The sequence below is a fragment of the Populus alba genome, chromosome 9, assembly GCF_005239225.2.
Source record: "Populus alba chromosome 9, ASM523922v2, whole genome shotgun sequence".
NCBI classification, from domain to species: domain Eukaryota; kingdom Viridiplantae; phylum Streptophyta; class Magnoliopsida; order Malpighiales; family Salicaceae; genus Populus; species Populus alba.
In genome coordinates this window covers 6,202,585-6,263,532 of record NC_133292.1, presented here as the reverse complement: position 1 = coordinate 6,263,532, position 60,948 = coordinate 6,202,585, and the positions used below count along the sequence as shown (strand labels likewise).

Here is a 60,948-nt window from a genome sequence, read left to right as displayed (position 1 = left end):
GAAATTTGATTCTGGTCCATAAGCAGTCTGGGGCCCAAAGAATTCTCTTTTGCATACAAAAATAACGTTAAAAGAGCTTGAGAAAATGAAAAAAAAATAAAATAAAAATAAAAATAGCCCAGTTTGACCACTCAATCCGTTGTCCGCCGCGCAAGTCTCTCGTAACGAATCACGCCTCACCCGCCGCATGGGACATGACGTTGGCGCACCGGCCACCCCTTCACTCCACCAAAAAATACTATCCTCTTTCTAATAAAAAAAAATTTAAATATTTGCACCTTTCTAATTTCTAGCATACATAGAAAATATATATAAAATCTTGCAGAAATAAAAAGAAAACACCATATTCTCTTTTAACATGGGACGGTCAAGTTTAGAAGATCTTATGCTGCCAACTTGATATTCTTAATATTTAGCTCTAAATCTAAATCTTGATCTTGTTATTTTCTCCACGCCTACCATTCTATTTCTTTGAAACTAAACAATTTCTTCTAGGGCATACAATATTAAAAAAAAAAAAAAAAGTCTTAGTTGACCGAAAAAAAGAAGGGTGACATCTGCACCTGCATGGTCTTCCCCCAAAGATTGGCGAGGCAACAAATCAGAACCCACCCAGCTAGCCAGTCACATGGTAACTGGTCAGCAAAACACAGCAAAAAAAGCACATTGTTAGCACCAATTAAATAGGGGATAGTTTCACTCTTTCCAGAGCCTCTCTTCCTCCACACATCTCTCTCTCGCTTTTGCAATTTCTTTCAACGCTCAGCGAAAGTTGGAGAGACGCCTAAAATCTCTCTCTATAGCCTCCTCCAGTCTCTCACACACAGCCACTAATCAGGTAAATTACTCTTCAGATCTACTCTCCTTTGCCGTTATTATTTCCATCTGCCTTCTCTCTCGGATCTCTCGATTTCTTCCATCGAATGATCTAAATTGTCAGTTCTAATCAGTTATTGTTTCTCTGTTTTACTAGATCTGTTTATGTATTGATTGGTTTTATGGATCTGATATCATCTTCTTTTCTTGTTGTGTTCTTGAACAGTCATCGCTGTCTCTTTAATTTACTAGATCTGCTTTTATTATTTGCTTTCTCTCTTTCAATTACCTCAGATCTATTTAACTATTATTTTCATGCTTCGAGTTTGAAAATCCACTTCGTATGCTATGAAACTAATTTTGAGATCTGCTCGTGTGTTCCGGAGTTATGTGGTAAGGTATGTTCCGATGAACTGTTTTACTTGACTACTTAGGATTTGTTGCTGAAACTTTTCACACCTTTTTTTTTCACTCTCTCCGTTTTCTATTATCATTGGTTTTTTTTTTTTTTTTGATTCAGCGTTGTTTTAATAGAATCTAGTTCGTTTTTCGATAGACTTGTTTCAACAAATTTATGTCTATTCAAAAGTTGGCAACCTGTACCGGATTCTCTAATTTTGTTGGTTGTGTAATAACAATTGTTTGTTTTTATCTGTTTGGAAGTGGACGATTGATTAGATGTTGTTGGGATTTTGATTTTTGTTTCTTATTGGTTACTTTTTTTCTACTTCTATTCATGATTTGATGAACCGGTGTTGTATAGGATGATGAATCCTTTCCTCATTGCTTGGTTTTGTTTTTTAACTGATGTTTGCCAACTTAAGCAACCAAAAAACGAAATATATATTTTCTTAGGAAAGAATAATTTTTCATGTGGAAAGTTGTTTCCTTGTGGTACGTCCACATGCTTGTTTAAATTCTGATTTTTATACCTTTAGATGAATTCAGTTGAGCTGTTTATTTAAACAATTGTTGTGTTTATTGGTTAGTTTAAATTATTTGCCTTTTAATTCTTTCTCTTTAGCTTTTGCTGATTTATATTTCTGTTCATTTGCTTGCTATGAATACGGGATTGGCATTGTACTTTTTATTAGTAATCCTCGATGGAGAACTTGGGCTATTTGAATTTATGTTGCCCCAGTATTCTAGGGGAACCAGAAACTATTTGTTTCTTTTTATACCAATGTTCCCTGATGTGATTTTATGCATGGTACATTGGCTGCTTTGTGATTTGATTTTTGTAGTCTGCTTATCCTATTATCTGTATCTCTATGTGTGTCGGCCTAAACACAGTTTTCTTGTTAATTTTGCCTTTAAAATAAGCTGTTTTTAACAGCTTGTGCTGGCATCTTTGCAGGAAAAGTCACAATGGCTGAGCAGATTCAACACCCTTCTGTTATGCAGAAAGTAGCTGGCCAGTTCCTTCGTTCCAGTGTTTCTAATGATTTTGGTTGTGATGGGGCTTTCCAGAAGCCTGCTCTGCATCAAAGGTGTGCTTATGGCAACTACTCAAATCCTGCTTTTCAGTACCCCATGGGATGGGCATGTGTAGCAGCTACTGAATTATCTATTGTTCCATCTACTGCTTCATCTGTTCTTGTTCAAGCCCCATCAGAAAAAGGTTTAGCTAGCTTCGGTATTGATTTCCTTATGGGTGGAGTCTCTGCAGCTGTATCCAAAACTGCTGCTGCTCCCATTGAGCGTGTTAAGCTTTTGATTCAAAACCAGGACGAGATGCTTAAAACTGGTAGGCTCTCTGAACCCTATAAGGGCATTGGTGATTGTTTTAAGCGAACAATAAAGGAGGAAGGGTTTGGTTCATTGTGGAGGGGGAACACTGCCAATGTCATCCGTTATTTCCCTACTCAGGTATACAAGCATTTTCAAGTTGGTTTTCAGTTAATATGATTTTTTTTTTCAATTTAATGCTCATTGTGTTTGCGAAACTGTCAGGCCTTGAACTTTGCATTCAAGGATTACTTCAAGAGGCTCTTCAACTTTAAGAAAGATAGAGATGGCTACTGGAAGTGGTTTGCTGGGAACTTGGCCTCAGGAGGTGCAGCTGGTGCTTCTTCCCTTCTCTTTGTCTATTCCTTGGATTATGCTCGAACCCGTTTGGCCAATGATGCCAAGGCTGCAAAGAAGGGAGGAGAGAGGCAATTCAATGGGCTCATTGATGTGTACAAGAAGACAATGGCTTCTGATGGTATTGCTGGGCTTTACCGTGGATTTAACATTTCTTGTGTTGGAATTATTGTCTATCGCGGTCTTTATTTTGGAATGTACGACTCCTTGAAGCCTGTGCTTCTTACCGGAGACATGCAGGTTAGTGGAAACACTTCTGTTATGCGTCTGATGATTACATGGTTGCAAGATTGTGTTGCCCACCAGCTTAGGCTTTACACTTTAGCAACTGAATTTTATTCACTTATTGAGACATCAATTGTTTTTTCTTTTTCCCCTGGTAAATGTATTTAGTTCTTTTGTTTTCTAGGCATCATAAAACCTGACATGGTTCCGCTGTACAAAACCATATGCTTTTAATTTTTTGTGTTGGGAGTTCTAGATTTTTTTAATTATATATACACTGCAATTAAGTCATTGTGTGCGTGCAAGATGGTTGCTTTATCTTATTAATTTTGGAAATCAGATTGCAAGTTTCCTATTTTTGTTTAAACTTCTTGAAAGTTTTGTTGGAATAGGGGATTTAGTTTGGCTTGGCTTTTTCAACATGTTTTCTGTTGGTGATTTTTACAAGATAGGTTTTTTTAAAGTTCTGTTGAAATAGGGGATTCAGTTTTGGTTTTTGTAACATGTTTTATGTTTGTGATTTTTACAGGATAGTTTCTTTGCAAGCTTTGCCCTTGGTTGGCTCATCACCAACGGTGCTGGTCTTGCTTCCTACCCCATTGACACTGTTCGTAGAAGAATGATGATGACCTCTGGTGAAGCTGTCAAGTATAAAAGCTCACTTGATGCCTTCTCTCAGATTTTGAAGAATGAGGGTGCCAAGTCTCTCTTCAAGGGTGCTGGAGCAAACATCCTCCGAGCCATTGCTGGTGCTGGTGTGCTTGCCGGTTATGACAAGTTGCAGCTGATTGTATTCGGCAAGAAGTACGGATCTGGTGGTGCTTAAACGGAAGCTATATCTTCATTCTTGTCGTTTCTTTTAGGTTAGATGGTGATGAAAATCTTGACTTCTGAGAATTTAGTCGGCGAATTTTTCCACAAATAATTCAGTTTTATGGGGGAGTTGCTCCCTGAACAAAAATTTACTTCTTGGATGGATTTTTTAAAAAAAATTTCAGAAGAAACCTCATAATAGTTGTGGCTAAAGCCTCAGCTGCTTCTTGGAAGTTCAGTTATATGATTGGAGGAATGCATTCTATTCTACAGGTCACATGATGTTTTTATTTTTTGGTAACTAGCTGCATGGCGCTTGGAACCTTTGATGTTTTTGTTTTGCCTTGCAATAATGTTTTTCATTTTTTTGTTTTGCCATGCAATAATGTTTTTCATGCGATTCTTAAGCCTGATAGATCCAGTGGCAATGCTATTCCTGCCCAGGGCGGTGTTACATGATGTAATTGGTGTTTGGCTTAGTGCTATTATCCTCAAATTTGTTTTTTTAAGGGTATTATAGTCTTTTAAAAGCGTTCAAGAATTTTGTAATCAATCAAAAGTTTTTATGGAACTCATGTTTTCGGAAGTAGTTGTGAATTGTTTATGGGTTAATGACATTTCTGCCCCAAAACTATTAAGGTTAAGGCACATTAAGGTTTGTACTATCAATTCGATTAATTCCTCGAATTATAAAAGGCAAATATCGTCATGTGATTTAACTATTATTATTGATAAAAAAATCCTTTTAAAAAAAAATAATATTTGGTATTTTTAGCTGAAAATCCAATCTGCTTCAAAAAATATTTTCGAGGTCAAGCAATCTTATTTTTTTCCCAGATATTAAAATAATTATAAATAAATAAAAAATAGTTTGAAATAATTTTAAATTTTATCTAGGGTCCTAAGAAATCATATAAATTTATCTAGTCTAAGTATGATTCTCAAAAAAATTTGCATGGTCAAGTATGCAACACCTAACTAATCATATAAATATGTTTTTTTTTTTAAGAAATTTATAATTTTTTTTTATTTTTTATTGGATCATTCCAGTAATATAATCTAAATCGCTAAATTATGGGTTTGCGGAATGTTCTGTATTGGCTTAATCGTAATTAATTAATATATATTTATTAGCTTAACCTTAATTAACAATTAATTAATGCATATTTATCATGACCAAATTATAATTTTCTCTTTTACTCTATTTCAATATACGAACATCATTTTTTATATAAAAAAATAGTTTGGTTCCGCAGGTGCAAACACCAAGGCTAATACATTACTATAATAAAATATTCAAACCTACTTGGTCCAATTGTTTTTCAAGCTGCCAACTTGCAATTTGTTGTAAATAGCTATATACTATATTGGTGGCCAATTCAATGTCGCGGGCCAAACTAAAATTGTTTTAATTAAAAAAAAAAAAGCAATTATGTTTTTAAAGAAGTAAAAGAAATTAAATAATTGTGTTAAATCTTAATTAATTTAATGATGCAATAAAAAAATAAAGTAACAACAACAAATAAAAATAAATAATATTGCTCGAAACAAAGGTTGAGCTAACACGTGAAATTCGTAACCTGGAAATATGAGACATGTCTAATTAAATGTCTATCACACATTCTAAGTCATGAAGTCAGAACAATTCAATAGAAAAAGAAATTGATAATAAATAAAAATAAAATTAGAAAACAAATATAGAATCAAAATATTTAATATAGCAAAATAAATTATTTACCTGGTTATGTTTGATGATTTTGTTTATTAAAATTAATTTGTTACATAAATCGATACTCATATAAAATTTATTAAATAAAATAAAAAGAAAAAAATATTTTGCAAAGCTATGCATACTTAAAATATTATAAAAAATAAAAAAATTATTTTTAAAAATAAATTTAATCTATATAAAATATATAATAAAAATTACAAAAAAATCATACTAATCCTCTTCAAAAATTAAATATACCCAATATAATTAAAAAAATTATCATTTTAAAAAAATGCCAAATAAGCAAAAAAATCACATACAATGAATATTAATTAAAGCATAAAATTAGAAATTTTGTAGAAAAAAGACAAAATATCTTCACCAAAAACCAAATTTTACCCAAAACACAATTAGAAAACACCCTACAAAATCATGTTAACCAATTCATAATCTTCAAAAATATAAAAACAAACGCCTCAAAACTCAAAACAAAACTTTTCCCCGATTAGTTCTATTTTTTTAGGCACTTTCAAAATTAAAAAAAAAACATAAAAATTAAAAGTTATATAAAAAAAAAAAAAAAGCAAAAATTTTAAAAACAACCTACCAGCAAATAAACTCTCAAGTACTCGCCTTTTTAGGCACTATTCCCTCCTTCGTCTATTGATTTGATTTAATTATTAGAGAGTCTTCGACCCACCAGAGAACTTATTTTACAATTATTCGAGCCATGTCAACCCTCAATAGCCACCACGTACTAGCTATCCCTCGAGCTTGAGAAGAACCAGGTCTTCCTCGAAGTTTTCCCGATCTCAACAAGATGAGTGGATCTTGAGATGTACCCGAACAAAGTTAAGTGACATAAAGTAGTGTTAAATGACCATTATCTAGAATCGTCATTTATAATATTCCGTACACCAAAGCGGATGAGATTCTGATCATCCTTTCCTCAAGTACTGGCTTTTGCATTTTCAATTTGACCTCCCTACAGCTGTCTCCAAGATACGTGAGAAAAGATTTACAGCAGAAAGAATAGCAACCAATAGATTCAATCTTGCTTGCGAAGTGGGGCTTCCTAGAACTTATCATGGTTCTGCTGCCATTAAACAGCATATACAGTACTCTCCAAACTGGATGGAGCTTCTGTGTGCCAAAATTAAAGGGCTACTCTTTATTCATTGAACGCAGATACAAGGAGAGTAACTGAGCGGGATAGCTTTTCTGTTCACTTGTTTTTATGTGTTTTTGTGGATTTTGATGGTCCATAGTTGCTGCTATTAAAAAAAAAAAACAGAAAAAAAAAAAAAAGAAAAAGAAAAAGAAAAAGAAAGATAGAGTCACAATGTTCATGTAGAATGGCAATACAGCAATGTGGCATGAGTCATAATTTAATTTTACATGGGTATTTAGGATTATGATAACGATTGATTTTAAAAGTTATTTTTTTAAAAAATATATAAAAATAATATATATTTTTTTATATCGATACATCAAAATAATCTAAAAACATAAAAAAATTTAATTAAAAATAAAAATAAAACACTTTTAAAATATAAAAACAAACATTTCATAAAAATATTAATTTAACAGGAGCACTCCTACACATTTGTTGATAAAGTAGGCCCCCCTGTCCGCTCACATACATGCAAATGTCATAAAGATAAAAATCTAGCCAGTATAGTTCCGGTATGGTGTTGAGCATGTTCAACTGTCCTCGGCATTGATAGAGGTTATTAACTTGCCAAAACATCAACGGGTCCTTGAAACGGTTTTCAATGGATCTATGGGTTCTTGCAGGTAGAAATTTCCGTCTTGATTCATCACTGTAAAAGTCACCTTGTCAGCTTTTGAAGAAATGAACCACTTTACCAGCTGACAAGTAATTTCACACAGATCATCAAACAGAACAAACCCAAAAAGATAACGTCAAGATCGATATTTTCCGTCATTTTAGCCACCCTCGGAGAGAAACATCCTTCGAAGATCTCTAATGTTTAACTGGTTTCCATTACCTTAAACGATCCTTTGTTGCTGTCTCTCCCTCTCTGCTTCAACCATCTACACACATCTGTGGTGAAGTGAAATTGACAAGCAGCAGCCAGTTAATTACCTAATCAGGACCCTTGTTGTTTGGCCACCTTTTTCCCTTAAAACTTTCCAACTTACAACTACTTTCTTTTACAGAGTCAGCTGGTTTTGGTGATCTATCCTCAACTGCCTGTAATTATCCAGTTGTTGCCGGAAAAATGAAGAAGTATTGTCCAAAAAAACATAATGCCAGGTTTCTTTCTTGTTGAGATGGGAACCGATTTTACTCGACACCAAAACAAACCCCCTACCCTAGAGATTGATAGCTAGACATCAGCTAAATGAACTGACAGGACTGCATTGATTAGCTGTCTTTCCTCCAAGGTACAGGAGAAAGCATTGGAGACATTGATGAAACTAAACAGCTTCGTACATTATGACAATTAGCAATTAATGGCCAATAATTTAGGTGGTTTGTACCATGACAGATTGTACAGTGCCACAGACTGACAATAGAGGAAAAAGTTGTCGCCTTTTTTTTTTGATGAAATTGCCCATCACACGTATTTGCGGTTCGAATTTTGATAAACCTTGGTTGGTAGAGAGATGGATTACCAATTTACCAGATCGTGGGCTACAATTTATCTTTTCTTTTCTTTTCTTGTGTTTATTTATAATTAAAAAAATTAATCAATAAAAAATATTTTTCAGTCCAAATTTTAACGTGATTTTCAAAAAATATTTTTTTTTATTTTAAGTGAAAAATACTTTTTAAAAATTATGAAAAATTTAAAAATATCATATTATTTATTTTAATTTTATTGTTATATATTTTGTTTTGATTTTTTTTTTTTAATTTCACCTCTTAAAATTTGATTTTTATATTAACTTTAATTATTTTTATGATTTTTATTTATTTTTCTTTTATTTTTTTAATTGAAATTTTTTATCTATCAAATTTGGTCTTAATTCTTTTGATTATTACTTATTTTATTTGAAATAATTTATGAAATTATTATTATTATTATTATTTTAATTTCATCATCTTTTAATTTTTTTATTGGAGATAATTTATGAAATTAATTTTTTTTTTTTCAATTTCATTCTCATTCAACTTTTTAATTTGTAAGATTTGTTTATCATTATTTTAATAAACTTAAAAAAATATTAATAAGTTATTTTTCACCTCATTTTCTATAATATTACAAAACATCAAAAAATAATTTATTTTTTAGGGAATTTATTTTTCAAGAAAATTACTTTTCAAAAATAAAATATTTTTCGGTAAATAAACGGGAACTAATTGATAATATCTAGTTAATTATCTATATAAAACACCCGATTAGTTCAACTGTATCCATTATTAAATTGATAGCCGAAGTTAAGGAGATCACTGTCTTCAACTTCCTTTCTCATACGTCATAATTTTTTAAATTAAGTTCCAGAATTGGTTCTCCACGATATATGATTAATGGCTCGCAGAATTTTATTCCTGTTAAATACTAAAAATTCAAGACAAATTAGTTTTCACAGCTATTCATATTGAAGAAAACTAAAATGGCAGCTGTATCCTTCAAGGCAAAGTAGGGTGTAGAGCTGAAGTGGTTTTTTATCAAGAAACTACTGTAGCAATCAGTGTTTTTTCCATTTTAAACCTTAAAAAAAAAATCATATAGTAACATAAAATTAAGGGGTTATTTCGGTCTTTTTATATGGACACGTTATTAAACGGACAAATTGATTTGGAATAAATTTGACTTTTAACCTCCTTCGTGAATAATAAATAATAGTTAAATAACTTAATTAGACTTATAAGGAAAAAAAAAATTAACTTGTATCAAGGGGTTTTTTAAATATTTTCATTTCTTAAACACAATTAAATTGTTAAACCATAGTAAGAAGCAATAAAATTAAAGGCTTTTTTGTCTTTTTATTTTGATTATTTTTTGTTATAATCAAAGTTGATTTATTAGCAATTTAGTCTTTTACAATTTATAAAATATATCAATAAAAAATAAAAGTGTTTGGCCAGAGTATAGGATTGTGTACTGCCATTTATATTGTGTGTCCAATTTAGTCCTTGTTTATTTATAGCTATTTATTTTTATTTATTTTTTCTTCTAATTTATTTCTTTTTTGCAGTTTCATTTATAATCACTAGGTTTCATTTTATTTTTATATTAAAATTGGTCTTAATTCTTTTATATTTTTAAACCTTTCCACTAGCTATTTTATTTCATTTATTGTCATTTATTTCTTTCTTTTCATGTTGAATTTGGCCCCTGTTTGTTTTATGTTTATTTTTTTTAAAAATCTTTATTTTATTGTATTAAAAAAAAATCATCCCTCGACATTTTTTTTTATTGGGACACGGGTTTTGAATGTTAACACAAGTTGACTTTTTTCCTTTTTAGACCTTTTTTATCATTGATTTTTATTTATTTTATCATTCAATATTTAATTATTTTTTTAATAGATCTTTGTGTTTTTTTTTTTTCGCTTTCTTTTCTATAGGAATATTCAAATCTTATTCTCATAGTTATAAAGGTTGGTGGGTTAATTGGGGTTGTTCTTTATATTTTTTATTGTTTTTTTTTTAAAATATTCCTCAACATTTTTTTATTGATAATTTTGCTTCATCTCTTCTTTTTGACATGCCTTCTACGTGGTTAGTCTCGCCTTCTGACTATAATCACAAGTTTCAAAGATTAATATTAGTTGACCTTGGTCTTTTTTTTATTTAATTTCATCAATCATTTAAAAAAAATTAGAGTTGATATTTTTGCTTTTTTTCTCTTTTCCTTTTTATGATGTTATTCTAATTATATTCTCATGGTTTTGGGGTTTGTGGGTTAACCCTAATTGACTATGGTCTTTTTTTTGTTGATGTTTTTTAGAATTATTTATTTTAAGTTTTATGCCTCAAAAATTTTTTAACTAAGAATCTTGTTTCATTGGTTTTTTTGGTTTTGCCTTCTGGGTGGAAAGTCCCACCACATGATTATGATCATGAGTTTCTAAAGTTAATATAGGTTGATTTTGGTTTTTTTTTGAAATTTCTTCATTTAAAAGCTATTTTTTAGGAATTAGTTTACGTGTTTTTTTTTCACTTTCCTGTATATGGAGTTATTCTAATCATGTGTCTATGGTTGCAGGGTTAGCGAGTTAATGCGGATCAACCCGATTCTTTTTTTTTTTAAAAAAATTTCTTTTCTAGATCCACCATTCAACATAAGGTTGTTTTATAGTTAAGCTTCGTAGTTTCATTCTATTCGCTTTCATTTGTGATTTGTTTTACCTTTTATTGACAAATATAATCATTTGATTATTAAAAATACATTACAGTAAACATGGTTACTAAACGCAACTTGGCACATAATGTATGTTACGAGATCAAATACCTTAATTTATTTTCATTACCATCCTTCAACATTTAGTTTTTTTATAATTGGTTTTCATGCTTCTTTATTTTCACTTTCCTTTATATTAAATTATCTCAATCTTAAAGCTATAGTCATAAGGTTAGTGCATTTATGTAGGTTGATCCATATCTTCTCTCTCTTTTTTTTCATTGTTTTTTTTTAATTGATGGTATTTTTTCCAGTTCTGTCATTCAATATTGGATTTTTTTATGGTTGAACTATATCATTTGATTTAGCTCACTTTTGTTTATAACTCTTTTTACCTTTTACTAGCATAAATAATCTTTTCACTAAATAAAAATAATATTATAAGAAATACAGTTATTACACATAAGAGAGTACATGACTTATATTGCAGAATCAAATATCTTAATTTTAATTATTTTCTAATCAAATAACAATTTCATTAATTAGATACAAATGTAAACTTTTTAGTTCTTTACATTATTAAAACCCATATATTTACTTTTTAGTTTTTACTGGAAAACAATTATTGCCCCGCAGCATAGTGCCGGTACAAAACTAGTTTCGTATCTGGATGGAGTCAAAGCCAGAGTTTATGTTGGCGCTTAAAACGTATCTTCAACTTATTTGAATTGTTTATTTTATTTACAAGTTTGTATGTAAACATGATCAATAATTTTCAAGTCATAAATTAAAATAATTAATTATTTTATGAATTTTCAAAAAAAAAAAGATTGAAAATGAGTATTATTATTATTATTTTATTATAATCACATAATTTGTTTTTTGTTTCATAGATAAAATATATTTATTTTTTTCACAAGTCCAGAATAATGATTAAAAAATTTAAAAAATTAAAGAGAAACAAGCAGAGGTGGTTGCTTATATTTTGTTTTTTTACCACGAGACAAAACAAGCTTAACCCCGAAGAAGGTGGTGGGACAAGACAAAAAAATCACTTATTGATCTTGTTCACGAGAGCACTAAACAACTCATAAGCCACTTTGTCGAGTCCTGTAAAGCAAATGGATCCTTAATTAGTGTAAAACTAGTGTTTTGCCCCTACGATGCTGCGAGCCGGGTTTGAAACCTATTTTTATATATTTATACAGTAGCAATAATAACTATTTGTAATAATTTTATAATTTCTATTCTCGTGTAAAAAATTATGCTTTTCAATCAAAATTTTTGTGTCTACATATTTCATGTTTTTTTTTTTTTATGAAGACTTCTTTATAGATAAAAAATTACGATACTTTCACGCACAAAAATTAATTTGTACCCCAGTATTTTTTTATGTATACAAAAATATATAAAAATCATGTATTGGAAATGACATAATATCTCACTAAATATTTATGAGAATTTGTTTTTATTAAAATCTGCAAATTAGATTCATATATATTCTTAAAAAAAACACTAATATTATCATTAAAAAAATTATATTGCTCACGGACTAACTAGTGGCCCCTATTAGTTACTTTCTAAACCTACTTGAAAGAAAAAATAGATACAATTAAGAAAAATATATTTTTAATAAAAATATTTTTATCATTTTTAGTGGTCATGAGTTTTATATATATATTATATATATTATATATAGGTCTATTTCTTTCTTCAATGTAAGAACTAGAGAGTAACTATTGAAACGTCAAAAATGACTGCCTGCACCATGAAATTTTCTCATCTAGCTAAAACTTTTGGCTAACTAACACGCTCGAGAAAATAATATCGATGTGGTGGATTGTGCTACTCCAAATAACACAACTATCCGGTCAAAAACACCCCCCCCCCCCCCTGCAAGTTTGCACCGCCACCGTTTTAGCACTCCATCCCACTCTTAATTTTATATATAAAAAAGAATTTATGATTTGAATGTTAAGATTTTGTTTTGTTATGCTATATTCTGGTTGAATGTAATCAACTAGGTATAAATTGAACATAAATTATATATATAAATTATATCCATTGGGTATAAATTAAATTAACTAGGGCTTATGTAACTTGCGAGCATTGTTGAATTTTAGAAGAATTGCAAATAATTTAATAATTTTGTCTAATCGGTAATTTTAGTAAGATTTGATTAAGATTTATAGACTTTAGGAGAACTGGTGATAATTTACAAGAATTAATAAATTTTGTTAAATTTTATAATTTTTTATTAGGATTTATGTGAATTATGTTATTTTTTTGAGTCAATAATTCTTTTCAAAGATTTGTGAGAACCGATAAATTTTGTTATAAAACAAAGGTCAAAGATATTAATAAATTTACTGAGATGAGTTTTTTTCAATGACAAGTTTTCATCTTATTCTATCTTTACAGGGATAATTGATATCAGAACTTAAATAAACAAAATAATAATTAAAAACAAGATTTATGCTACTGGAATTCAATATAGCAACTTCAATTCAATGTTACAGGGATAATTCAATATTTTTATTTTTAAATGTGCTAATTTGATAAGATCCTGGCCATTTTTTTTTTTTTTTTTTTAAAGAGAAACTCTTGCGGGTGCTCTGCTGCATAGTTGCTTTGCCAGCAAATGCAGGCAACATAGACGGCATAATTCAGAAGGAAGTTCATGCTGCCAAAAGAAAGACATTCCTTTAACTAAGTTGTACTTTTATTTCCTAAATTTTTGAATAACTTATAGATGGAAGTTTTTTTTTGCCCCTTAATTCGTTTATTACCTGTTATGCTAATGACTCATTGGTCGATTTAGCCATCACCGAAGTATTCTTGTCAGTCTCGTACTTGGAGGCAGGTTGATGTTTTCAAGGGCGATAGGAAGACAACGGCTTCCTTGTTAGATGCAGGAGTAGAGTATTAAACAACCTTATCTTGTAGGTTTTTTTTTGTTTTTAACCTTAAAAGTTGTGGTGTTGTTTCTACTGTTTGGTTACCGAACATGTCTCTTAGGTTTTGGATTTTTACGTGAACAAGTTGTAGGGATCAGTGTACAACTTTTACGGCAAAGATTCTGCAGACAGACACTCTGATTAATGCGGCTGCTCAGATCTCTCAGCAGCTCCCTAACCGGCTTTATTTACCTCTCCTATCGCTTCCACTTTCCTCTTCTTCTTGCTTTGGTGATAATCACCAATTTTATTTTATTTTTTTCCAAAAGGATTTGATCAGTCCTCAATCCTGACATTTTCACCTCTTTTTCCTTTTTCTCTCGACAAAAGTATTTTGCTAAATCAGAAATGATTCCAACTCCCTTGCTTTATTTGTTGAAGCCTAAAAAATTTGTTAGCAATTGGTGTTTTGCAGGCAAAGTTGGCATGTGTTAGTATTTATAAAAAAAATTTATTTGATAAAAATAAAAAAATATAATAATATTATAGAGAGATTTTCTTTCTCTCTCTCTATATATATATATAAATTGTAATTTTTTTGTTTTGAAGATTTCATATTATATTTACAAGTCATAAGCCTTTTTTATCTTGTGGAAATGGGAAACTAAAATGTAATTTTGTATTTATGACATTTTAGATTGTATTATTTTTATTTTATCCAGCTAAAAAATAAAGAAATGACAGGTGGTGAAAGATCTTAATACATCTAATGGTGTTGACAAAGTTTATAATTCTTTAATTGAAAACACTCACTGAGAAATAAATTATTCAAGATTATATATAAAAATATATAGAATTGATAACGTTAGATTCGAGTATTGTATTTGAATTCATGGGTGTAGTGGATCCGACCATACGCAGGTTGTGATAACTTAAATCTTCAAGCTCGACACTTTTAGAAAATCATGTGTTAGGCTCACTCTATTGGCTTGACAATGCATTAAACAAGCTACCGGACATGGCAGCACCCCAGAGCCAAGAGCTAGGCCAAGGCAACGCCAAATCCAGATATTGTGTGGGCTTGTTCGGCACCATACCCAAGTTGCGCTCAGGGTTGGCGTGCTGTCAGACCCATGCATGAGGTTTAACACCATCTACCACATCACCACACCCAATCATGACGGGTCTGGTGTAGGTCAGACCTGATCAACTCTTGGGTTTGGCTTTGACCAAATCCACTGCATCTTTATTGTGGCGTGTTTGTGCTAGCACGCGCAAGCCCAACACATCTAGGAATTCAGAAAAATTATACCCATATATTTTTCTTGATTTAATTTTTTTTTTTGTAAAGATATATTGATAAATTTTTTCGCTCATTGTTATTAGATTTTATGATGTCGAGTTGTTGCCAGACAAATATTGTAGTTTTGATTTTAATTACACAGTAATTAAAATAACTATTTGTAATAATTTAAAATATTTAGTCATGGAAGAGGAAATGCAGTTTTTAAGTTGTTTATTATCCATTCATTTTTTCATCTTAACAAAAAAAACATTTTTTTTTAATAAAAAGTGTTGTTTTGAAGAAAAATACAAGGTAGCTAGAATATAAAATTCAAAGGAATGTAAACAATTTAAATCAAGGAGGGAAAAAAAATATTTCTTGAGATAAAACTCTCATTTCATTGTTATTATTTTTTCCTCATTTTTTTTTTACTAGTAATGTGTTTTTTAAATAATAAACTTATCATAATCTAAAACGTAAGTTTCAAACCAAAAATAAAAAACAATGTCTTCATATTTTTTCATGTGGATTTATGAAAAAATAAAAATAAAAGATAATTTTTGAGAACTATGTAAAAACTTAACAATGAAAAAATACCTAGTTTTTTCTCATTGAATATTCATGTACCATTTTTTCTTACAATTTATTGTATATCACGCTCATATATAATTATTAACAGGGTTATTGCGAATATAATTATAAAAGCTCTAATTTTATTTAAAAGGTTTGACATGTACAAATGAATTTTTAAAATTACATTGAAATTATTGATTTAAATATGAATTTATGTTGAAATAAAAAAATATATATATTTATAGAACCAGTAGGAGCATTCCCGCGTGCTCGGTATCTAAAAAGGGCAGCCAAAGGGCTGCCTCGTTTGCTAAATTTAAAAAAATTGAAGTGGACAATGCATTGACTGTTGCAATATTTTTTTTTTTACAAATCATATATACATATAGTCGTCACCTGGCTAAAAATTATAATTGTCAAACTCATATATGCTATAAGAGTTTATTCTTGAAAACCCACGATTCAGAGCTTTATTCAGATTACATTTTTAATTAAACCAAATAATATATTATTTTATCCAAATTTATTTGATCTAATTAATTTTTTAATGATTTGGTTTTCATGATGAAACTGGATCGAATTAGAATTAAGAAAAATAAAAATAAAGAATTATAATTATAATTAAAATAATTGATAATTCAGTTTTTTTTTTTCAATCTTATACGGTAGAAAGTTGACACTGCTCAACTATGCACATGCTATTGCTCGAATTAACTAGATATAACACCAAAATTCAGATCCCACTATTAACTACCAAGCCCTAAAATCCACATAAGTTTTAAATGTTCATCAAGCTTTTAATCACAATTGGCTGTTCATGACAATGATTAGATAATTATCCAATTTATTTTAAGTTTTCAGGTCTTGCTGGAATTTAGACATGCTCCTCTGGAGAATCTACTGGAACGCTGGATCTTGGTCACCATATGCATGGCTGTGTATTTTTACCCTGTACCACACATGACACGAGCATCGAGGTTCGTCAAGAAATGTGGCCAAAAAGATGGTTTTGGAAGAGTAGAGTGATAATATAGGGGGGGGGGGGATTTCCTTTTAATTTTATGCCATACGCAGTGTTAATGTATAAAAAACAAAATAAACTGCCACACACAAACTGATACGATGATAAGGGTATCATTGAGTTAATTTCCGCGTAAATCTATATAAACCGCACTGTTAATTTTAAAAAATGATAGCTTGTTTAGGATAGGATAAATATGATTGTTTTTTAAAATATATTTTATTTGAAAATATATTAAATTAATATATTTTTTATTTTTTAAAAATTATTTTTAATATTAGAGCATTAAAATGATTCAAAGCACAAATAAATATTAATAGAAAAAAAATAAATTAATTTAAAAAAAAAAACACTTTTGAAACGTAAAAATAAATAGGATCAGTACTATTAGTGGGATGATAAGTATTATTTTTTAAAATATATTTTTATTTAAAAGTATATTAAAATATTTTTTATTTATTAATATTTATTTTTGACATCAACACATTAAAATAATAAAAAAATATACAACCTTTTAAAATATATATATATATATATATATATATATATATATATATATATATAATTTTTAATAAAACGCTGGTTCAATTGCTGCACCCAAATATACCTCTAGTGAATTCAAAATAATTCATTAAGAAAATGAGCAAACTTCTCTAACTATCAGGCCAATTTTTCGAGATTAGATTTTTTTATTTAAAAAGTAGAGATATATATCATTTTCCACCAAATCTTATGTCAATCAAAATCAAATAAAACGTACTCTTGTGAAAAAAAAAAAGAGTCAAGGATCTTTTTCCACCAATCCGATCAATTAGAGAGGTTGTATAACAGAATTTATGGAAAATGATTTGCATGCCTTCAACTCCAAGGAAAATGAATTGACAAGACCAGAAATTAATTTTTATAAGCATTATTGGAAGCTAATTTGAGAAAAAAATAATTTAATGGCAGTAAAGTATTTTAGGATAGTTGAAGAAAAGTGAGTGTTTGGAAATGCGGTTATACTCGTGTTTTTTTAAAATTTATTTATTTATTTATTTTTGTTAAAAATGAATTATTTTTGTATGTTTTGAATCGTTTTAATGCGTTGTTTTGAAAATGATTTTTTAAAAATAAAAAAATATTATTTTGATATATTTTAGTTTTAGTATGAAAAATATTTTAAAAAACAACCATAATTACACTCTCAAACAGGCTGTAAGATGATGCATTCATACAGCATTTTTGTTATTTTAATTAAGCTTCATTTTATATGAATATTTCTTCAACCGTTAAATCATTAGGGGTCGAAATGTTGACTGAAGTGAATTTTGCTGTATAGAAATAAGTACTCATGTAATTATATGTTTTGTTTTAAGTATTTTTTGCTCAAGAATATAATAAAATATATTTTTTAGATTTTTTTGACATAATAAATTAAAATAATAAAAACATTAAAAAATTATTAATTTCATATTTTTTAAAGCTAAACACATAAAAATATAATTTCAAATAAAAAAAGGTATTATACATATTTATTGAATGGCGTACTCAATTATATAACAACAACAACAACAACTGCAGCTTAACTTGAACTGGTATTTTTCTTAATCTTCGAAGAGGTTTCAATTATAACCTTTTCTCTACGGGGGTATGAAAAAAACTAAAATTTGAATTTAACGTGGTAATTTTTTAATTTTGTTCACCACATTAATATATAATTAATGACCTCGGGCAACGCGCTAGGTGAAAAAAGAAAAGAAAATGTTATTAAATCTATGTAGATATTACGACGTCGTCTGTATGAAGGACGAGTAAATGCAGTATGTAACGTGTCTGTCTATACCCTCTAATAAAAAACCCAAGCATAAAAAGCGCCACTGAGCAGGAGAGAGACAGAGAGACAGAGAGGGAGGTTGTGCTGTGTGAAAAAACTGATGTATCATCTACTGTCTATTCCATCTGCTTTCACTTTTCACTTTCTCTCTCTCAGAGACTTCATATACTAACACAGAGGAAAAGATTAACAACAAGAAGAAGAAGCCTCTTCTTCCTTCCCTCTCTCTCTATCTCTCTCCTTTTCTTCTCAGGTCCTCTTCTTTACTCTTCTCTTTCTCATTTTCTTTCGTTCTTTCTTTCTTTTTAACTCTTTCTGTATTTTTTTAAAAAACTTATCTCTTAACATTAATCGAGAAACTGCTTTGAATTTTGATCAATGTGATTACCAATTTTTGACTCTGTTTTCTTTACACTCTCTCTCTGTTTTGTAGTTTTTTTTTATTTTAGCTCTGTTTTATTTTCTTTATTATGTTAGTTAACATTTTTGTTTTTTATAGATATTTCTTCAGAGTTTCGGGCTGAAATGTGAAGCTATTTTGCTAAATGAGGTACGGTACCGTTCAAAAGAATGTTGCAGAATCTCTCTATTCTCTGTTTGGTTGCTGAGAAAACCAAGGAAAAGACAAGTCTTTTAGTATTTTCATTTTATTTTGTTTAAGTTTTCTGGTTCATTTCTGTTGCTTTCGAGGTTTGAGACTGCGAGGAAAAAATAGATGGAAGTTGCTGGGTTTTAAGTTCTATACAGTTGAGTTATTTTAATTTTTTTGCTTTCCAAATTAAATCTGTAAAGTACAAAAGTTTTCTCTTGTTTTCGCCTATGTTTTTCATTTGCTCATGCATTTTCTTTCTAACAACAAAAAAAAAAGGAACTTGGGAATTTTTTTCTTAATATTTTTGGCTGAAATTTGACAAAGTTTTACTGATTTTTGTCTTCTAGTTTTGACTTCTTTGTGAGTTTCACATCCTAAATTTGACAATTTAATTGATTATTTATTGGTTGATATTTTTTATTTTTCTGTCACTGAATTAAATTATGAATTTTCTTTGCAGGATTATTGAACTTTGCAAGCAGTGATAGGTTTTGAAGTTCTCCAAAGTTCTGTTTTTTCACCCTTTACCATACAAATATCAGAAGGTTTTACCATGCGTTGATGGGTTTTATGGCAATAGTTTTCTGATGGGAATCTGATGGTGTTAATTCCTGCCGGCTTTGCAGCTTTGATTTGTTAGAATTGGAGATAAATTAGTGGTTTCAAAATGAATGGGAACAGACAAATGGAGGTGCATTATATAAACACCGGCTTTCCTTACACCACCACTGAAAGTTTTATGGATTTCTTTGAAGGACTAACACATGCTCCTGTAAATTATGCTCACACTGGACCAATGCATGATCAGGTATTCATTGCTTTAATGTAGTTTTTATGTTTGAAAAGAAAAATAAAAATCCACGAGATAAGTTTTCAAAAATAACCCATTAGGTTGTTCTTGCTTTAGGCAATGTTTTAAATGAACAGAGATGTAGGTTGTTTCGATGATGTATGCATCTTTTTCCAAGATCATGATATACGTGCATACTTCAATAATATTAATGAGGTGCTCTTGAAGTAATTGAGGAGCTCACTTTACATGCTAATTGTTACGGCTCTACTTTCTATTTTGCACTATAGCGTGCGACTGCAGTCTGCACTGTTCATGAATCTATTCATGATTCCACTGCACGCCTATATACTCTGTTGAATGCTCTAAGCTAGCATTTTCTGTGTTTATTGTTTATGAAATGGCAGCTGCAGCTTCTTTTATGATTTATTTTTCCTTTCAATGTTCTATTCAGGACAGTGCATACTGGCCAATGAACATGAATGCATACAAATTTGGATTTTCTGGTCCTGGGAGTACTTCTTACTACAGCCCATACGAGGTAAATGATAATTTACCCATCATGGATGTCAGCAGGACAGCTTGGGAATACCCTTCTGTAGTGAACGCTGAAGAGCCCACAACCACAGACACTCAGTTTGAAGGAGATGAGGACATGGGAGTACATGCCATACACGAAGAAAGAAGTTTGTTCCATTTTTGTATTTCCTGTTAATTTATATATGAATTTCAATAACTTGATGCCTTGTCTTTTATGTTGATCAAGGATCTTCAAATTTATAGTTATTGGCTAGTTGGAGTTACGAAGCATCCTTTTTTAGCGGCACGGTAGATGTAAAGCAATGCATTTTAGGTTTCAAAACTAGAAGGGATCTGGGATGCATGTCTCTTTCCCAGTTTTTGTTTGCCTGAAGCTGTTTCCTTCTGTTCAGTTTCTGTAAGCAGCTAGCTTTTGTTTGGATTCTTGTTTGTTTTACTGATCTTTTGAATGTTGTCTTACTTCTGCAGGCATTTCTAATCAGCCAAGCGCCAACAGTCCCCAGGTATGAATCACTTTTTGTTATAGTTATGCATTTGAGTATATTTCTTAGTGCTAGTTTATCTTTATTACATAAGTTAAGCTCCAATTTTGGTATCAACTTCTCCACGCTCATTACTTAAAATTGTCCCGGGCATGAGGTTAAAAGGAAAGTTCACCTTAATCTACATGGTAATTATTTATTTATCCAGTCAAAGTGCTATAGTAAGGTCATCAAAGTTGATTTTGATATGGCAAATGAATCTGTACTTAATAATCCCTTCTGGTCAGAGATTTAAATGAGCTGATTGTCTTTCTACAGGATATCATACATGCTTAAAATGTCTTATTTATTGGTTGTTTTCAGCGTCAGATCTCATGCAGTTTACTTACCGAATTGTAGTTGCCCACTACATTGTTATGTTGATGTAAAAAACTAATTAATCCTTCAGGTTTTTCTGTGTAATTTTGCAGGCTGTTTTGCAAGATGATGTTGATCCAGATAACATGACGTATGAGGTATGGTTTATGTAACTTGTCCTGTTAGATTCCTTGCAGTGTATTGCATTTGTGTACTAAACCAACCTTGGCCAGGCATTTGCAAATATCCGAGTGGGTGTATCCTATTATGTTGAATGCTCTCAGGATGTTATCTTTAATAACTTAAAGTTTAGATGAAGGTTTTCTATCGGCTATGATTTTCTTTGCCTCAGGAATTGCTCGACCTAGGTGATACTGTTGGAACGCAAAGTAAAGGCCTGTCTCCGGAACTAATCAGGTTGCTTCCAACCTCAAAATGCAAGTTCGGAAGCTTCTTCTCAAGAAAAAAATCTGGGGAAAGGTAAAATTTTTGCTAAACTCAATTATCCATTAAGAATTTTCATAACAGAAAGCATCAGAGGCAACTTAAAACCACGTAGCAAGTAATAATAAAATTATTAGACAGACACTGAACAAAGCAGCTATCAGATGCAGAATTCTTCGTCTTTCGGCCTTCCCCTTTCCCCCCTTAAGTTCATCACTTTTAAGCTGTTCACCATTTTCTTATTTTACTTTTGTCGAGAGACAGATGTGTAATTTGCCAGATGAAATACAAAAGAGGGGATAAGCAGATAAAACTTTTGTGCAAACATGTTTACCATTCCGAATGTATCGCTAAATGGCTTGGCATCAATAAGGTCAGTCAATGTCTTCTTCAAAGCAAAAGTATTTTGAACTCTGCATCTTCAGCTTTTCATATCTTGTCTCATGCTGTTCTTAACGTGCTTTGTCAGGTATGCCCTGTTTGCAACAATGAGGTGCTTGGAGAGCATTCAAGGAACTAACAGATCCAGACAAAAAGAAATTCACTGCTCTTTCCTCCCCTCCCTTTTCTTTCTTTTTTATTTGGGTGGTTTGGTTTCGTTTTCTTTTTGTACACGTAGGTTTAGTCAAGGACTCAGGCAATTCCCTCATTCTCCGTGGAAGTTTTGTTTACTAAAGAAACCGCATCATCCGAGCTTCTATAGCAAGATAACTTGAATTTTAACTTGCGTCCTGTTGCTGAAGTTTGAATGTGTATATCTGTGATCTTTGCTCCTGTGTCTGCATTTGATGCTTATACTCATGCCCCTCTAATTTAAATCAATCCCCCAAGTTCTTTGGAATAGTTTTATGAATCTTCTGATGCCTCGAAACAGTATCAATCCTTGAGATGCATCCCTTCTTCCCTTCAGCCCTTTGTACATGCAATAGAGTTCGTTATTTATGGAGGATAATATCATGCAGCTCCTTGGAGAGAAGCAAGGTGCATGGTACATAACAGCAGTAATTGTCTGCTGCAGGCAAGTTTTGCCATGCCACCTTCTCTACTGCTTCATGAATGCGGATAGGACGTTGCTTTCCCATTCCTGTTTTATGAAGTTGACAAACCATTACTCCTCCTGTCTTCAGTTTTATCTTCTTCCCATTCAGCGTTATCATCTCGAACATGATCTGTTGGCATGGGCTTCACGCCCGCTCGAGGATTGGAAGACAATTCAAGGTCCTTGAATGGACAAGTCCATGCGACAAAATCGGTTGTTTGTGGTCAACATTGAAGTTGTTTTTTCACGAGAAGACCCCACCGTTGGCACTTGGCAGTGTGCTCAATGTCTTTATGATATCCGTGTAGCATTGAGTTCTCTCGAATGGTGTTCTGGGGTATGGAAGTGGTGTACTGGTGATGAGATGGCATTTTTGCTCCTATGCTTTACATTTCCCTAGTTTGGTTTTTGTGGATAAAACTGAAGAAAAAAGGTTCTGGGTAGCAAGATGATCAAGATGGGTGGGTCCCGCCAATCAGCTATGCTAGATTTTTCAATATGTTTAACGTCACATTAACAGCATATGTTTAAGGTAGAATTGATAAAAATAAAAGTTTGGGACTCGATTGTTACTGATACAATACTTAGAGGCTGAATTGAGATTTCCCGTGTAAATACTGGCGAACCACAACTCGAAGTTTCAGCACCGTCGATTTCCGGGACCCACAATCGAACGGTTCCCTTCCATTAAGCGCCTGGCTAGTAGACTAGAGTTCATTTATTTATTACTATATCCTCTAACGGTCACCAGCAAAAAACAAATAGCTCCGCCAACGTTCACACACTCTCTGTCTCCCTCTCTGGTTCTCTGCAGTAACGGTTACATTTCTTACACCCTCTCTCACATCTGTCTCACAGTTTTCGGGTCTTTATTTCTCTCTCTACAAACCCTTCTCTTTTCATCTGAAATAGTTTTGCTCCATTTCTGGGTCTTACCTTTTTCTCTGCAATGGAACCAGCAAAAATAGATTGGAAGAGAATAGACTCTGTCTTTGTAGAAGATAGATTGTATGAGAACTTAAATGCACCCAAATGGTTTGATTTCTTTGCTCCTGAAGACTCTGCAGATGATGAAGCCTGGTTTTGCAGACCTGGTATGAATCTATTCAAGTACTTTTGACATCTTTTCTTTCTATGTTTTTCCTTACTCTAATCTTTTAATGTTCTGCTGTTGCAGATTGTAACCATCCAAAGACAGCTGATGATTTCTTTAAAACCACACCAACTTCTAAGGTTTTTTTCTTTGATCTCAAAGTCCACAACCTTTTTTTCCCCTTTATTTACCTAGATAAAGACTACCCATTTTAGCTGATCCATGGTTGAAGTTAAATCTTGCATTTCTTTATGGAATCTGAAACAATATAAAACACGCGTCTCGAATTTTCTTTTCTTTGCGTTTCCCTTGCTTTTCTCAGTTACCAAACACGGGTTAAATCCAGTACAATTATTTGACCGTTACTTGACTCTTTTTTTTTGTTAAATTGATCTGGTTCAGCTTTCAAGCTCAGGTGATAAAGCTAGAAGTAGAACCCCTCTCGACGACAAGAATCTAAGGTACTCACCAAGCAAACCCACATGAAGTTTTAAATTTTCTATCCAATTGAAGATTTTGATTATTTTTTTTTAATCAAGAAAGAGTTCAAGATTCGAGTTACTATCTTAAAAGTTCTCTTCTTTTTTATTTTCTATGGATTTAGAGATGCAAAATTGAAGAGAAGGGGGCAAAGTCAGTCTTCATTTACATCAAGTGATTATAAAGCCAAATTGAATGAAGATAGCGAAAATCGGAATCCAAATTTATCAACACCATCAAATTACCAGAAGTCTATGAAACAAATGATCAAATCAAGCAGTGAAAAGAACAGACCTATTGATGATGTGCCACAAACCAGGGAAGAATCAAGGCTAAAAAGCACGTTATCGGCAAGGAATTTGTTTGCAGGGAAAGATATATTAGGCCATATTACTGAGTTTTGCAATGAATTGAAGAAGTTGGCAACGAGAGCGAGGGAAAAAGAGAGTTTAAATGAGAAGGGGAGTCAGGTGGGGGAGAAAAAAGATGGGGTAGTTGTGAATGAGGGTTCTAGAGAGGTTTTGGGAGAGTTGAATGTGAAGGAGAAAGAGAGAAAACCATTGCTAAACAATGATAGAGAGAAACCCGAAGGAAATGAAAAGGGAAGTGCCAAGCAAGGCAGGAAGAAGTAAGTTATTTCCCTCTGTGCTTGTCTTTAAAATTTGTACATATTCGGTTAACTTGAACTGGGTAGAGGAGATAATAGTTTTGGAATTTTAAGGATTACGGATCTTTAAAAGAAGTTGATTTTGTCATTGCAACAGATTAAAGTTGGCTTGCTCTGATTTTGTCTCTTCGTTGTATTTTTAGATTAGAGTCTTTGCGTGCTTGATGAAAACAATCTGCTAAAAAAAAACAAACACATGTGGGAGTAGTGGTTGAAAAACGTCGTGCAAAGTTATTTATTCTTATCGCTTTTGAATTGTGGATTCTTCCCAAAGCTTAAAGATTTCAAACAGACATAAACAATTGGCTCAAAGTCCAACTTATAATCTTTGGTCTTAAACAAACTTAGACTTGGCAAATGTGAGCGCACAGGGCTATGAAAATATTCTAGTTGTGCATATGCTATGAAAATATTTCAAGGGGCTAAATTATAGTTGTTGAATTGCGCAGAAGAGTTGATGATACAGAGAACATCCCAGTGCCTCTGAATTTGGCAAATGTGAAGAACAAAGGAGAGGAGCGCCTGCTGCAAATTCGGACCAATCCTCCTTCACCTCAATGTTTTTCTGCCAACCGTGCACCCGCCAAAACTACCCCTTCGAAGGCTTCCAGGTCCAGGCTTACGGTACGCAACGCAACTAGGTTCCATTCTTAATATTGAACTTTTGGTTTAAGGCAAGTTAATGATGATAGCGACAAACATGGTAAACTAAATAATTTAACTGCAGGTTTGAGTATTGGATGAGAGATGATTGCTTGTTTCTTTCTTACTAGTCTTTCCTTAGTTGCTCCAAGTAAAACGAGAGGAAATTTAAGGATAAACATCAGGCTAGAATTTGTTTAACAAAAACTTAAACTGAAAGTCATTAAATTCAACGAATATGCAATTTGAAACCAGTTAGTTAGGCATCTGAAGTGCATGTTTTCAAGAATTTTCGATATCAACTAACTTCCAAACAAACACGTTGGATTATGCCAATTAACACTACATATGAACGTCTGCACCAATGGACAATAATTAAAATAGTTCAGCTCTCCGGTACAGATGATTCTCAGTTACTTTGAATATTGACTAGCTGATCATCCCCTTAAGGATAACCCATTCTTCACTTAACTAGCCAGAATAAAACCTCTATTCTTGGAGCTATCCCCACATCTTGTGACCGTTTTCTTCTCAGTAACATGACTTTCCCTAACTACGTTAAGAGTCAAGCCATTCTTCACTTGAAGTTTTTTTGTTAATTTGATAAGTGCAACATGTAGCTTGCTAAGTCTGTTGTTGTTTCTAAGAAAGTTTGCTTGATGCCGCACTAATGTGATGGTGGTGAACTGTGCAGGAAAGGGGAATCCTTCAGGAACTGAAGAAGGATAAGGAAACCACCGAGGACAGAAGTCCTTTCATTTCTGATGGAAAAGAATCGAAAGCTTTGGATGTTTTCTGGTTCCTGAAGCCCTGCACGACGCTCTCCAGCTGAAATGTGGAAACCCCCCCCCCCCACCCGGACCCCGGTTTTCCAAAATTCATTCTTTAAAAGATTTTTTTAGTCCAGTTGAAACTGGTCATTGCAACTTGTTTCTTCTGGTATTCATACATCCCCACACCTCCCATTTTTTAATTCTTGCTCTTCAATTGATTACCTGATTCATTTGATGTCAATAAGAGAAACTGTAAGGATTCAAATCCAAACTCATTATAGAAAATAAAATTTGTATTTTTGAACTCGAAAGCTTGAGTGATGCAAATACACAACTGGCTCCATTATTTGGGGTTGTTGCTATGCTTATAATAAGATGACTTATTTGGCATTTCATTATCCACTGACAAAGAAAGAAGGGCATGCCAAGCTGATTGATGCTGGAAAAGGTGCATTTAGCCCCAAGCTGATATATGCAAACAAAGAATGACCTCAAAATTGTTATACGGCTGAACCAAGTTTACAATCTTTTAGCCCCTGTAACAAAAAAGATGATACAACGAAGCATAAAAGTACCATTCCTTATTGGGTTAAACTCGAGCACCGAATTTGCAGAAAACTTCATGTTTTGGAAAGACGGGCACTGAATTTTTTTACCTTTTGAGGCAGCATGCATACGATTTCGTATGCAATTAGAGTTAAGCAAAAGATCAATTGGGAATCCCTGGTGTCATCTTAAACCACCTCTCTGTGAAAATCTTCGGTGCTAAGGTCTTTAATTTCCGCTGGTATCCATCTTCCTTCTTGAACGTTATCTGGAGCATAGATATATAGCAATAAGGGTTGATGCCAAACTTTGCCATCCGATTTCAGATGCATATTGCCGCGTTTTTTGTCCTAACAAAAAGGAGACCCGGGGGCGTCAATAGCGTCATCTCTTTGTTTTTTTTTTTTTTTTTTTTTGCTTCTGTTTTGGATGGATTAGGTTACATGCTAACCAGTAGCCATCCTCCCCTTATTTATCTTCATCCTAACTCCTATGGCGTATTCATTTGATTTTTTCTTCTTCATCTACCAAAATCTTATCGTTCTATTATCTCCCGTTCTCATCTTCCAGGAATAAATAAATAAAAAAACTGTCCCATTACTATATTATTATAACAGAAAAGAAGGCACCTATCTATCTTTATCCCAATCCCCATTTTACATTCCATCCTTCAGTAAATAATGTTCTGGCAAATGACCTTCCTTTCTCAGGGGAAATTAAACCCAAAAAAAACCCAGAATTCCGAATTTCGCTTCATCTTGATTGATCAAGAAAGCAAACCCCATCTCCAAACCCTAGTTTTTACATGGACAAGGAATTACATGAAGAACATCCTTTATTTTATTATATAACATCTTTGCAGTTCTCAAACATTTCTCTGTAATACATAATCCCGCACAAAGTCATAAACACGACCAGAGTAACAACAACGAATTGCAATCTAAATCAGTTCCGAGACAATAAAAATAAACCAGAGAGAGAGAGAGAACGTACAGGAAGAACATCCTCTTCTAATCTAACCTAAAATTGCAAAGCAAAATATCCAAGACCCTAGACCACACGTGCCTTGCACGTGGATAGAGTCTACCAGTGTAAACTCTCGACTCCCTCAACAGATCTTCCATGGTTTCCACAAAGAGATTCAAGCTCCTCACAGGTGGAATGTACAAAGTCAGAGGCACTGCAGAGAAAGCTACTGTGAAGAGAAGCTGCAACATCATGTAATTAAACCAAACCCACCAGAGAAGTTGTTCGTTAAAACCAAACTGTAAAGGGTCCTTGGTTATCCATACAAGATATCTGGAGTTTCAAGGACAATCGGGAGAGAGTTTTTTGCTCCTTGTTTTTCTTGTAGATCTTGCGCGAGTTTTGAAGGGGAAAGGGTTTGGAAGCAGGTTTTATAGATTTGGCAAAACCCTTTGTTGCTAAGAAAAGAGAGATCAGACAGACAGGAAGTTCTGGAACTCTTAAGAAGTTGAAGATTGATATGTTCTCATTCCTACAAGATAATGACAAAATAAACAAGAAACTTGAAGATTAAAGAGAAGAATACAATGGTAATTACAAAACAAGTAGTGGGGCGTGGATGGCTGACTATTCACTAATTATTTTTAAAAAAAAATCATTAAATTTTTCTGGACGTGACTTTTCATACTGTGAATTGTTACCTGTTTATCTGTAAAGTCATACTAAACGGACAGGAAGTATCCGATACCTGGTATTAAAAGAACTTTTTTTATTTAAAAATATATTAAAATTATTTTTGTATTTTTAATACTAATACATTAAAATCATTAAAAATACAAAAAAAAATAAAACTAATTTAATATCTTTTCAAATTAACACACTCTGAAGTTATCATCCTTCCAAATATTTTGTAAAAGAAAAAATACTTTCTACCCTTCCATTAGTGAGATTTTAGATTTCATACAAATATGCTGCTGATATTAGTCATTTTGATGTGATGGGAGGCAGGTGAAAGTGTTCATTGATGTTATCATTCGTTGGATTTTAATTAGGTGAAAAAAAGGGGGAAACTTGTGAATGAAGGGCATCCAATAAATCAAATGATTAATGATGATTTTTCTCATCATCACTAACTAATTAAGACGGCCCAGCAAAAAAATTTTTTTTCATCATAATTTAGCGAAAAATCACAAAAACAAAAATTAGATGTCACCAAAAACCCTCCCCCTTTTTCAATAATAGGTTGATTAAAAAAATAGGTTTCACAATTTTTTTTGTTTTTTTAAATGATATTTTTTTAATTTTATATTTTAAATTATAAATTAAATTTCATAATTTATTTTAATTTGCTTTATATAAAATTATTTCAGTCTAATAACTCGGTTGCAAGTTTGATTGATTAACCCAATTGACTAGAAGTTTTTTTTTTTTTTTAATTGATATTTTTTCAATTTTATTTTTTATCATTGAGTTGATTAGAAATTAGACTTCATGATTTGTTTTAGTTTAACAAACTAAAAGGGTTGGTGCTTTTATTATGCACCACTTCACTAAATACTATTAATTTTGATAACGTGTTTTAATTTGCTTTTGCTTTATTTTTTTCTAGATCTATGTTTTTTTTTCTTTCTAGTTTTATACTTCAACATTTTGTTTATTGGAGATTGGACTTTATAATTTATTGTGGTTTGCTTTATACATGGTTAATTTGATCTCATAATCCATGTCATAGGTTTGCGGGGTTGACTCTGATTTTTTTATTATTACTGACTTCTGTTTTGTCATTTCTATCCATCAACATTGAGTTGATTAGAAATTATACTTCATAATTTATTTTGGTTTGCTTTCTATGAGGTTATCTTGATTTTATAGTTTAGATCGAATGTTTGGTAGGTTAGCTCAGTTGACACAAGTTTTTTTTAAAAAAAAACTGATATTTATTTTAATTTCGTCATTTATCATTGAGTTGGTTAAGAATTAAAATTCCTGATTTGTTTTGGTTTAGTAAACTAAAATGGATGATCTTTTACTATACACCGCCTCACAAAACATTATTCATTTCAGTAATTTTTTTTCTTTTGCTTTCTTTCTTCTATATCTATGTTTCTTTTTCTAATTTCATATTTCAACACTTGGTTTATTGGAGATTTGGCTTCATAGTTCATGGCGGTTTGTTTTATATGTGGTTAGTTCAATCTTATAACTAGTGTTATATCTTTTTTTAACTGCCATTTTTTTTTTCAATTTTATCACTCAATAAGTTGATTAATAATCAAGTTTCATGATTTATTTTGGCTTGCTTTCTATAAAATTATCTCGGTCTCATAATTTGGGTCATGAGTTTGGTGGGTTAACCCTATTAACTCAATGTTGTTGATTGAGAATTGGGCTTCATGTTTTATTTTAGTTTGCTTTTTATGGGGTTACCCTAGTTTTATGATTCAGGTCATGTATTTTATAGTTTTACTTGGATAAACTCGAGTTGTTTTATTGTGTCCTGTTTTTAGATTGAATTTTTCTTAATTTTATAGTCCAGCATTGAGTTTATTGAAAACTAAGTTTCATATCTTGTTTTGATTTTCTTTCTATAGGGTTATTATAGTCTCATGATTTTGATCGCGAGTTTGAAAAGTTAACCTGGTATGACTTCAGTCATTTTTTGTTTATTTTTTATGAGGTTATTCCGGTTTCATAATCTTGATCACAAGTCTGATAGATTAAATCAAGTCAATTTTTTATATTTTATTCTTTAACACTAAGTTAATTAATAATTAAGTCTCATAATTTATTTTGATTTATTTTATATGAGGTTATCATGGTCTCATGATTCAAGTTATGAATTTAATAAATTAACCCGTATTATCTCGATTTAATCAAATATATTGTCATTTTAATTTTTTTAAAAAATATTATTTTGAATTTCCGCAGCTCTTTGTTTTTGAACCCATCTTGTGATTAGCTACAGGTCTCTCTCTTTTCTATTTTCTTTTGTTTCATGTCTCTATTCGTACATAATCCTCATGAAAACCAGGACAAGGAAAATTATCACACCATTAAGTGATGCAATAAACTCCATTGTTCCAATATATAGTAGGAGTGTCATTTGATTATTGCTAGTTGTCACGTTGAGCTCTTTAATTCGTGCGAACATTATTGAAATGGAAGAGAATTTCAAAAACAATTTTTTTAACCAATTGCTCATTATATACGCACGTACAAGTACTGTTCAAAAAAGGAAAAGGAAAAGGAAAGGACACGTGCCAGCAATGATGTACAGTGGTAGACGATGCATCCGATTCGTGTGAACATTGGAAGGGGCATACGATGCTTCCATGTAGGCCACATATTCCTTGTTCGAAGAGCAGCCCGTCACCAAAATTCCACGCCATGTTCGCGTGAACGACACGTACACATGATCCCTGACACTCAATTAAGCGTAGTAGGTAGTATTATGGTATAAAAAAAACCAATTATTTTAATATATGTTTAAATAAAAAATAATTTAAAAAATAACTGTTATTATAATATAATATATTATTTTAATATGTTTTAAAAAATATTTTTTTTACTTATAAATATATTAAAATATTTTTTTAATTTTTGATATTAACATATTAAAACTAATAAAAAATACTAAAAAAATATTAATTTAATATTTTTCCAAATATAATTTTAAACACAAAAAGCAAACTACTATTATACCCTACCTACCATATATCTCATGCAGCCTACCTTTGAGCCCATTGTTTTTTGTCTTGTTCTTTTATAGAGCCATTTCCTTGAATTTTATTTTTTTTTGCTTATTTTTTAATGTTTTGGATTATTTTGAAATATTAATATTAAAAATATATTTTTAAATAAAAAATACTTTTTAAAAAAACAATAATTACACTCTCAAACAACTATTTTATTTTTAGCATGATACACATATAAATCATGTATTTATTTATATCATAAATTTAATTGACGAATACCTATTTTTAATTGCATCGTATGCCCGCACAGGTTATAAAGTTTGACAGTGAATGGATTTTTTAATTGCCATTTTTTTTTACCTGAATTATTTGGTTAGCTTTCAATATTTTATTTCAGCGTGAAAAAACAACAAATCAATCTCTCACAATGCTGCCCTAAAATTAAACACAGGCCCAAGGACTATCCTAAAATAGTGATTCCATAGCTAGCTTTTGCAAGCCAAAGATCGGTATTAAAAAAATCTAGAGCCTAATCCTTATTAAATTAGATTTGAAGCTATTAACATTCTTACAATATTCTTTAAATTCAGATTCTTATGATTTTTGCAAATTAATTGGAGCTGTTTTTTAATTTTTTACCTTAACAAGAGTCATATACATTTGGTTAGATTTAATAAAAAAAGATTAAAAAATTGAATAGAAATTCTAATCAATGAAAAAATCAGAACTTCTAATTAATTAATTTTAAGTGATTCCGAATTATTTTTTATTTATTAGGTTAGACTTGTGTCAAACGGAAACTCAAATTACCAGGCGAGCCATCCCCGTCTCAGAATTCTCTACTTATTGTTTAGTTCGATTATCATTGAACATGAAACCCAAATCCATATCAGTGGATAATGGCCCAAGCTGACGCCAGGATCTTAGCCCAGAACATGAAACAACAACAAGAACGGGGAAAAAGGGCGGCAAGCGAAATGAGGCATCATGACTCATGGCGACACCCTAGAAGTAGAACACGCTTCCAAATCGACAACTGAAAATTAACAGGAGCCTTGTAATATCGAAGAGACGCAGCTGAAGCTGTCGTTTCAGGAAGCTGCAATGGAGGCAGCACCATTTACTTCTCCTTCTTCTACCTGCAAAACTTCATCCATCTCCTCCTCTTCTTCTCTTATATCTCTTTCAAAAATTTCTTATAGAAACCACTCTCCTTTTAAGCTCAAGTCACGTAGAAATCTCTCAGTTCGTGCTTCCAATGATGATTCAGGTCCGCTTCCTCTCCCCCTCCTCTCTCTATCTAAACATCTATTAATACCATCAATTACTGAAACTTCTTCTCTTTGTTGTTGTTGTTGTTTTTTTTTTTTTTTTTATGGATTTTGCAGTAGTGACTCTGCTTGATTATGGTGCTGGAAATGTCCGTAGTGTCCGAAATGCCATTCGTCATCTCGGTTTCCAAATCAAAGATGTACTCTTTTTTATTACGTCCTTTAATTTAATTCTTCTTCTTCTTCACGTTTTTTTTTTTTTTTGGTCTACAGAAGTAATGTTATATAGTAGTTATGATTTTATTTTATCTGTTTTGGGAAAAATGGAATAAAAATCAAACAGGTGCAAACTCCGAAAGACATTCTAAACGCAAGGCGTCTTATATTTCCTGGTGTCGGGGCTTTTGCACCTGCCATGGATGTCCTTAACAACACTGGGTCTGTCTTTTCTCTCCCTTTTCCAATGGTTGTTTTTGTTTTTGCAAATATCGAACAATTCTCTATTTCTTTGTTGTTTTAACATGTGCAGGATGGGAGAAGCACTGTGTAGCTACATTCAGAATGATCGCCCCTTTTTAGGCATTTGTCTTGGACTTCAGCTACTTTTCGAGTCTAGCGACGAGAATGGTCCAGGTCAGTCTGTTATTTTTGTCTGTTGAATTTGCAGCTTTGACATTTTTCTTTCTTTTCCTTGTGGAGTTGTTTAATTTGGAGTTTTACTGCATTTGTATCAGTGGGTGGTCTTGGTATGATTCCCGGAGTGGTGGGCCGTTTTGATTCCTCACATGGTTTTAGAGTGCCTCATATTGGTTGGAATGCTCTGCAAATCACTAAAGATTCTGAAATTTTGGATGACATTAGAAACCGCCATGTGTATTTTGTTCACTCTTATCGTGCCATGCCAGTGCGTTTTTCTTCTTCTCATCTTTTGTTGATCTTGTCGCATAATTTTGCCACGTGTATATTTGGTTTATGATCTTTCGTTTGCAGTCAAATGAAAATAAAGAGTGGATTTCCTCTACCTGCAATTATGGTGATGAATTTATAGCATCTGTTAGAAGGGGAAATGTGCATGCTGTTCAATTCCATCCAGAGAAGAGTGGAGGCAAGCAGTAACCCTTACTTTTCTTTTTTCTTTAACTCATGGTTTGTGAACGTGATTAAATTGCAGCTGCCTCCTATTAACAATCTTGAAGATTGCATTTTGCTGTCCATCTTTATTTGAGGGGGGAGCTTAAATTCTCCTTTGAGACTTTACCATTGGATTTGGAATTTTTTTCCCCTGACAATCTTGAGTCTCTTGTATATGCGGTGGAGAGCGTATGAAAAATATATCTAAAATAATTTTAGCATGTGAATGTTAATTAAGACTGCCTATTTAATACTGATTGATATTATCTAAAATGATTGTCACAGATGTTGGTCTTTCAGTATTGAGGAGGTTTTTGCTTCCAAAGTCATCTTTGACAGGGGTAGACTCTGTACTCTGAAATCAATGCATCTTCTATGCCTCTTAACTTCTTTATTGAATCATCTAATGAAACGAAACTTCATTTGAAGACAGAAGCGTACTGAAGGGAAGGCATCGAAACTTGCAAAGAGGGTAATAGTTGCTGACCTCGAGTTTTATTTTAGTGGTTTCAAAATTTCCTTGCCCTTGCTACAATTTTTATTGTGAAACTACACTGAGTCTGAATGGTTTTAATGGTTTTTCATCCTTTGTATTTATCATCTATTTGGATTTGAGTTTTTGGATAACTTTAGATCTTAAAGCAGTTATATATTGATGCGATTCTGTGGGATAGTACATTGTTTTGTAGCCATTTATGGGATTATAGATATTTCTCTTAACTGATAATTACTGGGACTGAAGCAAGCAAAATGACAATTCTATCCCGCAGTAACTTGCTCGGATAAATGCACATGAACTCTTGAACTAATCATTTTTATCCAAGTATCTTTGTATCTGCATGTGTTCTTCATATGCTCAGTGTTATTGCTTCACTTCAGGTAATTGCTTGTCTTGATGTGAGGACAAATGATGAAGGAGATCTTGTTGTAACGAAAGGAGACCAGTACGATGTAAGGGAACATGCAGAACAGAGTAAGGTATGATGAAGAATACCACTTGCATCACGTGGGATTGGCATGTGGCTAGAGACCACTGCATTTTGAGAGTGCTAGTGGAAAAAATTAGCATCGGCACTTTGTGAAACCTTGAAATGGGAAAAAGATACATAAATTTTAAGCAAACATACATCTTGCATTTTTCAATTATGTTGTTAAATGCTTTAGCTTTTTTGTCTGCGTTTCTTTCTTGGACATGCTTCAGAAGTTCATTTGATTCCAGTTAAATCTCTTTTAAGGTGAATGTTTTAGTGCTGTGCTGATGGATTTATGTTTTCATCTGAAAAAAGTTGATTATATTTCCTTGAGAAAAAAAGAAAAGGAGTTGATGATTCCAAGGGAATGCACTCATTTGGTCCCAATCTTTTCCTAAATTGTAACCATTGGTGGAAATATGCATTTGCATCTCATTAATGGTTTTATGCTCAGGTTAGAAACCTTGGCAAGCCAGTGGAGCTTGCTGGACAGTATTACAATGATGGTGCTGATGAGGTGCGGTATTTTTACCCTTCTTAATTTGATCCATATACTACCAAGGGAGCAGTACTGTGCTTAATGTGTTAATGTTGAATTTCAGGTTAGTTTTTTGAATATCACTGGCTTCCGTGATTTTCCCTTGGGTGATGTGCCAATGTTGCAGGTTGGTTTTGTAGCTATTTAATTACTTGCTAAAAATATTGCTGGTAACTTGTAGACAGAAGTCTCATTTAGCCATAATCTCATCTTTTTGCCATGCTCTTGAAGGTTTTGAGACGCGCTTCAGAAAATGTTTTTGTGCCATTGACGGTTGGAGGTGGAATTAGAGATTTTACTGATTCAAATGGCAGGTCAGATTTCAGTGTTATGTGGCAGATCAATCATATGGTTTAACATTTTTCAACTAGTATGCATGCGATCTTTCCCCTAATTTCACCAATTTTAAAGTTTCCTTGTCATCTTCACGTGTCATTAATTGTTAGTTAGGTGCGTGGGCATATTATCATTAAGCCATTCTCCATTCAGGTATTATTCTAGCTTGGAAGTTGCATCAGAATATTTCAGGTCTGGGGCTGATAAGATTTCTATTGGAAGTGATGCAGTCCATGCTGCAGAAGAATATCTGAAAACTAAGGTATGCAGTTGGTGTAAACTAAGGTATTTAGGAGTGTTCTAATTTTCCTTAGTTTGGTAGCAATACTAACACTCCTAAATAACACTAAAATCCAGAATAATCATGCAACATTAAAGTTCCTAAACAATCAAATATTAATTACCATTGTTGTCTTTCTCCATTCCCCATCAGTAGTACTTCCAGTATCTATTTACTTAAAAGATCTTTTTCATCGACTTCCTTGTGTTTTTTTCCTATTTGCCCTTGGACTTCACTTGTAGGTAAAGACTGGGAAGAGCAGCATAGAACAGATATCAAGAGTTTATGGAAATCAGGTAAATTCATGTGTAGTTTGAAATACATAAACCACCACTCTTTGTAAGGAAGCGTTGCCTTTATAACACATAAATGCTCTTAAATGGATGTCTAGAGTAGCGGAGGATAAAAGGATGCAGATATTCAAATGTATGATTTAGATAGATCTTGTCAAATGATTATGATCGACTAGTTGGGAAATGTATCATTTTAGTGGTACTAACAAAACAGTTTTTATTTAGTTGCTGGGGTGACAATGTTGCTGGCCTCGTTTCTGTATAGCACCTTACAAACTAAAATTCAGTTTCCAGTTTGGTTCTTTATGCATGTTCATGAACTAAATTAAGTTCACTGGCTTTTCATGTTCTCTTTGGCATATCTTGCTCTTCTAGCATGTAATTAATCTTATGGTGGTTAGCTTCTTCCATTTTGTACTCAATTCTCTTTTTTCCCTCCCTTTCCCCTTCAAAAATTAGTTTTAAGTTTTGTACAACTGCAACCGGGAGATGGAAATGGAAGGTTTTCTTGCACTCATCAAGGTAGACGGACATAGTAGTGTTAGCTAATCTGGTTGTTCTTTCACATCATTTCAATTTTATTGCATCTGTAGAAGAACATCCATGGTGATTGGCTGATGCAAAAGTTTGTGTTCATGAAGCTGGCTTATATTTAATTGCCAAGTGTGCCTATAGAATGTTATTAGTATTGTTTTTTCTTTCTAGTGACATGACACTAGTTAATACTTGATTGCAGGCAGTTGTTGTAAGTATTGACCCTCGTAGAGTGTACCTCAATGATCCTAGTGATGTGGAGTTCAAGTCTATTAAGTTGACTAAACCAGGCAAGGAGAATTTTCTTGTGCTAATTATTTTTACTGCTTTGAGATCTGCTAATTAAATACATTTTTACTGGTTGTTCATGGTATTCTTTAAATCCATTAGAAGATCCAAAAAGCCTTGCAATTGGTTTAAGTGCTCAACTTGTGGAATGGGTGTGGAAGATCTATAGGAATATTCCCAAGTAAAGATAATAGTGATTTTAATAATAACAAGATCCCGAGTCTCACTTGATATCTATCATCATACAGCAAAGTTGTTTAACTGTTATTCATCATTTACCTCTTTCTGTTTTCAAGATCTTAACCATGCTTTTAGCTCTCACTATCCATTTCCTTCTTATGCCCTTCTCGATGGGCATAGAGTGTGTATGCACGCATAAGAGAGTTTTGCACTCAGATATGTTCTCTGCAATCAGATTGAACGTTGAATGGTTATTACTTATTAGGTTTTCACAATTGTTTCAGGTCCAAATGGAGAAGAATATGCCTGGTATCAATGCACGGTAAGCTTTATTTTTTCTTCATGCAATTATGACTGAACCTTGATTCTGGAATGGTGTTATTTTTCAATTACACTCTGTTTGATTTGGTTTCTAGCCATCAATTCCAGAAAAATGACAAACCTTTTAAAAGCTCTAGAATGCACACGTGTGCTAGGGTGCTGTTTACATATATGCCAGGGTGCATACATGTGAAACCAAGGTAAAATTTCTGATATTCTATTGATATAGTACATTTCGACACCAGGAAGGACTAAGAGGTTCATAGAGGAATGCTAATTTTCTCTCTGCACTTACACACGCTTTAATTTCCAGATGTTACTCTTGACATGTTAAGCTACATTTGAGTTCCTTCATATGCTCAAATAACTCCACTACTTTTAGAAGACTATAAATTAAATATGTTCCTGAATTATCAAATTTGAGTCAGTCAAACAGAATTTTGTCATAACCACCTTCACCCTGGCTTCAGTGCTGATGGTGGGTTGCTTGTGGTAATTGTACTTTGACACGCTACAAATTCCCAGTCCTGGAAAAATTAATTGACCATTTCTCTCATTTTTTATCATTTTTTAAGATCAATGGTGGGCGAGAAGGTCGACCAATTGGAGCTTATGAACTTGCAAAAGCAGTTGAAGAGCTGGGGGCGGGAGAAATATTACTAAACTGCATTGATTGTGACGGTGAGGATTCTTATTTCTCAACTTTGAACCATTTCTTCAGAAAATATAGCATGACTGATTTTTTATTTTAATCTTCCTAGAAGTGATGGCATTGATTTGTGGCTGTCAATGATTTCAAGACTGTTTCTTTGAAACCATAAAATATAATCTGATGGTCGCAACTTCTTGGTATTTTTTTTTTGCTGTTTCATATTTATGTAGAAAACAGGAATCCATTCTGTCCTAGACCATCTTCAATACCATTTCAACGGGTTCTAGAGGCTTTATTGTTCCCTTCAGTGCACGTGCATTCATATATTGTGTTTGGCGTGCTACAGAATTGATATGTTGTTTCTTTCAAATTTCAAAATTACGAGTGTTGCTTTTCAGGTCAAGGGAAAGGATTTGATATAGATCTAGTGAAGATGATCTCCGATGCCGTGAGCATCCCTGTGATTGCAAGTAGTGGTGCAGGTGTTTCTGAACACTTCTCAGATGTGTTCTCAAAGACAAATGCATCTGCTGCCCTCGCTGCTGGCATTTTCCACAGGAAAGAGGTAAAGAAAACGTGCTGGTTTTTTATCACTGAATACATTTCACATTTTGAATTGCACCAGCTCTTTCCTTTTATCTTTTACATGAGATGGCAGATATTGCATTTGATCAACCATTAGAGTTGGAGCTCCTATATTGTGAAACTTACAACATGAAAATCTCAAATTCTGCTTACCTTTTGCTTCCATCAAATGGAGCTTTAGGGTTATGTTTAAGAGCTTCAGGCATACAATGTTCTATCATGTCATCTTCTTTATTGGTTTAACCGCACTGCAAAATCTCAAACTCTCTGGCTTGCAGGTGCCCGTTCAGTCTGTCAAAGAGCACTTGTTGAAGGAAGGCATAGAAGTCAGGATCTAATTCAATTTTGTGTCCTCATTTTTTTTATGCACTGGTTAAGTCAGCATTGTGTGATGAATCTCTCTGATGACTCGTCCAGCCGTCGGAGCAGGACTTCTTTGGGGAAAAGAAACGGATTTTTTTTCTCCTTTTCTTTTTCCTTCCAGTACTTCTCTTGGAAATTTCATGAGCGTCATAGGAACAGAAAAAATAAAATAGCAATGTTTATGTTAAATTGCTTTGGAATTTTCTTCTGCTTGCGGGACACCATGCATCGCTTTGAATAAAAAAGTTGGTTTGAAATTTTAGGGACATCCAGATTGTTTTTTCGTTTTTTTTTTTCAATTTTTTTTTTTTTTTTTTAGATTATTTTAATATGTTGATGTCAAAAATAATTTTAAATAAATAAATAAATATATTTCTAAATAAAAAATACTTTAAAAATTAATTTTTATTGATGTTTTCTTGAATTTTGGTTGTTTAAGGTTAGAAATGTGTTTGGGTTCTGGTTACTATCCTAACCTTATTAGATGGTTTGAGTTCATTTTTATTTTTATATTTGATTTTTTTTGTTAATTTTATATGTGCATATAAGTATTGTTCAAAAAAGAAAGGAAAATTTCTAAAAATTTACATGATTGTTAATTTAAAAATTTATAAAATTAGTTAAGGTATGTGTAATCTAACCTAGATATTTATATTAATAAAAATAAAATAAAATAATAAGTCATCAGGTTTGCGTGCATCATGGAAAGGGCATATGAAATTTCGATGTAGTCCCACCAAAATTCAACATCATATTATGTGCGAAAGAATACATTCACGTCACTTGATTTCTGGGTCGGCTTAATTTATTCTTCACCGAACCCAACTTTTGCTTCCAGCGCCGTACTTTTAAGTGTTCTTTGAAAGATATATTTTTTGTAAAATTATTTTTATTTTTGAAATGAAACAAGTGAGCTCTATTTTAAATAACATCAATTATCTTATGTTTTTAAAATGAAGGTTGAATACACACACACACACATCAATTGGTACCCCGTTTTTCTTCAATTATTCCACGAACCTCAAGTATATTGAAAGGGCTTTATTAAAGGAAATTTCCAATGCAGTGGCCACTGGCGTACATGACCTCAAAATGACAATTTTGATATATTTACCTCAAAACACGTCTCAACTCATAAATTCATTAACCTGAAAATTAGTTTAAGTAGGTTTTTCTTCATTAACATTTTTTGTTTTTTCATTAAAAAATCTTCAAGAAGCAATGTTGTTTCAGGAATTTAAAATAATCATAGTTTAGGTTTGTGTCAATCTTCAAGTTTATTCGTTCAATTGTGGGTCAACTTTCAAGTTAGTTTGGTTCTCAAGATGGATCTTAAAATTATGCTTCAAAATCATCAAAATGTTGATTTGTGTGCGTGGATACTAGATAGGTGTATGCCGTGATCCGGATTAAATTATTTTCAACACTAGAATTTTTTTTTGAAGTAAAGATAATTTGATATAACCTGAGTTAAATTTAACTAGAATATAATATGAAATATGAGACTGAAAGAACTTGTATAAAAAAATAAAAAGAAATTATAAATTTTAAGATCTAATAATCTAATGTTAAAAATAAATTTTTTTTCAAGAAATACAACGCGAAAGAAGAAAGCCTGGGTTAGCTTAAGGTAACTTGACAAACCAACAATCTGCGATGTGAGATTGAAATTAAAAAAAAAAAAAAAGAATTTCAAAAGGAAGACTTGGTAAAAAAAACCAAAGTTTAATAAAAAAATGTTAAAAAACCTTAAGTCAGTCCAAGTTAACTTTACCAACCTGCTTTCAGAATAACCAAGTAGTAAGAAAAGTAAAGAAATGAGAAAGCTCAAGGGAAAATAATTTAATGAAAATTTAAAAAATTTAAAAAAAAATCATAAAATAATCAAGGGAAAATAATCCGAGTCAACTCAAGTTAGCTCGACTAACCCACTACATGTGACATAAGATCGCGATAAAAAAAAAATTATACTTCCAAAAAAAAGACCTGGCCAAAAAGATCAAAATTAAATAAAAAAAAATTGAGTAAAAAAATACAAGTCAACCTTGGGTTAGCTTAATTTATCCACACTTAAATAAACCTGTAGAAAAAAAAGTGAAAAAAATCACTTAAGCTCAACGAGTAATAATTTAATGTCAAAGTATGAAATTATTAAAAAAAATCAATCTCATAAAAAAATGAGGAAAAAAAAAATTAAGGTAACCATGATTAACTTTACTAACTTATTATCCAGGATATGAAATCAGATAACTCAAAAAAAAAAAGCGCAAAAAACAATGAAGCCAATGATTTAATAGCCAAATATCAAATAATGAATTTTTTTAAAAAAATCAATTTTCAATTAAAGATTGCCTTATTAAAAGGTAACTATCAAATAATGAATTAAAAAAAAAATTCAATTAAAGATTGCAAAGAATTCAATTTTCAATTAAAGATTGCCTTATTAAAAGGTAACCATGAAAAAATAATAAAGTAAAATATCCAACCATAAAAAAATTTAAAACCTAACCAATACAGACCAAACATGGTATAAAAAATGAAATAAAATAATTAGGGGCTAAATTGATAAAAAAAAAACTAAAAAAATGATGAACAAAAAGTTACTAAAAGAATAAGGACTGGAATTGGATAAACAACTAAAATAAAATTAAATATTGAAGGATAAAATTAAAAAAATAAATAAATTTAAAAAAATGATAAGAATATAATAATAAAAAAGAATGAGAATAAAAAAAAAATGAATCAAAACAAGAAAAGTATAAAGTGAAAAATAAAGTAATTAAAATTAGAAAAATAAAATTAAAAAAAATTAAATTAAAAAAATATCAAAGATGAAATTAAAAAAATTTAAATTTAAAAAAAACTTCCACTACAACCCACCCCTCTTTTACGAGCACACATAACATTCTTGAAAGAGGACAAAGCGCTGCTCCCAAAATCACGGTGGAAGCAGGACTTTGACCACCATAAAATCCTTCATGCACCCTTTAAATAGTGCAAATGTACGTATCATAATTGTTTTTAATAATACTTTAAAATTTAAAATCACTAGAACGTCCATGACAAAACCTAATAAGAATAATAAAACTAGTTGAAAAAAACTAAAACATTCTCGTAATAGCCTTTGTTTTTTTGAAGTACAAGGTTAATCTACCCTTTTACTGTTTTAAAAAATATAAAAATCCTTCTATGCATATATATAATTTTTTTTTTCTAAGAGCATGACCGTAAATCTATTTTTCATTTAAGCAAAGGAAATATTCATTAAACAAGAAAAGAAGAAGAAGACGTAAAGGCCATTCTCCAAGTTTAGAAACCTAATATTTTGGAAAAAGGGAATTGAAAGCTCGATGGAAACTACCTTTTCCGTGGATGGATATCTATTTCTTTATATTATAATTGTGTTATTTTTTAAAATATCACTTATTTAAAAATATATTAAAAAATATTTTTTATTTTTAAAATTTATTTTTGATATCAACATATAAAATAATTTAAAAATAATAACAAAAAATTTAAAATAAAAAAAAATATTTTAATTTTAAAAAATACTTTTAAAAAAAAAAATAAATGTACTCTTTCGTAAAATTCATATTCTTTAACGCAGGAAAATTTCTAAGCGCCCCCCGGTAATATCAATATCTATCCTCTTTTTAGAAAAAAAATATCCTGTCGTGGTTTTTTGTTGCAAGACTGTCTTGGTGCCGTCAATCATTATATATATATTTTTTAAAATCAGGTTTTACATTGATCCAACCCTAAATTAAATAATGAATTAATATATTATCAAATTAATCTATCAAACCCAACCGGATCAAGTCCATAACGTAGTGTTTAGCGTGGCCAACCACGCAATTGGCTTAGCTACCAAACAGGCCCTTAACAGTTTCCTCCGCTGTCGGCTGGTTTTTCGAATAACATTATCATCAGCAGGTATTCCTAATTCATGAGCAGACAACATACTACGCCGTAGCCAAACAGAGAGGTTCAACTCCACGTACGCGTGTCACAATCTAACCTGAGCATCACAAAAAAGGAAGGCAACCTTGAGTGACGCACAGGTGCAAAAGGGCATAAAAAATTACTCCGTCAGTCGCAACTCGCAACCAGTCACCAAACCCTAAAAGATTTCATCTCCTCTAACAACAACATTTCTTCTCTCCGTTCAGTATCTTGCTCGCAATGGCTTCTGCTCGTATCAGATCAGGCCTCCCTCTTCTCAACAGGATTTTGAGATCTGATTCTCTATCTACTCAACGATCGGCTATTCAACGCTCCGTCTTGACCCCTGCTTTCACCGCATCTCAGGTAACAAAATTATCCAATTCAATTACAGAGATTTTTTCGTAGAAACCAAACAGAGCGTTATTTTGATTTGTTTTTGGAGTTCGATGCCTAATTTTATTTCTATTCAATAAATATCTCATTTTCTCGGAAACGAAACTAAGCATTATCGGCCTCTGACAGGCGTTATTCTCGAAATTTTTGATCACTCTATATACCTAGTAATGATTAATTTACTCGATGCAATGAGGCATCTAAATTTGTTGGGCCATTTTGTTGTTGCAGCCCTCAAAAAATCTCAGCACTTCAACTGCGCGGAAGGAGGAGAAAATCAAGGTAATTGATCTCATTGGCATTTTAGACTTTGGTTTCTCTCATGCTACACATATTTCACGTGATTTTTTGAACCTTATGTTGATTGCCATGTAAATAAAAGGAGGATTTTTTACTCTTGTTACTGCAACTTACTGAGAAGTGTTTGAAAATTGTTCTGACAATGTTTGCTTAGAAAAAAAAGATTTTTTTTATGAAACTCTTTTTTTTTCCTTTTTTCTGAATTCATGTTCCTATGATATCACGATAAATCGGTCACAGTAATATAGAAATCTAGTAAATGATGTTTTGAAACCTGAGCTGACTAGATTTCCAGGGCTTCCGAGTAATAAATGTAAATCAGCATCTATTCCTCATTCTGTTAATGCAAGGGAATTTTGGGAAGTCTATAAATCTAGGAAATAGAGGTCAAAGCTAAACATATATTGAAGTGCAGAGATAGTCATGCAAAATCAGAAATTAGCTGCATTTATTTGTTTTAATCCTGATTTGGTGGTTTTTTATGGTATTAGTTGCCTATCACTTTATACGGGGGAACTGGAAACTATGCCTCTGCTTTGTTCGTAGCGGCCAAAAGGTCTAAGGTGCTGGATCAGGTTGAGTCTGAAATTCTTGACCTCATTGAGGCTTCAAAGAAAAGCCCAAAATTTTCTCTGTTCTTGAAGGACTTGTCAGTGCGAGCTGATACTAGAGTCAAAGCCATTAATGAAATTTGTGCTACAGCAAAATTTTCAGAAATCACGAAGAATTTTTTGGGTAAGATAAGCTTCTCTTGTAATTGGTATTTGAAGCCTGAGAACCGAATCTTTCTGACCATAGTGAATTTTAAGTTCTTGTGGTAAATATTCAAGCAACATGTAGATTAATGTATTACTGTCTTTCATTGGGCCAACATAAATTTAGCTTTTGTTTATTCGTGCTCAATGCTATGAATATATAGAAATTTCCCTAGCACTTCTGTATATCTTTGTTAAAGTGATTTTTTTCTAGTAATTAAATCTGGACATCTGGCTTAGCTTAGCTGATAAATCTCTTGGTTTTCCCACACACTTAGGATTGAAATGCTTCCCCAAACCTTATATCTGCTTCTGGGAATTTTAAGAAACAGACAAAGGCTATTACCTATTGTAAAGCTCGATGTTCAAACCTTTATGATCTGTGGCTAATTGGTATTCTTATTGATTTATGCATTCTTACTTTGGCTAAACTAGTCTGACTGTCTTTGGTTTTGTTATTATCATTTCCTTCTTGGCATCATGGTAATATGGCCTGGTAGATAAATGAAGAACTTTTAAGCATCTGCTGGATCTTGAGGACTTACAAGATTGTCCTCTTTCTCAGTAATAGGAGACAGTATGCTCCTCAGGATATTTCATAGGTGGATTGCAGCTTCCTGAGGGGATGGGATCTTGATGTTCTATGTGTTGTTGGCTAGTCTAATAGCTTATTTATACTATGATGTGATAGAACTAACACATTGACACCAGAAGCTAAAGGCCCTCTCGCAGTTTGTTTTCTTAATAGGCTGTCCTGCATTGGGCTGGAACTGTAGCTGAAGGCCTTTTGACCTTGTGTATAGTCATTTGGATCCATCTGTCTTGCAAATTTTACCTTGTACTGAACTTCACTTATATCAGGCTTGAACTTATGCCGATGTCATGCTTTATATTTGATATACATATAATGATAAAGTGGCATTTCTTTTTACCATGTTGACATGGTTATACCAAAATGAATCTATGTCAATCTTCTTTCGATGAAATCCTTTGTTGAAGAAATTATTATCATACAACATTTGATTGTAATTTATTAGTATAGCTTCTTGGTGATCTCTTGGCAATTGATAGTAATTATTTTTGCATTTCACTGCATCATCATGATCTGAAAGTTTCTTTATTGCCTTTTTACCAGTTATAGTGGCTGAGAATGGGAGGTTAAATTACTTGGAAAGCATTGTAAATAAATTCAAGCAGCTGACCATGGCAGACAAGGGGATAATAAAAGCTATTGTCACAACTATCATGGTAAGTTTGGCTGTTCAGTGGTAAATATTTTTGTTGGAAGTGCAAAATAATGATGACCATTATATAAATTGTATAGTTAGCCTTTGGCACTTGGCCTTTTTGCAACTTGTATGTTTAGTCTATTGCACCTGGACAGTCTTTGCTTCTTTTTTTTTTGCCTTTTTCCTTCCATTTTGTTTTTCCTTTTTAGGCTACATGAAACACACTCTCTGATATTCTTCTGTTATAGATTTTAAGGATTCCCTTCCTTGTACATGGTTCTTTTCAATATTATTTTGGGTTACACTCTCTTGGTTATTCTTAGTGGAGTTCTTGCTCATTGAAAAGTATGTAATGCAGGCGATAAAGAGAAGCAAGATTAAACCTCTAAAGAGCTCTGCTTTTGTAAAAATAATATAAAAAAATTCTTAAGGGGACACAATTATTGCTTAAGTTCGATATGGTGCTTATTCCATGCCATCCTTGTCTTTTCCAGTCTACAGTAGGCTATATTTGAGTAATTTTATGGTGCTTGAGAAGTAACTAGCGAGATCTTGTTAGTTACCCTCTGTGATCCACTTTAAAGAAATGGAGAGATATAAGTAGGAGAGAGAAATCCTAGGTGAAGATATTCTTATTATTTTTGGTGGTTTATGAATTTTATATTATCTCTTCTTTGTGTTTGTTTCTTTCTTCAAAGTGGGTCCTAGAGAGTAACTATTAGGATGTTACTAGGTACTTCCCAAGCACCATAAAATTTTCCTCCATATTCTCAGCTCCCCTCAAGTTGTTAGCTAATTAGGATTTTATTGAAATGCAACATGAGAGGTCCATCCATGTCTTTTCCAGTCTACAAGAGGTCATATTCTCAGGCCCCTTCAAGTTGCTAGCTAGTTAGGATTTTCTTGAAATGCATCATGGAGATCAGTGAGTTTGCCTTTTGTTTTCTTTAGTTGTCTTTAATCTTTCGTTTTCCGTTGAAGTAGTGTGACTTTGTTTTCTCATTAGGAGTACATGCGCATGTAATGTTTGAAGTACTAGAAATTTATATAATCAATTGATGCTTTCACTTCATATAGCTTTTGGCATTAATTAATCATTGCACCGTCATTTTATTTCTCTAGAAAAATAAAATTATCTTAATGTTTATTTATCTACCAATCAATTGGTGTTTTGTACACCAGGTTAGGCATCTCCACGGGCAAAGAAATTATGATGTAATTTGGATTTTGTGATAATTTTTGGCTACTTTCACATCCTTCATTCCATACCTTGAATAATGCTCTGCTCAATTTCATATTTTCTTATGACCTAACAGCCTAGTTGATCCTTGCTATGTAAAGTGCTTGTTGAGTTCAGAGTGTTTTACCTCTTGATATTTGGAATTTACTGTTACACTCTTATGCCAGCCCCTACCCCCACAAGAGGAAAAGGAATTGAAGGAAACGCTGCAGGATATTATTGGACAAGGGAAGACCGTTGAGGTTGAACAAAAGGTGAGCATTATTACCCAAATTAGTTAGTTTGATACTATGCCACAGTGAAATTTATCCTGTCTTATTTTGTGCCAGATTGATCCTAGTATTCTTGGGGGGATTATGATAGAGTTTGAGCAGAAGTTGTTTGACATGTCCATAAGAACTAGGGCGAAGCAGATGGAGAGGTTCCTGCGTGAGCCTGTGGACTTTGATGCCCTCTGAAAGGTGCCACACCTAATAACATCCAAGTTTTCCAGGTTACCTCTGGACCAATTTCTGCCAATGCTCCATGAAGGAAAAGTTATCTGTATTTCTTGTTTGGATTTGTTCACCTGTACGGCACCCTTTTGACATGGGATGCTCGCAAATAAAAATCTGTGCAGGCAATCATTAATACACCTTTACTTTCTTGCTGAGATTTCGGTGATACTATGTTTTTGAAGGTTATAATTGTTCAAAGATTACTCACCTGCACATTGAGTTTAAGCGCACGTGTGCTCGCATTGGGCTCCTTTGTGTTGTCTTTCGTTTTCCTACAGCAGCTAGTTTGTTGGATGCAGACTAATTAGTGTGGAGTTCATGATATTTTTGATGCGTGAACTATTTTATTTGAGTGCACTAACTTTTATTTTTTCTATTTGAATGTGAACTTACATATTTGTTTATTTTTGTAATATTAGATTTCATTAAATGCACGATGATGTGGTCATTGAATTGGCGTTGGCATTACACACCAAGTATACATGAACATTGAGTGTATTTTTAATTTCTGTTCTAGTGGAACTACTACAAATTTTTTATGTTCGAGTGTTAGTACTTTTAATTTTTTAAACTGGATGCTTCTAAACTTCACATTTTTATATAGATCATGTTTAATCAAGGTAAACAAAATATTAAAACATACAAAAAATAGTGAAAATAAATTCTTCAAATTAAAAGAAAATAAAAATAAAAATAAAAAGGTGAATTGTCCTAATTTATTAGTCTGACTCTCTCTCTCTCTCTCTTTTTTTCTTCATTTTTTCACGAACTAAACAAATATTTGCTGGTAAGATTTCTTGATTATGTTCTAAATTCAAGTTTTTTATATCAAATTTTCTTTCATGGGCGTGTACAATGATCTCGTTTATGCGCGTGTATACAATCTTTGATCCCATTTATACTCGCATACATTAGTTTCATAAAAAGCTGCGTTTGTTTTCGTTGTTTTCTTTCTTTTTTATTTTTCATTATCTTACCTAGTCATGGTCCACACTAATTTATTTTCTTACCTCTCTCTGTTCTTATTTTTAGTATCATTAAGAAATATTAATTTAATATTTTTTCGAAACACATTTATTTTCAAAAAACATTTAAAAATAAGAGCTATTAAATTTAAAAAACTCACAACAGCAGATGCGGGTAAGGTTACGGTGACAAAGTAGCAATTCTGAGAATCTCGTAGATGGTGCTTCTCTCGCCATAGATAAAAGCCCATTAGTTACCTTGATTGAGCGAACCTGTTTAGCATTGAAGGGCTAACGCATAATATGAGAAGCTATAAATTTCTTAGCATTTGGGTTGGAAAATGGAAGCAACAACAGTGGCTTTTTGCACATATAAAATGCAAATGAATGCATGGATTTTGGATACATAACACCAGTGGTTTGCTTTGCTTATTATAACTTCATATCATGAAACCTGACATTGCTCCACACTATCAAACACTCATTACGACTCTCACTGAGAGATTTGCTTGATTGATGTGAATTTTAACGTTTGAAAGTGGCTCCAAAACTTTGAAATTGGAGTTTTGGAATCTGGGATTTATGTTTATTTACAATTGCCTCAGATATGATTATTGAATGATTTGACAAAGAGCCTATAGTTACAAGACTCAATTCGAGACGGCAGTATCAACCTAAGTTTTGATTTTATTTTTGAAGAAAAGACACTCAAAACAACATTATTTTGGTAAAAAACAACCTCACTAATCTGTGTTTTCGAATAAAATTATAGATTTTTTTAAAAAATTTTAATATTAGCAAATGTTTTTTTTTTATACAAGTCATCATAATTTTTTTTGGAATTTGATTCAGTTGCTTAATTTATTATGAGTGTCTATTTTTACTGTAATATAATTAAACAAAAAATATTATTTTTTAAAAGTCATTAAACCTATCTAGGTCCATGATTGATATTAACCTGAGTTTCGAGTCACTCTAAAATATCTTCCTCTCAATAATGAAATAGAAAGGGAAAAATACTAATGAGACAAGGAAAAATCACACTGCAAAATAGTTTGTTACAGATGAATTTAAATTAAACAAGGGGCTCCTCACAATACAAAATCAAAAATCTTAATCTATATATGTTTAGCAATTTAATTTTTAGTGAGTGTTAACAACTCTTTTTAATATTCATCAACACATATAATCATCAACTATATTTTATTAAAAATATTTATCAAATCTAGAGTTCACAATTTTTTTTTTTTACCGCTAAAAAACAGTTTTATAAATTTTGTGCTTTTTTTATATATTATATTTTTTTTTAGTGTGACCCGTAGTGGAACACAAGTAAATTATCTAGGAAAAGAACGAAATTAGCTTCCCACGACACTAAATAAAGTATCTTAATTTATATTTATATATTAGTTTTTCAACTTAGTTTTTAGTTAATGTTGATAATTTTTTAAATATTTTTAATGTATATAATTCTAAATAATATTATGAAATGACCACATCAACTTTTTTAATTATTTGCTAAATTTTTTTATTGATGTATAACTCCTGCATATTGTTTTACGTAAAAAAAAAAAAACTTTTGCTACAACTTGGATTAGAGCACGGAAATTGGTCCAATCAACCTTTGTTAAAAAATATTACCAGTTTTAACGGTTCAAAACTTCACTGTTACGAATCAACCTTTTCTCCCCCCCCCTGTGTTGGAAAGCAATTGGTCCAAAACGTATAGTATATATTTTTCTCATTAAACCTGATGAAGACGAGTGAAAATATTACCAGCTTCAATGTTTTCAACATCTTCCGATTTTTCTTCAGTACAAGTTGGTTTCAGTGATCCTTGAAACCACACATATAAATATAGATCAATTACTAATAATATTCAAGATCGCAATTGGGGATATATATAGCTTCAATTTAAGGTGTTTCCTCGTTGAGCTTATAATGCTCAATGTTTGGTTTTTTTTTTTGGTCTATATGTACTAGAATTATTATTTTATTGTTTTTTTTTGGGTGATTTATATATTGATAACGACCAATCCACACAAAACGCGGATCTTATGCTAGTCACTGCAACATTGGAAATTAAGGAAGTCATCTCGAATGTTTGGTTCAAATATTGTTTGCATGAGAAGTGATGAAGAGATGGAGACCCATGGAAATCATAACTGGTCATGGAGATCTCTATATCTCGAGTGAATTAATTAGCTCAGATTTAATAATTTGTGATGTGTGACTTGTTTTACAATGGAAGCAAATCCTGTTCTCTATTTGATCTCTACATGAAAATATAATAATAAATAATCAACTCATGTCTTAGCCATGTATGTAGAACAAACTCAGGGAAAAGAAGGGCCGGTGGATCGTGATCTATAGCACAAAGGCAAGCAAATAATTGAGCTGATCACTTCTCGTGGGGGCCATTGTTAAAAACCCTCCATCTCCATTTTATCACTCTCCGTTTTGGCATTGATGCCCTAAAAAGGAAGGACACTCATAGCGTCGTGGACCTTTTAAGGTGATCATGAATACATTGGGCTATATGATAATCGAGCAAAATATTTTACTTGTCTTCACTTCTGTTTCATGGTTCTCGAGAGTTCTTTTTTGCTTTTTAAGTCATAATTTGATCTAGCACTGTCGAAATTATTTGCTCTTGGCCCCTTATATTTGAAGGCAGACAAAGATATGTACATTTCTGGGCACGAAGTTAACAACTATCTAGGCTACGTGGTCTTTCTTGTCTTCCTAACAAAGTTGGGCATATGTTGCTTAGGACAGCCTCATAAGCATGAGGTAGATTTTTTTTTTCTTTTTCTTTTTTTGGCCTGGACAGCTGTTTTTAGACAGAAGAGAATGCTTTGGAACCATTTGAGTAGCTTCAGAGTTTTGCAGTAGTTGCTTTTTACCAGAAAATTTGCTGCAGTCCTTGTCGACACAGAGGAATAGAGGATCAAGGACTGAACAACTCCATAACCCTTTTGTTTCACAAGAATTGACCAAGACTAGCTCTCATCTAATACTTATTTGGCTTGGACAATGACTAATTTTAAATTTCTGATACTGTATATATTTCCTTTCATATTATACATGAAATGCTTCCATAGAGCAATTCGTGGCATGTAGGGAAGAGGGGGTTAGGTAAGGAAAGGACATTGCTATAAGATAGATAACTCTTCCAGCGCATAAGAAAATGAAAGCTACGAGGTATCCTTTTGCCTGAGATAGCTAAAATGCTCAAATTCTCATTTTCTGGTCTCCATATCAAATAGTGCCAAGCTTGTTGATCACTGATGAAGACCACCTGTCAAGGTCATTTAGTTCCGATTCAAAGTGAGAATATCTTGGTATTGATCATTCCTGAACTTAATTAATAATTAATTTTCTGCCTTAATTATCTTGCTAAAAGCAACAAACAATACATGATATATATAATGGTCCTGGAATAGCTTATTTACTATAATTATAAAGAGTACTGGAATTTGCTGTCTTAGAAGTGTATATAGGATAAATCTATAACAACATTAATAATTAATGTTATGATTATGAGGATGTGGAATGAAGATGATTTTGAATATCAGATTGATTATATTCTATAATGATGTTGGGGTTTTAAAGATTGAAAAGCAAAAGCCAAATTAATAGACAAGAAATGAAATACTTCTGCATAAATTTCTTTGAATTGATGAAGATATAAATATTTTACTTTCAACTGTTCACATAGCCTTACAAGACAAGCAGATGTCCTTATTGAAAATGAAGAGAAACCTTAACTTTATCTATGAACACAGTCATGCCAATCTTACTGATGTTACCATTATCTGCTTAATTAGCTCATTAACCTCTGCCTTTATCCTTCATGTCCTTTCAGGTCCTCAACTAATTAACACATGAAATGGACATAGTTTTGTACCTACAGCTATATACAGAGGACTGCTGACACCTATCTTGTGCTTCCTAAAATGATTAATCAGGTACTGGCACTTATGATGGACGCTCTGATTCATCTTTTTGTTTTTTTTTTCCCCTGGATATATGATCACTGTTATTTTGCCACACGAAATATAATCTTATTAAGTTGCATGACAGCAAGCATTCTAGGGAAAAGAAAGCGCTCTGGCTGCAAAAAGATATCTCTTCTCTATAACTAGCTTTCTGTTAGTAGGAAAATGAGAAAGTAATTTGCTTGAGAAGCAAATACTATCAGGCAGTTAGCTGACAATAAAGAGATTGTGTTTGAATGCAATTCACGTTAGCTAGCTAGTAATATTAATCAAGCTCAACAGACAAGCATGTAACGAATTAATATGCAACAATAATTTTGCCCTAGCTGGAGAAAATGTTGTACTAAAAGTACCTGTGCATATCTTCTCTCTGGATTTGAAGCCTGCCACCCGTGTTTTAGAAGTATAAACCTAGAGAGAGAAAGAGAGCATTATGTGAAGTGGAAGCAAAATTGTATCTGTCTCATACACACATGATGATTACCTTGTGAGTGAAGAAAAATGCATCGAAAAAGACAAGATAGAGTCAAAGACAAGAAGACCAACCGTTCCTTCTCTTTCTCTATGAGCTAGGGAGGTCCCCCTCCAATCCGTTTTCCACTCTACCCATCAACCAACAACAGACACAAATATTGCTCTCTCTCTTGATCTTTCTCTTCATATTCTTATTGTAAAGCAAACCCCACAACCATCACAATCATCGTCAGTCTTACCACTCCATGAAGCGTCCTCTTCCCTCTCTCTCTCTCTCTCTCTCTGATATACGACTACAAATTAACAATATTTATCATTTACCTAGCTATATAGCTTTCTCTCATTTCGATCAAACAAGTTAAGATTTAAAGAGAAGAAAGGCTCCCGTAGTACTAGCTAGCTGGCTGATCAGAGTATACTATCAAACACAATGAGGAAGCCGGATCTAGTGGGCAAAGATAGAGTACCGAGCAATAGTAGCATTAACAAGGCCAAACTTAGAAAGGGTTTATGGTCACCAGAGGAAGATGAGAAACTCATCAAGTATATGTTAACTAATGGACAAGGGTGTTGGAGTGATATTGCTAGGAATGCTGGCTTGCAAAGGTGTGGCAAGAGTTGCCGTCTTCGTTGGATTAACTATTTGAGACCTGACCTCAAGCGTGGCGCCTTTTCTCCTCAAGAAGAAGAGCTTATCATCCATTTGCACACCATTCTTGGCAACAGGTATTTTTTTTTCTTTATTCTTCTCTTTTATATATAACGGTCAACCAAATAATGTTATGTGTGTGTGTATAACATTTTAATTATGTCAACAATCCCAGTTCCTGCCGCTGTTTCGTTTTGTAAATACATCAAGATACTCTTGGATCGATCGATCATGCATGGATAAGAAAAAGAAAGAAAAAGGAAGCTAGAAATTACTTAAACAAATTGGTAATCCGACCTAGTTTAATTACTTGTAAATTCACAAGATACAGTACGTAGTACCAGCTGTAACAAATGTGTAGCGTAGACAAGTTGCAATAATGTTAATTATTCATCAGTTTCGTGACGAGAAAAGTATAAAAACCTCCCAGACATTTGTAGATATTAAGTGGATATAATGTATAGAAACATTGAATGCCAGTAATATTCATCCACATTTTGCCTTCTCTTTATATTATTTTCACCTAGAGGCTTTGAGGAGTTGTCAATGTGTGCGCGCGCTAAACTACGTATTAACTTCTCTTAATTTACTGTAGCATGCCATTGCTCCTAGCTCCAGTGGGTCATCAATTTGATATGCCCTGTGAGAATATATGTAGTTTACAGTTGGTTTTATAAGTTTGTTATATGGACCGAATAGTTTACCAACAATTAAAAATTTCTGACATGCCTCTTATTTGGACTTAATTAATTTCCAGCTTCATTTAATTTGATCATCCATAAATCATTAACGTTCTGCACAATTTTCGCTGAATATTCTCATAGCACTTATCATGTTAATTTAATCCAAATTGGTCCAGTGCTATAAAAAATCTTAACAATAGAAAAGTTAAAATGAACAGTTCTGAAAAAACCTCCCACACACACAAAAAAAGAGCACTAATCAACTTTTGTCGCCCTTTTTTTAGAGGTTTCCTTTATGCCTAGCAGAATCTGTTCAGAAACAACAGGGGAGATAAGAAAGGAAATATATATTCTGCCTAGTAGGAAGAGAAATAAGCGTGTGCTCATCCCTTCCTTCTCAGCTTTCAGCTTAACTAAGATGCATGCTTTGAATATATATGGATACGTTTTTGTTACAGACTCACAGTTATGTATTTAAACAAAGCAGGTGGTCTCAGATCGCGGCACGTCTTCCAGGAAGGACAGACAACGAAATAAAGAATTTCTGGAACTCCACATTAAAGAAAAGATTGAAGATCAACAACACTTCCACATCCTCACCAAATGACAGTGATTCGTCAGAGCCTAGAGATCATGCCATAGGAAATATCATGCCCATGCATGATCCTGACATTATGACTCTATGCATGGACTCATCTTCCTCATCATCCATATCCATGCAAGGTATGATCACAAGCAACCAATTTGATTCTTTCTCCATGCTCAACAACCGCTATGATGTGACTGGTGCAGCGAGTTTATTTGACATGCCTACATGCTTGACACAAGTGGGTATGGGAGATGGATTTTATGGCGATCATTATGGGATTTTGGAGGCCACTAATAAAACGGGCCTAGAAAGTGATCTTTCTCTTCCACCACTAGAGAGTAGAAGCTTTGAAGAGAATAATACAGTGAGTGATAACAGAGTTGCCATGAAAAGCAACAGCAACAACTGCTTCGATAACACTTGCTTCGATAACACTTGCTTCAACAATACTGATCAGAGATTTAAAGTAGAGGACATGCTGGGGCTTGAAAATCATTGGCAAGGAGAAAACTTAAGAATGGGAGAATGGGATTTTGAAGGTTTAATGGAAAACATAACTTCCTTTCCTTTACATGATTTCCACGTAGAATAACCATCTACCCTTACCCCCCCCCCTTCTCATAAAGCTACCCTTTGCTATCGATGCTATGTCCTAGGAAATTTTGGGCATACACTTTCTTCCTCAAAATTACCAAAACAAACTTCTTTTCCAAACTTTCTCTTTTTTTTCCCCATCAATGTTCTGCTTGCTCTTTCTATACCTTTTGTTTCTTCCAGCTGTGAAAGAAGTTTACGCGTGAACACTATCCTTATTGCTGGAAAGGCATGCAATAAGTATTGCAAATTAGAGATTAGAGGTGGCCAGAGATTCTTTGTATGTAATTGGATCGGTTTCTTCGAGGCATTCGGTCATTTCTTGGAACGAGTTGGTGCAATAATCATCGTTCCCTTGAAGGAGAGAAATGTGAATAGCAGTATAGAGTGTAGAAAGGGAAATAAAGGCATGATTAGTAGGTGAGTTGTGTAGTAGCATGTACAAATTATAAACAGAAAATAATGAGGAGGAGAAGGTTGTTCTTAGTGGGAGATGAGATGTGATGAGAAGGATAATGTAACACAGTACCTTACGTTAATAAGAAGAATCTTGTTACATACAGTCAAAGACTCTTTCTCTACGTCTTGTTTATGTGTAATTGGTGCTCCTGCTGCTCCTATTTTTTTCTCCTCATTGGAAGCTGGTCTCCTGAGCTTCAATCTATCAATATATCAAGATGTAATCATTAAGTTACTTAAATCTGACATCATTTAATCTCACTCAGCAATTATATTAGAATACACTCCTTTTTCCCCAAATTAAAAGAAAATCTCTTTACCTAACGTGTCAAATTAATTGTCAAAGATAGAAAATGAATATTATCTGTCAAAGAGAGGTTTCTGACCTGTTTGATCCCAAGCGGAGCAAGTCAAAGTTTTGAGTTTAGCTATTTAACTAGATTGGTTGTAAGTGCCGCGGACAGGACCAAACTTTCTTTTGACATGTAAGAAATGTTTAGAAATTAGTAGTATTTTTAAAGAAAACGAGATTGGGGTTAAATTTTGATTAATTTAATAATATAATTAAAAAATATATAATAACAATAAAATGGTTGGATCGGTTAAGCAGGGTTAGCATGCAAAACTCGTAACCTAACATATAAAATCAGGATAATTCCATAAAAAGATGAAACCATAAAAAATCAATTGTAAAAAAGAGTCTAAACAAAAATCTAAGCAATCCCAATCTAATCTTTCAAACTCATGACCAAAAACATTAACAAAATCCTGATAAATAAAATATTGATGTATGAAATTAAAAAAAAAAATTCCAATAAAAAAAATTAAAAAAAAAAAAATAGTAATAAAAAAATTAGAGCTGAAATATGACATAAAATAAAATGAACTAAGATATTAAGGGATGAAATTGAAAAAATAATTCAGTTAAGAAAATGATATAAAATATAGAGGGATAATTTAATTAAAAGAACAATTAATAAAAATTAATAAAATAATAAGGATTAAATTTGAAAAACAACAAAAATCAAATGAGGATTAAATTTAAAAAAAATTTATTTCTATGAATAATTTAAAATAAAAAATAACAATGAAAAAATAAAGACGAAACTAAAAGAAAATCAAACGGTTTCTTTGAAAACGTGCATAGAAGACTCTGAAATCAAGGAGAATAAAAAAAAGAAGGAAGGAAAAAAAGAAATAACCATCAATGTAAAACCCGATATTTTTTTCACACTTGTTGTCCAATAAAGGAGGTGACATCATGAAAATTAAAACAATGTTGTGGAAACCAGGGTTTAACCACAAGATGACACAGCAAACGTCATCCAAATAATGCGGGAGCACTCATGTATGCCCGCTTAAACTATACACACAACTCACTTTTTTAAAGAAATTAATATTATATATATATATGTCTAAATACTAAAGTGCCCCTTATTGGACTTGGTAGCTAGAATAAAACCAAGCAGAAAAGACAATAAAACAAAGATATTTAAGTAATTTTACTATGCAAATGAAATGAAAATGCTCTTTCTTGTTTGTGCATTATTTTTTAATTCAAAGGTTATATTAATCATTTTACTATGCAAATAAATAACAAAAAACTAATATATCTTTATTTTATTTTATTTTCAAGAACAACAGTAAACAATAATATCACTATCCCTTTTATTTTCTTTCAATGAGGCTAAGGATAATCAATGGGGTTAGACAAGATAAGTTTACCTAATCCGTCCCATCATCAACTGTCTTACTTGTTAACATCTTAACGCTATAACCAATAAATATTACCTGCGTGGGCGCAGGAAAAAAAAAAGCATATTTCATGAAAAGAAAAATCAAAATAAAGTGGGCAAAAGGAGTAAAAAATCACTGGTCCAATAAAAAAAAAGGAGTTAATTATAACTTTGTACCTATAATTTATTAAGACTAATTAATATATATCCATGTAATTAAATAATCCTTTAACTAAAGCTACTCATCCTCAATTTAGAAATCTAGATCTAGTTCTCTTTAATTTTCCTTTTCTACTTCTCAAAAACTAACAAAATAAATTTGAGAAATAAAATGAAATTGGTAGAATGACTAAGTTATAAATGGTTTAAAAATATAAAGTTTTAATGTCTGAAACTATTACTAATTAATTAATTTAACAAAACTATAGGGACGGAGTTTATAGCTTACTAAAAAACAAATAAACAAAAAAGAATAAAAAACACATGCGACGCCTGAGAGATTCGAACTCTCGCGGGGAAACCCCATGTACTTAGCAGGCACACGCCTTAACCACTCGGCCAAAGCGTCGCTGTATGTCTGTAGAGGTAGAATAAAGTTATTTATTCATTAACACTAGTCCAGCTGTCTAAGCTAGCCCAACTTGATGAAAGTAGTAAGAGCCCAAAGGTTGCTGGCTTTAGGTGATTGAAAAAATATATTAAAATAATATATTTTATATTTTTATATAAAAATATTTTTAAAAGATAAAAATAAACCGTCTCTAAAAGTTTAACAGTAAAATATATTATTTCTTTTATTTTTATTTTATAAATATTTATTTTTGATCGTAACCTTGTCCTCCACTTTATGAAATTTAAGTATTTAGTGTATCCATTGTCAAGACAAGCATATATATATATATATATATATATATCGTTTCTGTATTTGATTTGGACAAATTAGCACATCACAATACTTCATATATATTACTGCAATGCCACTATATGAATAAAATCGCTTTGCATCTCTATGTTAAATGACTTTCACGGACAAAAAAAAGAGTAAGCCCGATGTTGCATTCCACGTCTCCCCTCATAATCACACGAACTTTTGAGAGGATGGTCTCGATCCTAAATATGTCCATTAAACACCAAGATGGAACAATCTTTAATAATGGTGAAATCTTCGAGCCCTAATTTTTACGAAAATCACAAATCCACCGATTTTTTGGGTGGCCGGGCCGGGGGGATTTTGATCGATAATTTGATCGTGCCGATTAAAATCCGGAGGAAAACACTATCCTCAAGAAACGAATACAAAGAACAGGAGGTCCACTATCGATCTAGTTTCGATTTATACAATATTTTTGGTCGTGATGATGATGAAGATGGAAGTGGGAATCGCAACTCATAACGTCGTGCTATAAAAGAAAAAGCTGCTCAGATAGATTATTTATCAGTGTTCTCACTATTACCTTCAATCATGACCTCATATGGACACTCTTGTATCTCAATCCATCATCTCTTCAAAAGCAAGGGATATATATTCATTCAAAATTTTGCACAGTATCCACTGCTCATTCCAATCGAGTATTCCCACCCTGTACAGCATTTTTCTTCCCAATCACTCGATGATATAAACATTAATCGACTACTGTAATGGAATCAAGTGATCAGCCAAACAAGTTTTTTATTACTATTATTATTTTGGGGAGAAAAAAAAAGGGTATATTGATTTAAACTATGAAGATTACTTGATCGATCGATACAAGTTAATTAAGGTTGATGAACCAGAGACTATATGATTTGGTGCAGCATATGGCATGTCTATCAGAGCGCATAATAGAGAGACCCATAGAATAATTACAGCGATGAGGGCCAAGAACGCACAGTCTATTTTCTTTATTGAAGAAGGCCCTTTTGTCTGCTTTTTGGCAAAGAAAGGAGCCTTTTCCACATATAAAAAAGAAAAGGAAAACACAATTAAAAGAGAGAAAGGATCAAATGCTGAAGCGTGCTTACTTTGCCATCATTCCTAGGATGTTTTGTAAAAGAGAGAGACAATTCGGTGTAAAGCAATTAAAAACCATTGGTGTCTTGGGAGAACTAAGATGCCCCCGTAATTCCGCTTTTTTTTTTTTTTTTTTTTCCTGCCATCATCTTTCGGCACGAAGATGACCATGAAGCTAGGAGTATTATTCTGTGCCTATAACGGAAAACATTACGTGAAATATTGTTAATTAACTTGCTAGAATTTAGATAGAGATTCATAATTTGACATATACAAGTCAGACATGTTGTTGTTTATTACATGTGAGTCGTCATTCTTTATATTTGATGATTAATCTTTGTTTATATATTGGGTTAATTATTTTTTTGCAGTCTTAAACCCCTTGTTTTTACTCTCTTTTTTCATATAATAAATTTCTTTGTGTCCCTTTTTGAAAGGTGATCATGAACTTGGAAGATGGCCAAACTTAAGAAGATCGATCCTTATATATATGACAGTCAACTAAAACTTATCTTTTAAGCAATGGCAATATCAATTTATCATCACTCTTCATATTTCATTTGCAAATTTATAATACTTTCACAAATATAAAAGGAATTGCTGTAATCATAATTCATACACATACATGACCTGATGCACCGAAGAAGAAGTGATTATTAAGCTTAGGGTACTCAAAACGTAGCCCAAGCAAAATCAAGGAAGCATCCTTTGGTCTAATCCCTTTTAAAACCCCCATCTCTTGTCACAAACACCCACCTGTGTCTTCTTCTATCTCCTCTCTCTCACACGCACAACACTCACTCTCAATGTCCGAACACAACATTCATAGAATGGACAATGAAGACCAGGAGGCCTTGTTTCACTCCTACCCGTGTGCATACTACGTTCAAAGTCCATCTACCATCTCCCATGCAAACAGTGCAGATATCAAGACCAACAATAATATTCTCGAATCCACATACCATTCACCAACAAGATCCGATACTATACTCATCAGCAAGAACCCTGAGGTCGCAAGGTTCACCCTTTCCCGTTACTCA

General features: G+C 32.4%; 7 protein-coding genes and 1 non-coding gene across 11 annotated transcripts in view; 7 read left to right on the top strand and 1 right to left on the bottom strand.

The window, feature by feature from the left end:
- The first annotated feature begins 671 nt into the window (after window positions 1–671).
- LOC118027687 (ADP,ATP carrier protein 1, mitochondrial) lies at window positions 672–4,211 on the top strand. Its single transcript, XM_035031115.2, has 4 exons — window positions 672–838; window positions 2,174–2,685; window positions 2,770–3,141; window positions 3,656–4,211. The coding sequence occupies exons 2-4, from the start codon at window positions 2,185–2,187 to the stop codon at window positions 3,950–3,952; spliced, it is 1,170 nt and encodes a 389-aa protein (XP_034887006.1). The 5' UTR covers window positions 672–838; window positions 2,174–2,184; the 3' UTR covers window positions 3,953–4,211.
- Window positions 4,212–18,604: 14,393 nt separating this feature from the next.
- LOC118027691 (E3 ubiquitin-protein ligase BIG BROTHER) lies at window positions 18,605–22,492 on the top strand. Of its 3 annotated transcripts, none has more exons than XM_035031122.2 (10): window positions 18,605–18,813; window positions 19,060–19,110; window positions 19,613–19,658; window positions 19,779–19,960; window positions 20,397–20,628; window positions 20,951–20,985; window positions 21,435–21,479; window positions 21,674–21,801; window positions 22,030–22,138; window positions 22,235–22,492. In XM_035031122.2, exons 4-10 carry the CDS (start codon window positions 19,820–19,822, stop codon window positions 22,283–22,285), a joined length of 741 nt encoding a protein of 246 aa, XP_034887013.1. In that variant the 5' UTR covers window positions 18,605–18,813; window positions 19,060–19,110; window positions 19,613–19,658; window positions 19,779–19,819; the 3' UTR covers window positions 22,286–22,492. The 3 variants fall into 3 exon arrangements, with proteins under 3 accessions (XP_034887013.1, XP_034887012.1, XP_034887011.1); XM_035031121.2 differs by having other exon boundaries at window positions 19,613–19,697; XM_035031120.2 differs by having other exon boundaries at window positions 19,613–19,960.
- Window positions 22,493–22,760: 268 nt separating this feature from the next.
- On the top strand, window positions 22,761–26,833 carry LOC118027690 (uncharacterized). The gene is made up of 6 exons (XM_035031119.2): window positions 22,761–23,898; window positions 23,982–24,037; window positions 24,300–24,358; window positions 24,502–25,005; window positions 25,494–25,668; window positions 26,381–26,833. Exons 1-6 carry the CDS (start codon window positions 23,754–23,756, stop codon window positions 26,516–26,518), a joined length of 1,077 nt encoding a protein of 358 aa, XP_034887010.1. The 5' UTR covers window positions 22,761–23,753; the 3' UTR covers window positions 26,519–26,833.
- A 5,787-nt stretch (window positions 26,834–32,620) lies between these two features.
- On the top strand, window positions 32,621–39,675 carry LOC118027689 (imidazole glycerol phosphate synthase hisHF, chloroplastic). 2 transcript variants are annotated; one of them, XM_035031117.2, is made up of 19 exons: window positions 32,622–32,936; window positions 33,055–33,137; window positions 33,281–33,375; window positions 33,467–33,570; window positions 33,672–33,841; window positions 33,928–34,042; window positions 34,354–34,409; window positions 34,502–34,540; window positions 34,948–35,046; window positions 35,494–35,556; window positions 35,642–35,704; window positions 35,809–35,891; window positions 36,067–36,175; window positions 36,436–36,489; window positions 37,223–37,310; window positions 37,773–37,810; window positions 38,385–38,490; window positions 38,860–39,026; window positions 39,325–39,675. In XM_035031117.2, exons 1-19 carry the CDS (start codon window positions 32,771–32,773, stop codon window positions 39,382–39,384), a joined length of 1,758 nt encoding a protein of 585 aa, XP_034887008.1. In that variant the 5' UTR covers window positions 32,622–32,770; the 3' UTR covers window positions 39,385–39,675. The 2 variants fall into 2 exon arrangements, with proteins under 2 accessions (XP_034887009.1, XP_034887008.1); XM_035031118.2 differs by lacking the exon at window positions 35,642–35,704 and having other exon boundaries at window positions 32,621–32,936.
- Window positions 39,676–43,448: 3,773 nt separating this feature from the next.
- On the top strand, window positions 43,449–48,144 carry LOC118027692 (ATP synthase subunit O, mitochondrial). Its single transcript, XM_035031123.2, has 6 exons — window positions 43,449–43,717; window positions 43,979–44,029; window positions 44,539–44,782; window positions 45,938–46,050; window positions 47,439–47,525; window positions 47,601–48,144. The coding sequence occupies exons 1-6, from the start codon at window positions 43,592–43,594 to the stop codon at window positions 47,727–47,729; spliced, it is 750 nt and encodes a 249-aa protein (XP_034887014.1). The 5' UTR covers window positions 43,449–43,591; the 3' UTR covers window positions 47,730–48,144.
- Window positions 48,145–53,417: 5,273 nt separating this feature from the next.
- LOC118027693 (transcription factor MYB83) lies at window positions 53,418–56,285 on the top strand. The gene is made up of 2 exons (XM_035031125.2): window positions 53,418–53,934; window positions 55,028–56,285. Exons 1-2 carry the CDS (start codon window positions 53,639–53,641, stop codon window positions 55,719–55,721), a joined length of 990 nt encoding a protein of 329 aa, XP_034887016.1. The 5' UTR covers window positions 53,418–53,638; the 3' UTR covers window positions 55,722–56,285.
- A 2,119-nt stretch (window positions 56,286–58,404) lies between these two features.
- On the bottom strand, window positions 58,405–58,486 carry TRNAS-GCU (transfer RNA serine (anticodon GCU)). Its single transcript has one exon. It is a non-coding gene; the product is annotated as a tRNA-Ser (tRNA).
- Window positions 58,487–60,574: 2,088 nt separating this feature from the next.
- Window positions 60,575–60,948, top strand: part of LOC118027694 (uncharacterized) — a 2,119-nt gene continuing 1,745 nt past the window's right edge. The window contains exon 1 of the mRNA XM_035031126.2: window positions 60,575–60,948. This exon is cut by the window's right edge and continues 327 nt beyond it. Within this exon, the coding sequence (XP_034887017.1) occupies window positions 60,715–60,948 (234 nt within the window). The 5' untranslated portion in view covers window positions 60,575–60,714.

Coding starts and splice junctions, on each gene's coding strand:
- LOC118027690 (XM_035031119.2), top strand. CDS start 23,754: ATGGAACCAGCAAAAATAGATTGGAAGAGAATAGACTCTGTCTTTGTA. Junction 23,899..23,981: donor AGCCTGGTTTTGCAGACCTG/GTATGAATCTAT, acceptor CTGCTGTTGCAG/ATTGTAACCATCCAAAGACA. Junction 24,038..24,299: donor AAACCACACCAACTTCTAAG/GTTTTTTTCTTT, acceptor GATCTGGTTCAG/CTTTCAAGCTCAGGTGATAA.
- LOC118027691 (XM_035031122.2), top strand. CDS start 19,820: ATGAATGGGAACAGACAAATGGAGGTGCATTATATAAACACCGGCTTT. Junction 20,986..21,434: donor CAAGCGCCAACAGTCCCCAG/GTATGAATCACT, acceptor GTAATTTTGCAG/GCTGTTTTGCAAGATGATGT. Junction 22,139..22,234: donor AATGGCTTGGCATCAATAAG/GTCAGTCAATGT, acceptor GTGCTTTGTCAG/GTATGCCCTGTTTGCAACAA.
- LOC118027687 (XM_035031115.2), top strand. CDS start 2,185: ATGGCTGAGCAGATTCAACACCCTTCTGTTATGCAGAAAGTAGCTGGC. Junction 2,686..2,769: donor TCCGTTATTTCCCTACTCAG/GTATACAAGCAT, acceptor CGAAACTGTCAG/GCCTTGAACTTTGCATTCAA. Junction 3,142..3,655: donor TTCTTACCGGAGACATGCAG/GTTAGTGGAAAC, acceptor TGATTTTTACAG/GATAGTTTCTTTGCAAGCTT.
- LOC118027692 (XM_035031123.2), top strand. CDS start 43,592: ATGGCTTCTGCTCGTATCAGATCAGGCCTCCCTCTTCTCAACAGGATT. Junction 43,718..43,978: donor CTGCTTTCACCGCATCTCAG/GTAACAAAATTA, acceptor TTGTTGTTGCAG/CCCTCAAAAAATCTCAGCAC. Junction 44,030..44,538: donor GGAAGGAGGAGAAAATCAAG/GTAATTGATCTC, acceptor TTATGGTATTAG/TTGCCTATCACTTTATACGG.
- LOC118027689 (XM_035031117.2), top strand. CDS start 32,771: ATGGAGGCAGCACCATTTACTTCTCCTTCTTCTACCTGCAAAACTTCA. Junction 33,571..33,671: donor TAGCGACGAGAATGGTCCAG/GTCAGTCTGTTA, acceptor CATTTGTATCAG/TGGGTGGTCTTGGTATGATT. Junction 36,176..36,435: donor AAGAATATCTGAAAACTAAG/GTATGCAGTTGG, acceptor CTTCACTTGTAG/GTAAAGACTGGGAAGAGCAG.
- LOC118027693 (XM_035031125.2), top strand. CDS start 53,639: ATGAGGAAGCCGGATCTAGTGGGCAAAGATAGAGTACCGAGCAATAGT. Junction 53,935..55,027: donor CACACCATTCTTGGCAACAG/GTATTTTTTTTT, acceptor TAAACAAAGCAG/GTGGTCTCAGATCGCGGCAC.